The sequence below is a fragment of the Vigna umbellata genome, chromosome 4 (genome assembly GCF_029865625.1).
Source record: "Vigna umbellata cultivar VRB3 chromosome 4, Vumbellata_1.0, whole genome shotgun sequence".
In the NCBI taxonomy this organism is placed as follows: Eukaryota; Viridiplantae; Streptophyta; class Magnoliopsida; order Fabales; family Fabaceae; genus Vigna; species Vigna umbellata.
Window position 1 is genome coordinate 7218261 of NC_142168.1, and position 60948 is coordinate 7279208.

General features: G+C 30.5%; 4 protein-coding genes and 1 long non-coding RNA gene across 7 annotated transcripts; 1 reads left to right on the forward strand and 4 right to left on the reverse strand.

The window, feature by feature from the left end:
* Positions 1 to 19511: 19511 nt before the first annotated feature.
* On the reverse strand, positions 19512 to 22589 carry LOC124838786 (MATE efflux family protein). Its single transcript, XM_047314471.2, has 8 exons — positions 22293 to 22589; positions 21458 to 22083; positions 21014 to 21070; positions 20667 to 20905; positions 20467 to 20585; positions 19870 to 19956; positions 19675 to 19736; positions 19512 to 19572 (listed from the first exon to the last, which is right to left on the reverse strand). The coding sequence occupies exons 1-8, from the start codon at positions 22563 to 22565 to the stop codon at positions 19512 to 19514; spliced, it is 1524 nt and encodes a 507-aa protein (XP_047170427.2). The 5' UTR covers positions 22566 to 22589.
* Positions 22590 to 32903: 10314 nt separating this feature from the next.
* On the reverse strand, positions 32904 to 38114 carry RHB1A (RING-H2 finger B1A). Its single transcript, XM_047314472.2, has 5 exons — positions 37954 to 38114; positions 36892 to 37070; positions 35103 to 35472; positions 34855 to 34964; positions 32904 to 33335 (listed from the first exon to the last, which is right to left on the reverse strand). Exons 2-5 carry the CDS (start codon positions 36952 to 36954, stop codon positions 33321 to 33323), a joined length of 558 nt encoding a protein of 185 aa, XP_047170428.1. The 5' UTR covers positions 36955 to 37070; positions 37954 to 38114; the 3' UTR covers positions 32904 to 33320.
* A 5262-nt stretch (positions 38115 to 43376) lies between these two features.
* On the reverse strand, positions 43377 to 51662 carry LOC124840603 (uncharacterized). 2 transcript variants are annotated; one of them, XM_047316683.2, is made up of 14 exons: positions 51179 to 51662; positions 50290 to 50348; positions 49556 to 49673; positions 48752 to 48825; positions 48367 to 48435; positions 47231 to 47803; positions 46069 to 46601; positions 45784 to 45848; positions 45622 to 45701; positions 45385 to 45489; positions 45085 to 45224; positions 44861 to 44989; positions 44147 to 44299; positions 43377 to 44056 (listed from the first exon to the last, which is right to left on the reverse strand). In XM_047316683.2, exons 1-14 carry the CDS (start codon positions 51366 to 51368, stop codon positions 43918 to 43920), a joined length of 2427 nt encoding a protein of 808 aa, XP_047172639.1. In that variant the 5' UTR covers positions 51369 to 51662; the 3' UTR covers positions 43377 to 43917. The 2 variants fall into 2 exon arrangements, with proteins under 2 accessions (XP_047172639.1, XP_047172640.1); XM_047316684.2 differs by lacking the exons at positions 50290 to 50348; positions 51179 to 51662 and having other exon boundaries at positions 48367 to 48425.
* Positions 51663 to 53211: 1549 nt separating this feature from the next.
* On the reverse strand, positions 53212 to 54959 carry LOC124840605 (uncharacterized). The gene is made up of 4 exons (XM_047316687.2): positions 54748 to 54959; positions 54004 to 54281; positions 53696 to 53760; positions 53212 to 53593 (listed from the first exon to the last, which is right to left on the reverse strand). Exons 1-4 carry the CDS (start codon positions 54939 to 54941, stop codon positions 53372 to 53374), a joined length of 759 nt encoding a protein of 252 aa, XP_047172643.2. The 5' UTR covers positions 54942 to 54959; the 3' UTR covers positions 53212 to 53371.
* An 801-nt stretch (positions 54960 to 55760) lies between these two features.
* LOC124840606 (uncharacterized) lies at positions 55761 to 58913 on the forward strand. 2 transcript variants are annotated; one of them, XR_015785985.1, is made up of 4 exons: positions 55761 to 56025; positions 56686 to 56752; positions 57225 to 57343; positions 58238 to 58913. It is a non-coding gene; the product is annotated as an uncharacterized LOC124840606 (long non-coding RNA). The 2 variants fall into 2 exon arrangements; XR_007029054.2 differs by lacking the exon at positions 56686 to 56752 and having other exon boundaries at positions 55764 to 56025.
* The last annotated feature ends 2035 nt before the right edge of the window (positions 58914 to 60948 follow it).

Consider the following 60948-nt stretch of genomic DNA (forward strand, 5'->3'; position numbering starts at 1 on the left):
TTAATTAGTATGTTGATCTAGATATAATTATTATTTTTTCTATTCTTTTTTATTCAATTGAGTTCTTATATAAATAAAGTGATTATGGTTTTTTTTCTTAAGATCTAACACAATTTCAAAGGTTGTGGTCACGTGTCAGTACAAACCTTGTTTTTCTTTAATTTTTTTTCTTATGGGTATACCTTTTTAAGGATGTTTTTGTTAGGAGAGATTATATATATATATATGTGACATAAGTCTTACCTCGTATAATAAGAATTGACATTTTCAATCCAAAATTTCACACCATTTTTAATCCAAAACTTCGAGGCATTAAGTTTACGAGTCTTTTTTATTATATGGTGTTTAACTTTGTGATATATATATCTAATATAGTATTGGGAATTTAAGTGAGTCTAAGTCACACATTGGATAGAAATTAGAAGGTAAAACACTATATAAAGGTGAAAGACCCATTAACTCACTGTTTTAAGGTTTTGGGTAAATAGTGGTGTCAATCTTTTATATAGTTGGACTTATATCTCATTGGTGTTTGTATCTCCCAAGTGAACCTCCTCTTCGATAGACCCAATAGTGGTATCTGCTTCCGCTATATAAAGATGAAAGACCCATTGCCTTAAGGTTTTTGGTAAAGAGTGGTGTCAATCCCTTATATGGACTCATATCTCATTGGTGTTTGTATCTCCTAGATGAATCTCCTCCTCGATATACTCAACATGTAGGACTTAGACTCACACTTGAATTATTTTCAACCATCTTTCCTCAAGGATAAGTCTTTTTCATATGTTATATTTTTCTTAGAGTTGTCAAAGCGGGTCACCTGGCCCGACTCGGCCCAGCCCACCAAGGGTTGGTCACTTAGTGAGTCAATCCAACCCGACTCATTTATTAGCGAGCCAGAAAAATTCGAACCCAGTCCGACCCAGGGTAAACAGGTTGACTCACTCGCTCACTTAATTATAATTTTCTTAAAATAAAACAAAATTACAAACTTTCTATAATTCAAATTTAAACAAATTTCACTCCCAAATTTTTTTGAAAATAAAAAAACTTAAATAATTTTTTCAAACAAAAAATAATAATAAATATTTTTTTATAAAATTAAAATTAAATTTTAATAAAATAAAATTAGGTAGGTGGGTTGGTGGGTCAACCCAACCCACCACGGGTTCAACCCGCATGAGCCGGGTTTAAATCAACTGGGTTTAAATATAACCTGCATAAAAATAATATAATTTTTTCAAACCCAACTCGGATCGAACTCGTGGTGGGTCAGATTGACTTGCGGATTGTGACCCATTTTAACCTTCTAATTTTTCTTCGTGTCCTTTACTTATATAGTTTTATTTCCCGAAAAATCCTAACATCCCGACAATCACTTTATTTATGGGAAGGAAGATGGTTTTGGGGAAATGAGGGAATTCGAGAACAATGTGAATGATGGGAAAGTGGGTGATGATGGATAGTGGTAGAGCTTCTTAGGATTACAGGCGGCTTTGGTCTCCCCAATTCATTTAATATATATAAATTTAAGTTTGAAAGAGAAAAAGAATTTGAATCCACGGAATCATCTCTTAAATAGTATTAACATAAACTTAATGAAATGAACTACATTAACTTTATTTTAAAAATATAGAAATTTAATTATGTAGAAAAAAAATCATAAATCTAAATATATAAACTAGAATACTCATTAAATATAGTTTTAAATTAATTATGAAATTTTATATCAATAACATTTTAGTCATTTTATATATCATGAGAACACAAAAAGATGCCCTGAGGAAAGGATGTAGACAAAAAATATAATTAGATGAAATTATTTTATTTGTCACTAGTATATTAATAGCTTTTTTATGACGTAACATCTTAAAATTTATAGCAAAAGATTTTTTGAATATAATATATTAAATATTTTATTATATATATATATATATATATATATATATATATATATATATATATATAAACAGAAAAGATAAGAAATAAATAACAAAATAATTAATATCAAATTATTAATTTTTTAAATAAAGATAACGAACTTATCTGTTCGGAAAATATAAGCATCAGTCAAAAGAGATCATTGCAAACAAGTAATGCTTACAATAAAATAATTAAAATAAAAAATTTGATCACTATAAATGTGGGATAGTTAGGAGGATAAGAAAGAAAAAAAGAAGAAGAGAATAAGAGATAATGTTGTCAAAATGGGTTAGAATCCACGGATCAATCCAGTCTACCATTAGTTTCAGTCGGATTGGGTTTGAAAAAAATAATTTTTTTTTATACGGGACCATTTTCATCTCGACTCACTTAAAATTTGGCTCACGCGGGTTGAACCCGTGGTGAGCTGTTGACTCACATATTATTTTTGTGTTTTAATATTATTAGTTAACATTTTTTTATTGTATTGTATATGGGAATAAAGAAAAAAATGTTTCAAGATAGCAAAATATTATAAATTTATCCATTCAAGACTCTAATCTTATAAATAGATAAATGAGACAAAAATTATCAATATTATAAATGGATTACTTTGGATTACATTTGAGTTGTATGTTAATTTTTTTATTTTGAATTGTTTTTGGAGTTTAACATCATTTTAGAGTGAAATTATTTAAATTTGAATTACCAAAAAAGTTATAATTTTTTTTTTGGATTTAAAAAAAACTAGTAATTAAAAGAGCGAATGAACCAACCCGTTTAATCCACCAATTCGTGCTGGGCCGGGTCGGATTCAAATTTTTTTGATTTGCTAATAACTGAGCTAGGCTGGGTTGTCTTACTAAGTGGCCAACCCGTGGTAGATTGAACCAGGAGTGATGCTCCCTCCACCACCCCATCTTCTCTCTACACCTCCCCGATTTTTTTAAATTCCAAATTTACCCTTTTTACTTTTTACTTTTACCAATTTTACTTTTTATTTTTTAAAACCCTAATCTCAATCCCCTTTCGGTTTCACTTTTCCTTTCACTCTCAGTGGCAAGCCCCCCCCTCCCACCCCCACACAGTTACTTTCTCTCTTTCTCTTAATTTCCACTCCCTTTAACACAACATTTTCCATTTCCTTTCAAATTCCACGAGATTCACTGAACACCCAGTGATCATCGAAGAGAAGTTCATCTCTTGCGGCCTAAATGATTTTGTTTATAACGACAATGATTATCTTCTGGTGGTTCAGAGTTTCAAGTTTAAGCATAGATTTTCAAGTTTGGTTATTTAAAGACAAGGAATTGAGGAAGAAATTTTTAGTAGATTATAAATTATGGAATCATGATACTTTAAAACTCATTAGAAGTTTTAAATGTTTAAAATTTATACCATGCAGAATTTGGTTTTCTTGTCAAATTTGAGAGTGAAAGGGAAAGTGAAAGTGAGAAGGGAATGAGATTAGTGTTTTAAAAAATAAAAAGTAAAATTGGTAAAAGTAAAAAGGGTAAATTTAGAATTTTAAAAAAATTGGGGAGGTGTAGGGAGAAGATGGGGTTGAATGGATTTGGGGGAGAGTGATTCAATGAATTTGAGAGGATCTGAAGGTAAATTTTTTGTTGTTTATTTGAGTGAACTTTGGAGGTAAATGAGAGTAAATTTGGAAGTAAAGTTTGTAAGAATTAATGTAGAATTTGATTGGTGTGACAGATTAAAAATATTTACTTCTAAATCCACTCTCACTTACCTCCAAAATCTATAAGAAAAGAGAGAAAAGGAGAAAATGGAAAGAAAAAGGAGAAAGAGAAACAACGGTAAGCATATAAGTAAGAGAGAAAAAAAAATAATGGTAGTATATCTTCTTTCTTCATTAAGGTAAGGGTAAAAAACATTAATTATTTTTTATTTTATTTATAACAACTTAGTTATATGTCGTGCTCAATCTCATTCTATTTATTTCTTGTGAGATGTTTTTAATTTCATTTTATTTATTTATATTTACTCTTATTATTCTATTTATTTATTTAATTATACTTATATGTAATTATATATTTGTCTTATTTATTAAATTATTTATATTCATTTTATATTATGTACTAATCTTTTTATTTAACTATTTATATTTATCTTTTAATATTTTTTAGTCTTTTATCTAGTTATCCATTGATTCTTTTTATTTATCTATATATTTTGGACTTAATATTTATTATTTTATTTTTAGTTAGAAGTATGACATTAAGGATTTAAATGAGTAAATGTAATGAAATTTTTTGTTCAATGTGAATACTTTTTTATCTTGACTAGCCACTATAAAATTAGTTTAAATATTTTAAATGTAAAATAAAATAAAATATATTGATTGAAAAGGGTATTTTATATAACTTTTATTTGATATTATTTTATATTATAATTGTTCTCAGTTATCTATTATAAACAAATTAGAAGATATTAATTTATATGGAGGAAGTCATCAAATTACTCAAATCCATTCTTTGTAATGAATACTGTAACTTTTTCATGGTACGAATTAGGATATGAACATTGTTGACAACTCAATGCTTTTAGAGGGACGGGTATCAATGGTCGCACAAAAATAATTTAACTATACTAAATTATAGTTAATTGTATTATTTTATATTAAAAACACTGTGAAAACTTAGAAAATGTTATTTTTGAAGTGGTAGTGAGTTAAAAATAACGAGACTCCGTTATTTTAATATTAAAAGATTTTAATATAAAAGAAATTGTTATAAACGAGTTTCATTATTTTAAAATGTACCATCTTTTTATAACTACTTTTCTAGAGTTCTCTACCTTCTCTTTAAGTGTTCTTACTCCTAAGTCATTTGTTTGACGATCAGGATGTGTCTTTACGATCACGGCGTCAAGGTCTACAAATCTAGCCGATCAATTTCAAGAATAGAGCAAGTAAGTTTCAACTTATTTTTCTCCTCCCGTTCCCAAATCTGTTATAGAATAATCTTGTATTGTTGCATGTGTAATCATGCTTCTTCTAGTCATTCTTGGTTCACCTAGAGTTCTAAGGGCTTTTCCTGTTTTCAATTTGGTGTTTCGTAGGTTCGTCGAGAGATTCCTTACGTTTCAAGCAATCGCCAAAACGTTCTTTGAATAGGGCTGTTTACTGTGAGGTAAGGGAAGCTAGAACCTTGTTTTAGATTGTGCTTCTACTATAAAATTATTATCTATATGAGTAATAAATGAATTTTGAGAAACTTGTTATGTTTGAGTGTATGATAGTTATGAAATTGATGATTTTGGATAAGTATGATGTTGGTATGTTTGGAATGGTATGTTTGTGATGCTTAAAATTGTCTTGACTATGTATGATGAAGTTGTTTTGGTGTTTAAAACTGAATGTATAGAGGTTGGAGTAAAGATGAATCAATTGCTTAGGTTTTAAGGTCAAAAAATAAGGGTTTGATGGGTGGGTTTTTGAGGTGGGAGTTGAAATGATGAAGAAACTGATTTAGTACTGTTATGAGATTATTTTGGACTTATGAGAAGTGTTAGTTTGAGGGAAATATGACATGGGATAAAGAAGAAGTTTCATTGTTGAAGTTTTGAAGTATTGTAGTGTAAAAAGGAGGTTTTGAGTAGTGAAAATTGGTTGTAAGCAGTGGGGACTGTGTTTGAAAGTTGGGATTGTATTAGAAAACTATTTAGGACTTGCATAAGCTGTCAAATAAGAAAAGTATAGTGTAGAATGATTAGTAGTGCCTTTAGGATGAGTTCTTAAGTGTTTTTGGTTAAAATTGAGGTTTTGCATGGTGAGATTTTGTAACATCAGAGAGGTGAGCAATCTGAGGTGTTAAAGGGTGCTAAAAGGTATATTTGGACTTGGTTGTGAAGTTAGTACACTGATTTAGAGGCTAGAAAGTGTAGAATTGAATTTGGGTAGCTTATAAGAGTGAAATTGGGTTTTAATGGGTTATATTGTGTTGCAGCAGTGTTTTCAGAGTTTTCTCAAGGTAGAGAAGGTCCTAAGGGTCATTAGAAGGTAGGGGGAAAGTGTCCAAGTTGAAATTAGAAGAAAAGTATTTTACTGATAGCGTTGAGTGCATGAAAATGCGAAAGTCGAGCTCTGGGCGGGGCTGTTCCAGTGCCGGGCGCTGTTCCTGGGCGCTCGGGCGCTACTAAGCGATGCTGCACCAGTTTTTGATGGTTTTCAGGGTTCTGGGTATCCGTTTTGGATATTCTTTAGGTCGTTTTGGGGGTTTTGGACCCTTTCGGAGCTATTGGTGATGGTTCCAAAGCTGTTTTTCTTGCCTAAGTATGAGCTTAAATGGATTTTGTATTATTTAGTGGTTCTTCTTGTGTATTAATGTATATGGAATGGTTTCATGTGATTTTTGATAACTTTTTGGGGTTGTTTATGGTTCTTTGAAGTATAATCAATGGTATATATGTTTGTATGCAATATACATATAAATATATGGTTTATATGAGAATGAAAGTGGTGTGTAATGAGAATGAGAAAAGTGTGTTATGAGAAGAATCTCAAGGAGAGATTCTATTTTCTAGCAAGTGGTAAGAGAATGCTTGATAGAGAGACTGTGGTACCCAGGTATCTTGATATTCTACCAACCATTTAACTCCTGTAGAGTTGGATGGGGTGACGGAGAGAATGGCAGGAGGTCTTCACCCAAGCCCTCTGGGTTTTAGGGGTAGAAGATTTACCTCATGGTGAGTAGGTCGAGTTACCCTTGTTTATAACTCTGTAGAGTATAAATACTACCATGGGTGCATGCCTGCAGTAATCTATATCAACATTATATTCAAATAAGTGAGTATGGTGGTCTTGTGGTTGTATGAATTGCTTGTTCTTGAATGTTGTTAATTGTTAAAACTAAATTATTATCTTGTACATTAGCTTACCCTTGCTTTTGTGTTGTCTATCTTTGTGTATGTTTTTTCTTTTGCAATGATCACCTTAATGGTGTGAGCTTAGGGATGATGCCTTTTCAGTCTTTTCAGCGTGAGACTGAGAGGATAACTACAATCATAAATAGAGTTTTGTTCTCTAAAGTGTAAGCTCTCATTCAGTGGAAGTTTGTAATTCTTGGTAAGTTATCATAATGTAATATTTTAACTAATTTATTTTAATCAAAAACTAAATATATATTATTTAGTTTAGTTTTAAAAAATTAAACTTATTATATTTTCAGTATAATTAACTGAAAACTAGATCTTGTTTTTGTTTAATGATTTCTCAACACTTGTCCATTTTTATTTTGTCCTAAAACGTAAATTAGATAGATAACTCTATGAAAAAACCCAACCTAATTACGTGTATCAATCTTATCTCATTTTTAAATACTTATTTTTTATTTGTTTAAATTCATCTTCATGCAAATCAATCTAACCACTTTTTGGAGATACTGCATCACTATGATTTTATTTCATTCTCAAACTAATATCACTCAACCAAAATAGCAATAGAATTTGGCTAAAAAATATTGATTCAGTATAAAAATTAATATTTTTAAATATTTAACATTTTTAATGTTTTTAAGTATGCTCCTTAGTTATTTTTATTTTAGCATTAAAATAAAAAGTATCAAATAATATAATTAAAATAAAAGTTAAATTAAAATAATTTAATTATGTTTTGATGCATAATTTAATTAATTAATTTTTTTTCCAACTAATACAGGTAAGATAATTCTAAACTCTTTGGTTTTATACTTTATTTTAAAGTTTTTATATTATTGTTTTAAATAAACATTACCTTTTAATAAATTGTATGAATTCATTATTTTATACCTATTGAATATAGTGAAAACTATCTATGAGATTAGTGTCCCTTGTATTGAATATATATATATATATATATATATATATATATATATATGGTCCTCTATTTATAATAGAAGAAATATGGACTAAGTCCAAGATACAAATAAAAAAAAATAACAAACAAACAAAAGTTAAAAGATAAATATAAAATAAAAATAATATATCTAAAAATACATGAATAAGGAGTAACGAGACATAATATGTTTAATATGGATCATAACACTGTCATCTTCTCAATCTTCTTCGATTTTACAGTTTAAGGGTTTGTAATTATATATTTTATTTACCATTTTCTGTAGGTGATATAGTATGCTTAACATTTAAATACAAAATTTAGTTTGGTTATTAATTAATTGATATAAGTTTAATTTTTTAAAATTGAACTCTTAAACAATACAGTTAGATGTTATATTAAATAGTTATTTTTTTTAGTTTTTTAAAAATATAGTTAACTATAGTTAAGACTAATTTAGTTAATTATGTCCAACCCTCGTGTCAACCCCTCCTTCACTTCACCTCTAGAAATCCCGATTTTTCATAATGATTGTTGTCCTTCGTGCTCCAATGGTTTAAACAATTAAGAGCCTCAAGTTTGTTATGATGTCCAAAGAAAATGGAGGTACAATATTGTATAATTAGTGTAAGGCTAGGAGTTATGTCTAAAGATGTTGTAAAGTCAAGCTAGAATGTTCTTAAAATCAATTTAATCACAATCTAATTGATCAAGTGTTCTTATGGCGTGAAACAATTATTTTTCAAATGATAATTTACTAAAATTGTCATAACAATTGTTTAAGAATATAATGTAATCAATTAATATTATGATGCTTGAAAAAATTAGTTTCTTATGTGTTAATTGATTAAATCATCAATATAATCGATTAATTTGTTTGTTATAAATGTTATTAATTTATTATGGGAGTAATATAATTAATTAAAGTAGTGAGAACTTATTTTTCTAGAACTAAAAAATGAACATCTTTAATCGATTACCCCACTAGCATAATTGATAAATGTGATAATTAAATATTATTCACACTTATTAGAACCCTTTATTTGTCCTTGTATCATGTGTTTTGTGTTGAATTTCATGAAAATATGCAAGATTTATATATAGTTTTCATAGATATATTTTATTATATGTTTTTGGTTTATTTTATAGGAAATTGGAAGATTTGAGAAAAATAGAGAATTGTTGCCAAAAATTGCTAGCCTAGCCACAAACACCGCCAACCCAACTAGACATGAACTCTAGCCCAGCCAGAAAGTATTGCGGCCCAACGAGCATAACACCTCTAACCCAACAAGAGGATTATGTGGCCCGGAGAGAATGCACTTTTTAGAGAGGGTTTTAAAATGTTGAGAGTGGAAGAAAAAAAAGGAGTTTTGGATTTGGGAACATAACTAAAGCTTTGGTACACTTGCCAAAGAGTTAACAATAATCGATTAGTATACATAGAAAAATATGTTCACTTTAAAAACTATCTTTCTTCTCATTTCAAAACTAAGGGTTTTCGGGTTAAAACTTACGTGTGAAAAAATTTAGAGTGTTCTTAGAGAGTTCTTATTGTATTGGTGTTCTTCAAAAAAATTATCAAGATCAATTAATTGTAAGAAGTTCTTGCTTGGTTATAGGTCCCTTTTAATATCTTGAAAAATCAGGTGAATTCTTTCTTTTCACCTTATTGGTGATTGATTAAGGTAATTGTGTGTAGTATTACCTGTGTTTGTAATTCTTGAAGTGTACTTCAAGTTCTTTTGTATATCTAGAATATAAGTTATGTAGGTGTATCTTGTAACTGTGACTCTTGATATATTAGACACTTTCTAGCTAAGGTTGCGAAAAAGAAACTAGATGTATATTATTAAAGAATTGAACCTGTATAAATTTTGTGTTCTTGTGTTTCTTCTTTCATAGCTAAATCTATATCTTGAAATGTTGATTAGGTATTTTAATCGTAAATCGTCCAATCACTTTTTCAATTGATTAAGAAAGTATTATTTCAATGTTGTCTTGAAATTGTAAAGAAAATAGTTTTTGAAAAAGAACCAATTCACCCTCCATCCCGTTGTTGGCAGCAAAACCAACAACAAGTGCACCGGTTGTAGCGTAACAAGTGATAAATATCGTTCTCTCCCATGGGACTTATGCAATACATAACAATTCTTCCTTTATAACTCGATTAGACATCAAAATGCACAAAACAATATAAGAAACTCTTTTTGGTATTTTATCAAACAGTTGGGGTGCAAGAAATTTAACATAGTGTATTTACAATTTTTCAAGACTAGAATTCATCCATTTCATTCTCATGCATTCACAAACATCTCAATTCCATCCAATAGGCATTCAATTTCAATTCTAGGTTCAAATCATATTTCTCAATACATCAAGAACCAAAATTCATGCATGGGTGATCAATCCAAAGCAAGCATGAAGCATAGAAATTGAACACTAAAATGAATTGGAAAAGCATATATCATTAACATCACAAAATACATAAGAATTCCATGTTTTACAACTAATATCAACAAATAGGAAAAGCCCTCCATGGTAGAGAACTTAGGGTTCTACAAAATTGAAGAGATAAGGAAGAAATTGAAACCATAAAAGGTGCATAGCCTTTCCCAAGGTTCTTTGCATCTCCATCTCCAATTTGTGACCCATCTTCTTCCTCAACCCAAAAGGGGCAAAATCACCATTGATGAAGCTTGAAGTCCCAAGGAGGAATGAGAGAGCTTCCCAACACCTCAAACAGCTTCCAAGGGCCTCTCCCAATCTCTCTAGGTGAAGAATGAAGTGTAGGAGAAGAAGAAGGCCCAAAAAATCGCGAGACCCATGTTTAAATAACTCATTTTGACATATCAGCGTCGTCACCGCTCAGCGGTAGCCCAGTTGTAGCATTCCAGAGAGCAGAGCGCTCAGCTGCCGCCCAGTAGTAGCCCAACTCCAGAAATTCTAGTGACAAAGCGCTCAACAGTAGCCCAGTGGCAACAATTTTGACAGCATTCTAAAATTCAAGTTCTTGTGTGATCCCTCCCAGAGGCGTCCAACATGAATATTTGCTTCAAATTGATCTTTTATTGTCCCAAAACATATTCCCTTGAGTTTCTTGTTTTCCTCGACTAGAATTGCTTCCTATTCATTTATTTGACACACTCAAACAAAGAGGTTAGAGGTGAAAACAAACATATACTAACAAAAACACAAGAAAACTAGAAAACACACCAAACTTGAGGATAAAACAAGGTAAAAGTTGTGAAGGAGTTCATTTATTCACCAAAATATACACACAAAAACACATAAAATCAACCGTTATCACCCGTCTTGGTTGAAGAAATTAGCCGTTAAAATATTGACAAGGATCACACATTCTATATACTTATCATAGTGCATATTAACCATTTATTTATTATGTTCCTCCAATTATATAAGAAAAGTAAGATTACTAATAAAGAAAGAAATAGTAAATAAATAAAATTTATATGTAAGGAAATAAAATGTAAAAATTATATATATATATATATATATATATATATATATATATATATATATATGTAAATCTTTATTTTATATTTCTATTTTAAGAAGAAATTAATTACCTTTCGAATCATAATTATGTACACCTTTCATGTAATTTTCCATGAAGAAATGTATTATTGATATATATTTTTTTACTCCATATATTAGTCATAAACAACACATAATAACTTGATGGTGATCAATTTTGCACTAGAGAAGGTATGTATGTTATGAATTCTTTTAAAGATGAGTATACTTTTGCTTTAAGTTTCACTTTAGAACATTCAGTTTTTCCTTCAACATTATGTTTGATTTTGTATACCCATTTACATCCAATAGTTATTTTCCAACTACGAAAGTGATGAGTACATATACATGTCTTCATTTAGCCTTTGATCTCGAACTTTTAATTATTTTTTGTGCTTTAAAAGATTTTTTTGTTAGGATTTGTTATAATTAAGTTTATTGAACTTGAGATACAAAACATGTTAAGAATATCTTTTTAGTTGTGTACATATTCTTTGGATGTTTTGAAGTGTATTAGTGCAACTACATCTAAGTTAAGTTCATGGAGATGTGAAAATAAATTGATTAAAACTTCATGACACCTTGAAGATAAAATCAAAAATAAAAAATTATCAAAATCACAAAAAGTCAAGTCAAACATTGCATGAAAAAGTCAAGCCAAACATGAAAAAATACAGAAATTTGGCTGAGTTAAACGGAATATGTGGCTAAGCCAAGAAAAGGGAACTAGTAACAAAAATTGAACTTTGTGGTTTTCTCTGTCTTTTTTCACAAAAAAAGGCTTTAATAATGCAAAGGTATTTATGATAAAAGATAATTTAGGACAAATATATCTTTAGATATTTTATTTTATATTTTTAAATAATTATCTTATTTAATTATATAAGTAAATATAAAAAAATAATATTTTTCAAATATTTTAGAATTTGAAAGATATTTTTAAATATTTAATATTTTCATAATAATTAAATATATCTTGAAAATAATAGACTTATTTATAGGATAATTGGAGGAGATTATATTATTAAAAACAAGATTACAATAACAGAAAAGCCTAAAACAAAGTCCAATCTAGTTTTTATATAAAAAGACTTAGAAAAACACATTATAGGAGTTTATGAACCTTTGGGGGACCTAACTTTGTCTTCTCCACCATCTTTCACGTCCCCCCCCCCCCCCCCCCCCCCCCCCCAACCCCCGCCTTTATTCTCTCATATTTTTATGTTATGTTTATGTTCCATGGAGTGTTAAGGCTCTAAGGTTGATTTTGTTGTAATTTTTTAACTGGAGTATGATGGTAGATGAAGTAAATTTGTTTGTTATTTTGATTCTTGTTGTTATTTATTTTTATCTATATCTTTTGTCTCTTAATAAAGTAAAAGTAATAATTTTTATATTGTCGCAAGTTAGCATGGTGTTAAATCTATATAACGTAACAATTATATGAGTCTAGCGGTTTTTAATTATACGAGTCTAAGGGTTTTTAATTTTAATTCAGAAGTTACTTTGATTAAAGTTAAAAACTTTCTTATGATTGTTGTAGTTTTTTCCAATAATTGAGGTTATACTTTGATTAAAGGTAAAACCTTTAAGAATAATTAATTAACTTTTTATTTGATATAAGAGGTTAAAAAAAGAGACATGATTAGACATAGTAATATTTAATTGAGAATGTACTCTAGTTAAACTTACTATGAATAATCTAAAAAGTTATTGTTTTAATTTGAAAATGTAGTTTGGTTAATGTGAGAACTCCATCAAATTAATTGAGAATTTACATTGATGAATTTAAAAATCTAAGATAATAATTAATTAAACAATAATCTTTAGATAACCAATGGTGAATCCTAATATAAAAGACAGTGTAATCATTTTTTTTAAATTTTTTTATCTCTTTTTATCCTTTTCCAATTTTATTTCTTTCTTTCATTTATTATTTTGTTAATTAATCTTTTACTTATTTTGTTTATCTTTATTTTATATTATTTTTATTGTATTCGACTAACTCTTTTCAGTGTATAGATTTTAAGAAAACTAATTTGTTAGGAATCAATTTTTCCTATCTATTCTTTTGGATACTACATTAGCAATACTAAATATAGAAAAAGTTTAGCCAATATTCTCAACTAAGAGGGAGTGAATTGGTTTTCCCCTTTCAAAAAAATGTTCTTTAAAAAGCTCTTTGAAATCTTTAAAGTTTTCTTGGAATGCAATCAATCAAGAACAAAGATAAAGTAAAAGTGTAGGGAAAGAGAGATTCACACAGTTGTTTTTGATAACGGTTGATTTCACCGTTATTTGTGATTCAATTTTGATATTAAATGAGCCCTTTTTGACTTAGAAACTTGTTTGAACTCTTATTTTTAGTTAAGGTGTAAATAAGGAGAGTTGAGGTTAGAACTTATGATTTTTATCACTAAATTCCTTTGATTTTGTAGGAAATTGGAATGATGTTCAAGAGGATTTAAAGTATCAAGGAGTTGAAATCTAGAAAGGACATAAAAAACACTAGAAAAGAACGCTATAGAAGGTCGCAAGACGTCTGGTTGCCTCTTTCAGGGGCCTTCAGCGCAGGATGTCTCGTATGGGCGCCTGGCTGTCCTTTTCTGGAGCCCTTAGCGCAGGATGTCTTGTAGGAATGCCTGAACGCAAGGGGTGTTGAGCGCCATCCTCCTTGTGTCGCACACCGCCTATTTGCCTTTTTCAGGGCCCTCAGCGCCACTCCTTTCGTACCAACGCCTAACTGCCCTAAGTAGGGGCTGAGCGCCAGCGTGTTGGGATTGGACTTTGTTTTATGCTCTATTTAATGATGTGTTCGTCCTAGGGTTTGTATCTTTGGGCAGTAGAGACGCAGAAACACACTTTTTCACTCTCTAGAGGCAGAATTGGATGCGAGAGCTCTCCTCTTCAGTTTCTAGGGTTTTTCTATCACTTTCATTCCATTGTACACCTAGTTTCTCCATAATTATGGAGAACTAAACTCATTTGTTGTTGGGGGAAGATGTAACCTCTAAACTCTCATGTATTTGAATTTGTTCTGAATTATTATATGCTTCTTTCATTAATTCTTAGAGATTTTCTCCTTTGCTCTATGCTTGTTATGTTTTGGTCATTCATGGCATGATTTTATGGTCTTCTTTGTTATTGGGAAATACCTAGAAACCACGATATGGAGAATTTCTCCCAAAAACAATATTGCCCAGGGATGAGGATAGGAGGTTTGGTTGTCTTAAGCTTATGTTTGTAATGCAAAATTAATTATTAGAGATGCAAGGGATTGTGGTCTAATAATTAAGGATAGACTTTTTTCGCCAAGAGATCAAATTTTAAGTAATTTAGATAGTGACATTAATAATTGAATGAAGAAGACAAATTCTTATATGCATGACAGTAAGGATGGTGAAATCTAAACCCCAACAACATACTCATCTCATATTATAAAAATCATCCATTCACTTTTGTGTTTTGCCCCAATTGATCAAATTGCATTCATATTTACTTTTTCTGCATTTTGCATTCTAAACCAATGAAATTGTTCTTAAGTCTTAATTAGTTAAGGTATTACATGAATGTCTAGTGTCGTGAGTCTTCTGGGATACGATACTTGGTCTTACCATTTTATATTACTTGATACGATTCGATACACTTGCCGATGTGTTAATAGTTTTATACTGGTTCGATCCACTACCTACGTCCAATCTTCCTTCAATCAACCTTAGATGAAGGGATTCCACTTTTTTGATAGAGTTATTATAAGCAAGACATATATAGAACAATCCTCTCAATGTCTCCTTCCTAACTCAATACCAACTATAGCAACCCAGAAAGATCACCCACTTTCTGTCACCCTTAGTAATACCAACACTAAGTCCTAGAACTTTACCAAGTCCTCTTCCTGGCCGCAACAACAAGGACACAATCAACATTGATTGCAGATGAATCTGATCTCCAGAAGTACACCTTGAAGTGCAAATATGATCAGCAGTGAAACCACAATGTTCTTGCAAGAATCTTTAAGAATTTCTTCCAAATGTAGAAATCTTGATTCTTGAAGATCTTAGGACGCTCCTACAACTAAAATATCAACAACTAATTAGTTATGAAAGATATGAATCATAAAAGTTATTGAATACAGAGAGCAATGCGTTATAGATTTCTCAAGTCTGACTCATTTTAATCGATTAAGCAATTAATGTAATCCGTTAAACATTTCCTTCAGCTGTAACACTTTTACATTTGCACAGGATTTAACAGATTAAATGTGCATGCAATCGATTAAACATGTCATACAAGCCACAACATTAAAAAATATGACCTTTATGGTAGTTATGGCTTTCCAATAATTTTTTTCATATAAAACGCATTTTAACCGATTAGGAAAATAACATAATCGGTTAAGTTTCATACTTAAGCAAATTTTTAAAACTTTTTCATTCGTTACACTTCAATGCACTTAGTAAACATGTGCAGACATAACCACGAGTTTTAATCGATTATCTCTAATCGGTTAAAACTTGATGTTTTGTCTCTGTTAAGCATATACTAATATCTCATGAATTTAACAGATTATGCAATCATAGTAATCAATTATTTCATGCATATATACAATGTGCAAAGTGTTTCATTCAATGATTCATTCTTAATCAATGAATACACATATCACATAGTCCAAACACAATCACATATATAATCAAACTACTATTTTGCCATTTGGTTGTGCAAGAAACTATAAAATATTTCTTTTGTCATCATAAAAAACACATATGTGAGATATGAGTTTAGTTGTACATAACTCCCCCTATCAACACAAAAGTTGTTATAGTTTAGTAATATGAATTTGATCATGTCAACAACAACATTATCAAATTTGGCATTGTTGCTAGAGAACACAATTAAATTTTTTATCATTTTGGTTTTTATTTTATTTTTTTGTTATTTTATTTTTATTTTTTTATCACTAACATTTTCTTTTTCTCTATTTTTCTACCATTTATTTTATTTTCTTTATTTATTTTAATTTTTAAATTTATTAATTTTTATATATAAATGTAAATATTTTTTCATAAGATAATAACCAACAGTGTAATCTTTAAAGGAATTATGATCAATATTTTGATCAATCTTCGTATGAACAACCTTATGATCCATAATTTGGATAATCTTTTACGAATTATGATCATCCTTTGTACTATGAAAACAACCATATGATTCATATGGTTACTCGTAACAAACACAACCAACTAATACAATTGGTGTGGTTACTTCAAAAAAGCTTATGAATGATGACTGAACATTATGCTGCAATGAATCAAACGATGAAAGTTGCCATGCAAAGTATGTAAAATTAGTTTGGACAAATGATAACTTATGTGTGAGAGATTAGGATTCAAAGGTTGAATCAACCACTAATAGAATTACATCACACTGATATATCTACTTATGGATATATTGATGCTCAAACCAATATGTCTACTTATGGACACTAATTTTACTAAAGATGTTGCTAAGATTATATGGTTATTTTCAAGAAAAGTTGTGAGAATAATACAATGAAGGAATGAAGTGCACTAGAAGAACCAACAATATTAGATGTACATCTAAAGCATTTACTATTGCAATTGACTTGATTAATGATAAAGAAGTCTTTAAGTGCAGATTTTTGGCCACAAGATAAGATTATGAGGATTGTTGATGATTCTGTTAACCATCCTAATGCACTTTATGATGCTCAAACTGAGTTGAAGTCACACCTTCTACACATCAAGTTTGTTGATGTGAATGATGCAAATAAGTTTTCAATGGTGATCTTTGTTATCATAGTTGCGGAGAAAAAAGAAGAAAGGTTGTTGAAACAGGAAAACATGTCATATTTAAATTCTTTTGAAAGCATTGTTGATAAAAATTAAAAAATGCATGCACATTTATTTTCTACTTTTAGCATAATTGGAAAAATTTTAATAAAAATTTCAAAAATGTGTTTTTATTTTTAATTTATTAAATTTAAAAATCAATAAATTCGTACAAGGTGACTTGTACTTCTTATAATTAAAGAAAATAAATTTTGACTTGTAGCTTAAGCCAAAAGTCATAAAAGATTTTCTCTAAAAGAAGTCCAACAAGCACAATTTTTGAAATAAGTGTAGGAGAGACAACTTGTAGTTACCAGTTCTATTTTTGTTTCTTGTTTTTTAGCTTTTATTTTATTTTTCATTGAAAAAAATTGTGATTTCTTTTTAAAATAGTTGTGAAAATATTAACTTTTGAGAAAAACTCTAACTAGGAAAGACACGACTTTTAAGTTTGTTCATTGTGATTGCACTTCTCTTTCTTAGGAGTCTACTTTGTGAAACTTTTGAACAATATATCTCATAAGAAATCCACCAAAAATACTTTTCTATTTTCAACGAAACTTATTTGCATTGAATTTTAGGATTTGGTTAAATAACTAGAACTATCATAATCTTAAAATAGGAGCCATGTTTTGTGTTAATATGAGTTGATTGTTTATGTGATTATCTAATTGAGTTGATTTGATTTGAGAATTATTTGATTAAATCTTTTTGTGAAAGAGTTGACCTTGTGAGTTTTGAGCCTTAATGTAAAGGATGAACTATACCATGTGTCATTCCTATTTTTTTTTTGAGTGATTTGTTCATATTTTGTTTATACTTATGTATTTAGCTTTATTCTTTATTTTGCAACTTAGATAAATGTGTTTGATTTAAAACGATTGAGACATTTCTTGTTTTTGTCTACTTGGCCAAATAAGCTCAGCCTCATATTGATCCATTTGTCCCATTAAGCTTTTAATATTTTTTTCTTGTTTTAAGCCTATTACAAAACTTTGAAAAAGAAAAAGACCACATTCTCCTTTATCTTAGGAAGAAAAAAAAGAGATAATAGGTTGTATTAGGAATGAGTGCAAAATAATAAAAATGACAAAAAGAGAGAAAAAAATTGATAAAAGAGTTTCGAAAAATAAATGTAGAAAAAAGTGAAAAATAATTGCTTTCTAAAAAAGAGTAACAAAAGAAAAAAAGAGTTGTTTTTAAAATTAGGCTCCTTTATTCTCTCTATATTTATTTAAAAAACAAAAAAAATCTAAATTTTTTTTCCTCCTTTGCATTGGTCTCATTATAACATATGAAAAGTCTTCATTATCTTTAAATCCATATTTTCCAAAAGTATGGAAATATTAGAGTCTAGTTAAATATCATGAGTGTTTGTTTACATAAGTATTTTTAAGTGAAAACACAGTTAAAAACACTTTAGTTCTTTGCTTTTGATTTAAAATATATTTTAATTACTAGAACGTTATCAAATTAAAAAAAAATTACATTGATTAATTTAAAAATATAATTTAAAAGATAATTTTTTTTATCTTTTATACTTTTATTGAATGTGGTAACTCTTTACAAAAACTATAATTGGTTGGAAATCAATTTATATTTGTTAAAAGACGATTTAAGAGTCATGTAACAGGTTTGAATATCTTAAAGAGCTTGTAAATCCTTCTCGATGACTTCTTGCCATTCGACATGTTTCACATCTTCATTGTAGATTAGACATTTGAGAGTATAGTATAACTGTTTCTTTGATAGATTACTCTAATTAACAACAAAAGACATAAGATGAACCACACTGTCATTATCAATATCAGAATCAACATCAATGTTATTAATAAACTTGACAGTGATAATCTTTCAAAAAAAGTAAGAGCTTTTTTAATTGTATTAAATTTTCTAATACTCTGATGATTATCTTCGTCTTGTTTTCCTATTTGATAATTTTTACAATCTAGATTTTGATCATGATTTATATTATTTTCAATAGGTTCAAGAAGGAAAGCGAAATCATTTTGCAGTTGTTAAACCTCAGATATGTTCGTATTACCTCAACCATAACAGTAGATATGTTCGTATTACCTCAGATATTTTACTTTACACATTATAAATGAATAAATAATAATTCAGGACAAAGATACAATTCTAAGGTTTCACATTTATTTATTTTCTAGTGCATTGCAAATTAAAGGTTTCACATTTATTTATTTATATCATTGACATGACTGATATCAAACAAACCTATATTTACAAATACAAAAAGCTGTAATTTATCACACAAGAAAAGAAATGACGAAAAAGTATTTAACAAAATTTGTAAATGATTACATTTCTTGGACATGTTGATATAAAATCTTCAAGAGAGAAAAAGTCTATTCAACCATCTCTATGTAGCCAGTCGTAGATTTGAGAGAGACTAATTCTTCATTGCACCTGGAGAAGTCCTAGATTCAAAAAATGAACAAAAGCATAAGAAACTACATATGCAAACAACTTAGTCAATAATGTTTGGATGTTTTTGTTTTTTAATTTTACGTTGTATTAGTATCCATTTCTTGTCCGGTCCATTGCCGCATTCGTTCTGATGCTTGCTCAACCTGAAATTTGAGCTTAATTAAGAATGCAAAGAAGAAGATCCAACATAAAATTGTGTTTGTTCATCTTAGAAAATTGATTGAACTATGAATATAAGTTTCATTGCTGCTTAGAAACAAAAGCACTGATTCAAACCTCCTTGTTCCAGTTGGTTCTATAGACAATAATCAACAAGATGAGTGTTTGCAAAGCTGTCCCACAGATCATCCCAATCCAAATACCCTGCAACAACACTTTCCATGTCAATTTAGTCTGAGATAACTTCTTCTCATCAATTTGATTAACACATGAAAAGATTAATAAGAAAAAAATTGCTATGTTTTGCCTCATTTGATGATGAAATTGGATGGTTTTTTATTTGAGTGAAAATTGTTAAGAAGTGAACTTTAAGTCTAAATTAACCCACAAAACCAAGTTAGGTGAGGTCTGCATCTATTTATATATTATAAGTTGACCTTATTTCTAGTCGATCTGAGACTTTCAAACACCCCCTCACGCCGAGGTATTGGGTGGTTCGAAACGGTTTGACTGCAGGTGAAATAACATGTCCAACAAACAACAAATATAACTAGGATAAGTTGTAACTATAGCTCTGATACCATATTAAAAGTGGACTTTAAATCTAACTCAATCTCACAAAATCGACTTGTAAGATGAAGTCCATTTATATATTATAAATTGATTTTATCTTAGTCTATGTAGGACTTCCAAGAAAAATGGTGTATACTTTACCTCTACTCTATAACCCAACTTGTAGCCAAAAAAGAAGCCAAGAGGGAGTCCCAGGATATAATAACAAAACAGGTTGATGTAAGCAACCAAATACTGCCAACCCCCTCCAACAGCAACACCTGAAAGAATAGCAGAAGCACTTCATGCTTTTCCTAACTGCATAATAGTTTATATAATCCAAATTATTTGGACCCTCTTACCTGATATAACTGGCTGAACACTATTCAGAATCATGGTTATGCCAAGAAGGTTTGCTAATTTAGAAACTGCTTTAATCATTTCTTTACTAGCAGTGAAAATGACAGCAAAATAGTCTTTTGTGATTAAAATAATGCCTGCAAAAAGTAACCCAATGACGAGGGACTCAACAATTGTGACAATCACTGAATATTTTGCTGCTACTGGGCGCCCTAATCCGAGCTCATTTGAAACCCTCACACTGAGAAAATGAAAAAGAAAACTGAAATCATTCATTTGAAGTTTGTAAAATAACCCTTGACAGTAACGTGGGAAGAAAAAACAAATAAGGCACAGATGAAGAATTTACCTAATTGCTGCATTGATCCCTATAAACAACATTCCTTCCCATCCATTTATATTCATGCTGAAAGAGGAAAAGCAGAATAAGCATCAAATACTAGTCTCTAAGACTATTTAAGACAACAAACTTGTAGAAAATAACATTATCAAAATGTTTCACGTTTTTGAGTTTTGTCCTATTGAAATACACCTATCATTAAGCATTATCAAAGGTCCTTTACAGAAGACGATAGGGGAAGAAATGAAATTTGGATTCTTGGTTGGATTTTTCTGTATTGTTCTTCTCTGTTGTACTTTTAAAATACACCGACTGATTTTTATGTTTTAAAATATATTAAAAAGAATTTTAATATCCAAATTGAAATGTATTGTCAATAGCAGATAATAGTATCAGAAAAACATATCAGAGAATCTGGACTCGAAGAAATGTAGGTGTTTGGATATGACTTACCAAATTGAAAGAGAACCAACAGCAATAACTGGATTGTCAAGGTGTCCAGTGAGCACAATCAAGATCATAAAATACCAAACCTCTAAGCAAAGCATGATGGCTGAAGCAACTGACAATTTGATAAAGGCCCAAAGATCCTTGAAGGCTAACCAAGAGAAGCCTCTCCACCCATCCTTGCACCAACCAATGACATATGCAGCTTGAGCCAAAGCAATGATCCAAGCTGTTGTGCAATAGGCTGCAGCAGCACCACCAGTACCCCAAGCAAGCACCTTCATGAAAAGAACTAGAATAATGACATGTAAAATAAGGGCTACAAAACCCAGCCATGCAAGGAATCCCACTTTGGTTTGTGCCTGCAAGAACTTTTGGGTAGGAAAATTGATTGCAAGAGAAAACATCTGAGGGATAGATTGAAGAGTGAATACTCCAGCTAACTCAGCAATATCACGTTCTTGTCCAAGGAGTATAAGGATTGGCTCAGCATAGATGTAAATTGGCAAGAGGCAGATGCACCCACCCAATAAGATTATCCAAGAACGTTGCATGTAAATCCCCAGCATCTCTACTTGTCCAGCACCAAATGCTTGCCCACATAGAGTCTCTAGTGCACTTGCCATACCAAGCTGCAAGTAGCATTTTGTTAGAAACAACTGCACAATCTGTTGCCTGCAAGTGCATGCATGTGGGATGAAATTTTTGACCAGTTGATAGCTTGATTAGCATAAGATGAATTTCTTAACAAGTTTGACAGTTATCAAGCATAATTCTCTTCTGATGCACAAATAATAAGATTAGAAAAGAATCCAAGAGTTCATAGACGTTAGAAGCTAACCAAGAAACCAAAAGAGAAATTTGAAATGACCGAAAGAGAGATTGAGACTGCAGAGAGTTCCAAATCTCCAAGATGGCCAACGAAGATACTTGTGAAGGAATTGACACCATAATTGCACAGTATGCTGAAAGCAATAGGGCCAGCAATTTGCCAAAGCTTTATGGATTCCGCAGAGAACACAGTTCTAACATCTGCAAAGGAAGTCATTTTAGTGTAGTCAACGTTTGTGTCAACTAGACCCTCAGGAGCATGGTGGAGCTCTGTGTTATCCATGGAACTCACAGTGTTGAACAATGGTGTCTCTCCCCCTGGCGACTTTGGTGTTTTCTTGGGAGAGTTTTCAGGAGAGGAGGATGAGCTATCTCTCCCTCCTCCATTTTCCCTTCTGTCTTCTTTACCTATTTTGTCAGATTTTTATCGAACCCTTTTCGTTTCTCAGGTGGTGGTGGTGGAATCAGACGGTTGCATGCAGAAACTTAACTCATGCAAGACAAGTGCAGGGGAAACAAGGACAAAAGTGGTCTCGTCAATGGTTTTTGTTTCTTTCTATTTTCTTGAATGTCTTTGTGTGAACAACTTTGCTCATTGTTTCTTTGTTTACACAACACAAGATTTTCTTGGCTATAATTTAGGCTTGCCTTAAATTGAAATCATGTAGACCAAGAAACGGATGAGATGACTAGGTCTCCTTCATTCTCTAACTGACACAGATATTTATTATTTCTAAGCAAAAAAAAAGAAAAAACTTTCCCTTTTATTTACTGTTTTCTGCGTTTTTCTTTGTGTTGGCCAAAGATAGAAATCACATAATGACACTGCATAACATCTGTATCACAATAATATAAGGATAACCACACTCTTCAATAATTCTGCTGCAGATTACAAGGGGTTGAAATAACAATTAAGATGTTGAAATCTATTTACAATACTATAAAAGTTGTTTCAATAATCACATCATATATATTATATATTGATGTTTAAACTTCTGTATAATGTGTTGATTTAGTTTTCCTTAATTCACTGTTTCTTTTCTTGATTTATAGCAGCTTATTTCAACATTGGCCAGTTATATTTTCTTTTCTTAAGTTACTATATTTTTACTGTTTCGCATTTAATTTCATGGCAAACAATATTAGAACAGGTATGAAAAGGAAAAAGATTATCTTGTTGCAACTCTTGACCATCTTTATTTATATTATTTATTGAAATTAATTATCAATATATTAGCTTAGAAGTTCGCCTGTTGGAAATGTAAGAATTAATAATAGTTTATATTAATACTTTTGTCAAATAATTTATATCAACAATAAATAACCCAAACAATTCATTCTAACAAATTTAAAATGCATCACATAAAAAATAACAAATTTAAGACGCATCAAATAATAGTTTGCATGTAATAATTACTATTACTTAATTTTAACGTATAAATCCGGTTTAAATGCAAAACCAATGAAACATACACATTTCAATCTACACATAGCCAATTTAGTTGAAATTTTTCTAAGAACAACCATATTCAAAAATATAAAAAAAAATCACTTATAATTAAAAATAATTTTACCTTGAAAATTTATTGGCCAAACTTGTTGGAACTGTAAATTGAGTTCTGATCAAACAAAAGTGTTTTATATACTCTCATTGCTTATTACAAAAGAAACTGATATTACAGACAGATTGATTGTTAATAATGTATAAATTTTGTCGATAAATTAAAATTATTGACGATTTACTAAAAGTCAAAAATTCGTCCGTAATATCATTGTTGATAAAAAAATTTCATTTATCAGTAATTACTTATGGAAAAATTCGTCGATAAATTTATTAGTAATTACTGAAAAAAATATGCCGGTAAACATGTTGATAATACCGAAAGAATAGTTTGTTGATAATTACCAACGGAAAAATTCATAGGTAAACCTGTCAATAAATATCGTGATCTGGTTCATCTTTTTTCCCTGCTCTACTTCTTCTTTCTTTTAATTTTACTACGACGGTGTTGCACGGTGGTGACAGTGCTTGGTTACTTTGTGCTGCGAAAGAGGAAGAATAGAGGCTACCTGGCTGAACGGATATGGTGGCGACGTGACTGAATGAAGACGGTGGACTAGTTGAACAGAGACGACAGCCTAGCTAAATGGACACAACGACTTGACCAAACGAAGATGGAGGCTTGTAGCATTGTGGTGGAGTTGAGAGGAAGAAAAGGAAAAGATGAAGCTGCCTCGAACACCCAAAATGAACATCTGCGAGAGAGTGAAAAATATATAACATTTTTGGCTCGTGAACAAAGAGGAAAAATGGGCGGGAAAATTTCCGCTCATTTTACCGACGAATTTTTTTGGTAATGTATATCATTTACCGACGAGTTATACCAACGAAAAAATTCTTCCATAAATGAAAAGATAGACAGAAAATTCTCGTCCATTTTATCGACAAATTTATCAACAAATTTATCGACGAATTTTTTCATAGCTAATGTATATTTGATGTATTGACAAATTTAACCAATAGATTTATCAACGAATTTTTTCGTAGATAATGCATGTCTTATTTATCGACAGATTCTTCCATGAGTAATGCATGTCTCATTTTCGTCAGTAAAATTTATCGATAATTTAATGAATTTTTGAGTAATCATATTATCATGCAATAATTATACTATACTTAATCATCAAAATATACAATAATCATACTAGACTTAATCATCTCATCATACAATAATTATATTAGACTTAATCATCATATCATACAATAATCAAGCTAAACACAATCATCTCATCATATAATAATCATACCAAACACACTCATCATATCATACAATAATCATACTAAACACAATCATCTCATCATATAGTAATCATACTAGACACAATCATCACATCATACAATAATCATGCCAAACAAAACTATCTTACCATACAAATAATCATATTAGACACACTCATCACATCATACAATAATCATTCTAAACACAACCATCTCATTATACAATAATCATACCAGACACACTCATCACATCATACAATAATCATGCTAAATACAATCATCTCATTATACAATAAGCATACCAGACACACTCATCTAGATGAGACGTTGATGCAAAATCATGGGAGGTTGTGCACTTATGGTGGCCTTCACTGCTATTTACATATACACTTTCAATACAATACACAATAATCATGCTAAACACAATAATCACATCATACAATAATCATGCTAAACACAACCATTTCATCATATAATAATCATACCAGCCACACTCATCACATCATACAATAATCATGCTAAACACAATGATCTCGTCATATAATAATCATACCAGACACAATCATCACATCATACAATAAGCATGCTAAACACAACTATCTCATCATACAAATAATCATATTAGACACACTCATCACATCATACAATAATCATGCTAAACACAATCATCTCATCATACAATAATCATACCAGACACATTCATCACATCATATATTAATCATGCTAAACACAACCATCTCATCATACAATAATCATACTAGACACACTCATCACATTATACAATAATCATGCTAAACACAATCATCTCATCATACAATAATGGGAAGTTGTTCACTTGTGGTGGCCTTCACTGCTATTTATAGATACACTTCCAATACAATACACAAATTTCATCCACAAGGTTAGCATGGTAACACCTATGTCCAAAACTCACATATAGACTAGGACCTCTTGCTCCTCTTACCACATAACTCATCATTCTCTACTTGAGACTGAATGGTTATTGGAGTATCGGGATAATCTCCAATATCAGAACTCTCAACATCAACGTGTATACTAATTAATTACACCCACAAAGTCTCTCCGCGAGACCCATCAACCCATTCATCATGCAATATATATTTGATCCAAATTCATGTTCATAGCTTAACCTAGAATAATGTTCAAGTCAATGATAAAATTAGACATACAAATCAATATAATACAATTACTCAAAATTTCACGCAACATGATCAAATATTATTAACAATTTAAATAGTTAGAGTATTACATGGGATGCTTATTCTCATTACAGACCTCTAATTAAAGATTTGACTGATCAAAGTAATTAACAAGTTTAGAACCTATTGTAAAAGTTTCAGTTCATCCAACGGTTAATCAAGTGAAAATCTTAATTTTACCTAGATGACTCAAAAATAAAATTTAAGATGGGATCGAGTTTTCTAATAAACCCGAAAATAATTTATCTAAATATAGACATCCAATTAAAATATGAACAATCGAAGTGAATCAATACGTTTTAGGAACTACATATTAAAATTTCAAGTTAATCTAACTGTTAACTAAGTAGAGATTGAAGTTTTGCCGCAATAACCTAAAAACAGAATTTAAGTGATTTTTAAATCTATAGGTCGATCTAAATGTAAACAAAGCGAAAATTAAAGTTTTTACTAAGGCAACTTAAGGACAATCTTATAGTGTTGATTATGTTATTCAAAAATGCGAAATTTATACCTCTAGATACAAACCTATTATTAAAAATCCAAACGGTATTTTGACCATTTGCATCCAATTGATTACCGTTCATTATTTTACACATTTGGAAATCTTTTTTTTTTAAAAAAACAAGTAGAAATTTGTTAAGAGGGTTTAAACCTCTATCCTTAATGTTAACATATGTAACTACTGTTTGAGCTACCACAATTTTCTTCTTCAACTTATCACTTTTCTTTAATATAAACTCATTAATCACGTTTTTATTCATAAATAAATTTATTACTACTAATAATAATGAAAATTATTACTACTTATTAAGAATATTTTCATATTTTCATGGGTATATGTAAATTTGTTTTCACTGTCCTATATACTATTAGTATAAAGAAATTGTCTTTTTATTGTACTTCAATTTTAGTCTTTAAATTTTTTTAAATAAAAATAATTATTTTATCAATTTCTTTTTATTTTTTCAATTTGACCTTTTTTATGCTAAAATTTAACTCCTTTTAAAGCTAAAATATCTATATTAATAAAGAAATTATCTAAAAAAATAACAACCACTACCTATAATAAAATTATGAAAATTATTTAAATTTACTTTTATCTATACTATTATGTAAATTATTTAAATTTACTTTTATATATACTATTATGTAAAGAGATTTTCTCTTTGGATGTACACTTTTTTTTTCTTTCAATTTTACTCTTTAAGTAATTTTTTAAATTAAAGTAATTATTTTATTAATTTTACTTTTTATGTGACTATTTTTATTTAAATTTAATTTTTTTTTAATTTCACAGTTTTTTCTAAAATTTAATTATTTTTTAAACTAAAAGAACTATTATAATAAATCATTATCTGTAAGGACCTAGAAAATAGAGTATTAGAGCAGATAGGTGTACTAAAATAATGAGACAAATTATTTTACTTTAAAATAATCTTATAATATAAATAGAATTTTTATAAACACGTCTCATTATTCTAAGAACACTTCATCTCTCTAGAACACTATTTCTCTGACTTCTCTGACTTCTCTCTACCATCTCTTGCTACTGAGTTATCTGTTCAATGATCAGGAGGTGCCTAGGCGATCCTGGCGTTGAGGGCTTCGATCTTGACCGATCAATTTCATGTTTCTCAATTGGTAAGTTGTTTCCCCCTTTTATCCGTGTATTCTTGGACTGTGAGCATGTAACGTTTCTGTCTTGCATGTGGTTAGGAGTTCTTCCTTCAATTTCTAGCTCAATTTAGGTTCTAAGAGCTGTTCTCTATCACCAATTGGTGAGTTGTAGGTTTCTGTTGAGTTTCCTTGCGTTACAAGGCATTGTTGGAATATCTTTGTGGGCTGGACTGTTATCTCTAAGGTAAGGGAAGCTAGATTATTGATTTAATTAGTAGTATGACATGTGTGTGATAAAATTTGTGTTATAGTGCTGTTTGAGTTGAACAGTAGGTTTTGAGTAGATTTAATTGTTTGTTATTTGAACGTTAAATTGTGTAAACTGTAAAATGATGATTATGAATTGGTTTGGATGAATCTAATTGTTGTAATTGTGCATGTTGGAGGTACTGGTTGTGAGTAATTTGTTGTGGTAGTGATGAGGTAGAAAGTGAAGTGAATTGGGCTGGTTTAGAGTCATTTTGAGGAAGTGGAGTAGTGAATTTGTGAATTTGGGGTTGGAAGTGGTATTGGTCAGTTGGGATAGCTTAGACAAGTTATTTAGGACTTATTTGAGTCCTTAAGTGGTTCAAGAAACTGTGGAAAGTGGTAGAATTGGATTTGAGCCTCTAGGTTGAGAGAATTGTAGTTTTGGAATAGAATTTGGTACATAAACACTTTAGATTGATGTTGTGAAGGTTTAGAATTAGTTACTCAAGTCTAATTAGGTATATACAACAATCTAGGGGTGTTAGAAGTTGAAAAAAATGTTTAGAATTGGTAAGATGTGGTTGAGTTGCATAATTCTACATAATTTTGTTCTGCAAATTATGCAGACTTGTTGTGTGAATTGATTCGCATAGCGAGTCACCTTGGCGAGATGCTCTCTACCAAGGCATTCGCACAACGAATGGGTGCGCTGTGTGAATGGATTGAGAGAGTTGCTCTCTGTTTGAATCAGGTCGTTATGCGACTGGTTGGGGTCTGGGACTATTATTCTTTTTATTCAAACAACGAATGGGTTTCGCTCTACGAGTGCTTAAGGAGCATGAGCCACTGTCTGAGGTTCTCGCATAGCGAGCTGGGACGCTATGCGAGGGGTCTGGGGTCTGATTCAAGTCGCGGTTTATTCGCATAGCGAGTCTAACCGCTATGCGAATGATTTAAAGGGTTGGGTCTCTGTCTGAGGATTTGCACAGCGAGCTGTGCCGCTGTTCGAGAAGCCTCTAGTTTCGCTATGCGAATGTGTGCGCTGGGCGAGGGGTTCAGTTCTAGTTCGCTTTTCTTTTGATCTTAAGTTGTTTTAAATGAAACATTGAATGCTTTATGAAGTATGTTGAAGTTGTATTATGTAACATCATTGGTTAGAGATGTAAGTTGTGTTTCAAAGTGAAAGTTGGTGATTTCAAAGTGTAAAGTTCAAAGTATGGTTAATGGACGTAATTCCATGATCCTCAATGAGAGGATACATGGTGGTGCCCTATGTTGTGATTCAAAGTGCACTCTCTTGTTGAGATTCAAGTAAGTTTAGAATAAATGCAGGAGCTTAGTATTGGGGGTTATCCTGAAACTCCAATGGTCTTTCATTCTCAAGTAGAGAGGATTGATTCATGTCGTGAGGAGTAGCAGGAGGTCTTAGTCTTGGGTGCTTCCAGTATGGCCCAAGGTGAGTGATAACGGACTAACCTCGTAAGTGTGGTAGGGTGAAACCCATTGATAATGGCTTTGCAAAGCAGTAGAAGCCACCACGAGTGCACGACCCGCCATAGCTCGGCAATCATTCTAAGTCCGGACAATCAAAGTCAGTGTGGTGTTATATGTGAAGAGTTTATTGATGTGAATGAATAGTATGATTGTATGAAGCTTAGTAAATTAGTATGAGATTAATCTTTGTTTAAACTAGCTTACCCTGTTGTGTGCTTGTATTTTGTATGTTATGGTGTTCTTCTTCTGCAATGTCATCCTTTGGGTGTGAGCAGCGGAAGAAGAAGTGTCTCTAGAACAGGCATTGGATGGAGGTGATGCTGCGGAGTAGTTAGTATAGTATAACCTTGTATATAGTTTTGATCATCCTTTAGTTTGTATATAAAGTTTTAAATTTATAGTTGTTTTTGGATAACTGTAAAGTTAACACTTTATGTTCTAGCTGGATAATTGTTCTATATTATCATGTATGTGATGCTTCTCTTTATAGTTTATAGTATAATATTGGGATGTTACATAATCTAATAAAAGATAATAAAATAATAAAAATTATTTAAATTTACTTTGATACTTACTATAATAATAATTTATTACTTTTTATTTTCATAAAAAAAATCGCGTAACACATACTTTTTCATGTACATTTTTTTTTCAATTTTATCCTTAGGTAAGTTATTTTAAGATGGAATATATTTTCATTTTTATCCTAACCGTTAATTTAAATTTAATTAATTTTTAAATTAAAATAATTATTTTATCATATTATCCTCTTAAATCTTTATTTATTTAAAATCATTTATTTTTTAATATTGAATTAATTATCTATAATTGAAAAAGGATACACGTACGTGTAAAACATATGTTTGTACTAGTATTAACTAGGTTTAAACCCTCTTTTGGTCCTCATATTTGTTGGTAAATCTCGAGTGGGTCATCGCTTTTTAAACTGTCAAAATTGGGTCCATATATTTGTAAAATTGAGTCAATTTTGTCCCTTCCGTTAAGTTTTGATAAACAACGTTAAGAGATGTTGAGCTGTCACTTTTCTAAAATGGCGTGGCATTGCGTATTAAATTGAATGGATTATGTGTTAATTCCACATCAGAAATTTCCATTCACAAAAAAAAAAAAATCTCCCACCCATTAACTTCATCTTCTCCATAGAAACCCTAGCCGTCGTTAGCCACCCGCCACCATCCTCGCCCAAACCACCATCGTGCTACATAACCATCAACACCGTTAAGCCACAACCTTCTACTGTCAACCTCGTCGGATCCACCATCTTCTTTTGACCCAACCAGAAATAAAGATTACCTTTTTTCTTGCACCTCCTTCCATTGTGTATTCGATCATTCCATATTAAGTTCAAGAATATAAAAACTTTCACCAGGATGAAGAATTTGTAAAATCCAGAGTAATCCACATCCAAACAATAAGATGTGATATGTTTGTTGGCTATATTCTGCACAGCCGAAACCTCTCTTCTACCTTCGTTAAACGAAATCACAATGGGCGTGTTCAACCTCGCTTCATCTTCACCCAACGACCTGAACAATAGCAAAAGCAAAATAAACTCCATTAGCAACTTTCAACGAGGGAAAAAGGGGTTCCTTGTTTGCAGCACAATTTGGGGGTTCCTTGTTTGCAGCACAATTTGGGTTGGGAAAAGGGTGCATTTGCAGTGCTGATTTGGGGCCATGGAAATTGAGACGGTGCTTGGACTGTGGAGTCTTCATCTGGGTGGGGTAGTTTTGTTTGGAAGAAGGGGTTGGAGTCATAGTGGAAAATTTGATTGTAAGAAATAAAGATTGAACTGAGAAGAAAGAATTGAGAAGAAGAAGAAATTGGCGCCGGAGACAAAGAAGAAGCCGGAGACAAATAAAGATAAAACACATAACCCATTAATTTAATACATAATACCACGCCATTTTAAAAAAAATACAGCTCAGCATCTTTTAACGCCGAGGGGACAAAATTGGCTCAATTTTATAAGTATATGGACGCAATTTTGATAGTTTAAAAAGCGATAATAACCCACTTGAGATTCACCAACAAATATGAGGACCAAAAGAGGGTTTAAACCTATTAACTAATATTTTTATTTGTATTATTAAACTAATATTAATTAAGAATAAAAGATTAAGAAATGTCTATTATAAACTTGCAAATATTTTTTAAAGGATTAAAAGTAGACAAAAGGATATTCGTATAAACTAAAAACATATTTAAATATTTAATAAAGGTAAAATGATATTATTTTAATATATGTTCTCATGAAAAAATATGAATCATACTTTCCCGATGGCAGTTTCTTCTTATTCTTTCATAAATTATTTTATCTCCATAATTTTTATATTTTAAATTATGTATTTGGAATTTAAATTTTATATTTCAAAATATTTAATTCATAATATATTTTTTATTTTAAAATATATAATTCAAATTACAACTTTTATATTTTGAAATATATAATTTAAAATACAACTTTTTTGTATTTTAGAATAATTTTTTATTTTTATTTTTATTTTAGAATATAAAATTCAAAATAAAAAAATTTCAAATTATAAATTTTAAAATACACAAAATTTATAAAGGTACACATTAAAATACATCACCATGAGGGTGATGAGTGATGTGTCATGGAGTATTCACGGATTAGTTCAGCTTTTAGTTCTGGCACTTCCGTACATCATTTTACTTTGTTTTGAAAATTTTTCAGAACAATTTTTCTGGAATTTTCGAAACAAGATTGTCATAACAATTTTTAAACGATATTTTTAGAATAAAATTTTCAGGGTAGAATTTTTGAAACGTATGAAATGCATTCTGTAGTCAACTTTTGAGAATGAGATTTCTAAAAAAAGCTTTCCAAAACGTATATAATGACTTTCGGAACAAATTTTCCAAAACACTCTTACGTGAAAGGTGTTTTGAAAAGAGCTTTTCAAAAAATGTAGAGTTTTACATAATCTTGTAATTAAAATGGTAAACAATATAAATTGTTGTAACTAATTTTTCTAGACTAAATAATAACAAAAAAATTATAAGACAGATACATAACTGTAATATATTATGAAGATACAACTCAATCTTACAAAACCATCTTATAAAATAAAATTTACACTCTTTTATAAATTGATCTCATCTCTCGTCGACTCGACGTAAAACTTCCAACACATAAATTATTGAATTTGAATTGTCATGTTGAACAGAACAGATAAACAGCCATGATAATGGAAAATAAAGAAGTGAAGAAAACTAAATAGAAAAAAGATCTTATTGTATACTTTATAATTACTGGTTGTATTTCAAAAATACAGAACCCCAGAATCCACTCGGATATATATAAATATATATATATATATATATATACACATAAATAGTGAGAAATTTTTACAAGAAAAGGAAAGCAGTAAATCAACACAAGAAAAAGAGGTGTGAACATGAATGCTGGGATCTAAAAATAAAAGAAATTGCATTTGAAGAGACATGGTATAGGGTGTATCTTTCTGTCATGGCTGAACCTTCTAAAACAATGACTTCGTCTTTGCACCATGAATTGAAAATGAATCTGTAGCTACCATCATCTAACCAAGCATCATGCAATCAACTTCATCTATCATCCATCCATTTAAAGCCATTCATTTTAAAACAACCCAACTAATTCATTGTCTGATCAAAATATCATCTCCTGTAACACCAAAGGAAGAACAATATTGTCAACAACCAAAAACAGTATTGATCATCTCCATAATCAAAATATCATAATTGATTTGCTACATAAAAATTATCATACAGATATTATTTTATTGTCCAAAATAATGAACAATTAGCAGCTAATTGGGACTTCTAAAGTTAGTTTGTCAAAAAACAATTTTTTTCACCTCTACCCTTTTTAATTCCTATATCTGGTGCAACCCAAATAAAATTTTAGTTCACATGATGTTAGGACTTAAACACAAGAAGAAAATTTAACCTAAAAAGATTAGTCCACTAGGTGGGAGAGCCTCTAGGCTTGAGTAGTATATCAAGTGGTTCATTCTACTTAATGTGAGAGTCCTAACTAGGGACCCCTTTAAAAGGAGGACAACTTTCAACCAGAGGACCGTCGGTTCAAGGGTGAATTAGATAAAGCACTCGCTTTAGACCTAAATAAAAGCCTCAAAACTTTTTTTAATACAAATATGCCTATATTAAATTAATTATTAAATTATGATTAAGAAAAACAAAAGGTTTCAAAAAAAATTTAGTACTGATATACTTCTATTAAGTTAATTATAACTTTATGTTTAACAATAAAATTTAATTAAATTATTATCAATGTCTGTTGATTTTTACTCGTATTAAAAATGATATTTAATGATTTAAAACCTTTTTTCAATAAATTATAATTTTACTTAGGAAATAGAGAATGATTATTTATCTTTAGTATAATATATCAATGTTGATTTCTGCTTTCTTTTTTATGTCACTGAGATTTTTCATTTACTGATTCTACTCCTTACCCCTCATTTATTCTAATCTATAATTCTTCTACAGATTCCATTCCTTAAATCTTATACAATCTTTTTATCCCCATTTTTTATTAGTATGTTTTTCTTTCTATTTATGGGTTGAGTTTTTCTGCATCTAGTTCAATGAGGAAGTGGAATTTTTGCGTGAATTGAATGGCAAAACTATTAACTAGATGAAATAATGGAGATGAAATCTCCAATGAAATAACCTATGAACACGAGTTGATATTGGAGAATAGTGAAAATTAAATGAAATTAATTATGACAATTTAATAGATAATTTGGCATAAAAAAGCTTGAAAAATAAATTTTAAAATAAAAAGTCTCATTCTTAAGTTTGCTTTAGGTCTCCCAAAGCCTTGAGCCAACCCTGAACTAGAGCATCAATTGTTAGACTTAAACATAAGAGAATCCAATTAGAAAGACTAGTTCATTAGGTGAGAGAATCACAAGTATAAGTACCAGATCAAGTACATCATTCTACTCAATGTAGAACTCCAAATATATTATGACACTTAGGGCATGTTTGAATGAACTTATTTTGAAGAAACAATCATTTAGTTTTACCAGTTTCCAGAGATAACTGATGCAAAATAAGCAATTATCTTTCCAAATATGCATTTCCAAGCATACATTATGAAAACAAGTCTAAGATGAGGTTTTTCATGTAACAGAGAACTAACGCAAAAGCCATACCTGATCACATATAGGGCAGGAGTCACTTCTTTCCATCCACTCAAGAATGCAGGATAGGTGAAAATGGTGTTCACATTTGGTCAAATCTCTAGGATTTTCAACATCATATTCTGCATTAGAAATTAAAAGATATAAAATTATTACTTTTGTCACCTGTGTGTGTGAGAGGATTCATTCCTCTTGATTTGTGCACCTGAAACATGGAAAATTTAACTGACATTTACTTTTAATAACACAAGCAACTGTACCTTCAAGACAAATTGGACAGACATCCTCTTCTTCCATCAATAATATTTTACTTTCATTCGGTTTTGATAGTTCTTCCTTCCTTGGAGATGTTGGACTGGAGTTGGTTTGAGCTTTACAATTTGATTCTTCAACATCTTCACGAGTAATTAAAGCTTCAAAACTACTAACTGTTTCTCTGCCAGATTCAGAATATGTTGTTGATGCAGAACCTCCCAAAACCGTGTCATAAGGAAGAGGTACGGGAGGGGGCTGGAATGTATCAGGCACGGATGCTTCCAGGTTCAAACCAACCAGAAATCCAGCATTGAGTGAAGCATTTGTGCCATCATTAGAAGTTAAAGACTCATGCTCTTCAAAAGTCGGCGGGCACTGCAAACAGTTTTCATTTTCGGGTTCAAATCATAAGCTCTTAACTTATAAACCACAATCTAAAACAACAAACTAGTAGATAGATCAGATTGAAGTATTCAAAATCGAAAAGAACAATGAAAACAATCCATTTTTTGCTACAATTAGGCCGTCTTCCCATTTGACCTCCATTAGGGGATCATGCATTCATGTAAAAGAAAGAAAGAGCAAAAACCATAGGTCTTTTAGAAGAGTAAAATATATTGCATAGTATCAATAACAATTTTGTTCAAACTCCTAAGATATTTTTGCAAATTGCAAATATGACAATGAAACTCTAAGATGATAATGATACACTCATTCTCTTCAGTATAGTATTCATAAAAGCCACGTCCAAGCATAGAAAATATCAATTTAATTGCGAAGGTGGTTAACCTTGTTTATTTGACTTCCTCACCCTTTATCCACCAAAACTAATGCTTTGTTAACTTGAATGGATTTGGAGGAGAGTGATTGAGGGATTTGAGAGGATTTGAAGGTAAATTTTTGTTGTTGTTTATTTGAGTGGATTTGGAGGTAAGTGAGAGTGTATTTGGAAGTAAATTTTTTTAATCTGTTACATCAATCAAATCTTATACTAATTCTCACAAACTTTACTTTCAAATGCATTCTCATTTACCTCCAAATCCACTCAAATAAACAACAACAAAATTTATCTTCAAATCCTCTCAAATCCCCTCGATCACTCTCCCCCAAATCCATTCAAGTGAACAAAGCCTAAGTAGTGACAAAAAGAAACAATCTAATAGAAAATCATTTCAAAAAACAAAAACAAAAGAGAAAAATAATTCCATTTGAACTTTAACAATATTCCATTATTTTGCATCCTATCTCACATCTTCCCCAACATCTCATCCAAGTAGCAGCTATTCAAAATCACTTTGAGTGTCATGAATGTGATTTCTGGCAGATGCCGAACTTGATTCAACTGTGAAAGTAATATTCACTAGCACTCTTTTTGCATGAAATCTGATATTATGTGACAAAATTGTGCTGAAGTTCAAAAAGCAGCAATAAATCCATGTTGCTAAATTACTACATGGGAAACTGTTTGATCTTTCAATTAAGTGAACAGGGACTTTTCATCCAAAAAAAATTTGTAATTTAGTTAACAAAATAAAGCAGAATTAATATCTTACTGCGCAATGGTTCCCCTATAAATCCATTTTTTTAAGGCTTTTAGAGCAGGATGCTTATGAACTAGTTTGAATTTTCCTTCACATAGTTCGTCGCTCAATCATTGCTAATCCTAATGATTACAAAATTACATAGGTGACAATGTTGGAAATAAAATGCTGGAGTGAGATTACCAGAAAAGTTCTTATCAGCTACCATATGGCCTAAGTTACATCAGATAAGAAAGGATAGAAAACTACTAACATAGTAATACACTGGTGCCCCTTGCAGATTAGGTTTTCTGGCAGAACAACAGCAACCTCCCATTTTCCAATAATTATTTTGTTATTTAATCAAAACACTCATTGACAGTTTCATTCTCTTCTGTTGTTTGAAATGAAGCTGGGATCAGATCAGAGGCCACCAAACTTTATGCATCTATTCTGCTTTCACAAGCCAACAAAAAACATTAAGGATTAATCCACATAAGAAACGAAATCAATTTCATAAAGCCACAATTACATCAATAGAAACTTTAAATTACTCAACTAAACACAAAGTGATAAATCAGACGTTATAGGAAGCCAAGGCCTACATTTTGAGAAACGATTCTAGAATTCTTTAGATTTCCATTGATATTATTGTACATAATAAGGCCATACAACTACATATTACAGGATAAAACTCATAGAGTTCCTTAGATGATTTTTTTATTGACCTCCAACAAGAATTAGGGTTTTACCTCAATAATCTCCATGATAAAAAAGATTAAAACGAAGCATAGATTATTGGGGGTGAAATTCCAATTCTGATGGAAAACAACACCAAACCAAAAGCAACAAAGGATTTCCCTTTAAGTTGTGTCCTAAATTATAATGGTTGCAATAGAGTATAGTGCAAATATCTTGACATAGAACATCAATCTCCATGTCTATCATGAATATATTTTAACCAAAACCACTAAAATCCCAGTTACAGATAACTCGAGCTAGCATATAATTTCGTTAAAGAAAAATACACTTACAAGAAGAAAAGTCATTAAAATCCAAATAGTCAATACTATAGAGAGAAGAAGAGGGGCACCCTCCAAAAAAAATCACAACCACACACATCATAACAGAGGAAACGCCTTGACCCACAAAACAAAACAGCCCAAAACAAGAACCTTTTGAGAGAACAATAAAAGGAAGGAAATGAAAACCGTCACAGCCAAATTCAAAGCACAAAACCCTATTTACAAGGCAAAAAGGGTGGCTAAAACTGAAGTAGATGACCAATACACTCCATGAGAGCTGAGAAAGTGAAGAGTAGAAGCAAAAAACTTACCTTTTGGCAAAGATTAGGTGAAGAGAAGGATGAGAAACTGTTGAGGAATTGGGTTTGTTTCAGGAAGCTGAGTATGACTTTGGTTATGGTTCTGTGTATCTTTGTTTGATTTTCGTTTGTTTTTTCCTCGTCGACAGAACACAGTACACTATTTGTATGGAGACTATTATTTCTAACAAAATACTTCTTACAATTTGGGTGTCATTGAAAATTAAATATTTGACTTCAGAAATTTCACTGTTCATTTGTGGAAAAAATCGTAGTTGCTGAAATTTAATTTATTTTTGTTAATTGAATTAATTTCAAAGTTTGAAATTGTTGTTTGATTAATTCGTTCATAATTTCAATTTTCTATTAGTTTTCCCATGATATTTATTTTAAAACTACTAATTAAAAATTTTCAAACATCTTGCTAAAAATAAACTAGAAATATAGCTACTGAATAATTTTTGTAATATTTATTACTTAAAATAAAAAAAAAATTATGGTAAATTTGTAAAGAAGGTTGATTTAATCAAATATTTAATTTAAAAATTAGAGTTTACTATGTAAACAAATTTATAAATAAAATTACAACTCTTTATTCCATTCAAACGTGTACCAGTTACTTACAAAATTATTAATGCCAAGTTCTTATTTAAATAACTAGGTTTATATCAAAACTTTACCTTAATTGTTCCATTAAAGCACATAAATAAACTCGTCACTTAAATTGAAATGATTTATGAATAGTTTAACTCATTTATATACAATGCTATATTCACTTTTAGAGTTAACATTCCTTTTATGGTTCTTAGCTTGCATTATTTCATTACGATAAAATTTATTTTATTAGTTTGTGAGAATATTCTGGGAAAAAATAAACCAAACATATTGAAAATCATTTTCTTATTAATGTTTTAGTATGTATATTTAGTTTAATACAATGTGTTAAATTATTATAAGAGGATCCTAAAAAATCATGAATAAATATTTAACAGGGTATCATGGCCCATTAGGCTTCTGTGATGACTATTTTTTTTCCTATTTACCAAGTACTTTAATTATGGTAATCATCTTTAATTATTTTTAATTTTGTTTATTATGATTTCAATCCCATCAAGACTTTTATATCAAAAAAAGTCAACTCAAATTGTTTCTAGCTTAGCCTTTGGGTTAGGGCTGCTGAACAAGATAAAGACTATAATAAGTGAATGTTGAATTCAAACAAATATAATAACTTTAATTTCATGATTTTATTATGATAAAAAAGACTAACGTTGTGTATTATATAAGCATTTATTTTCACGAATTTATTACGGAGAAAAATTAAATATTTGAAATTGAAAAATGATAGCCATATTTCCACCTATTCATATTACTCAATCGAAGAAATGACCTTATACTAATAAATATATTATCAATGGTCAACATAGGATAAATTGTTTTTTTTTTAATCATGTCATACCATTTTTATTAACAATTTGTCAATAAATGTTTTTACAATAATATAGGTGTAAAGGGATTTAATAATGTTCTATTAAAGTGATTTATGAATTATATCTTAATTATTTATTTAACATTTTTTAGTTTGAATAATTGATATAACAATGTTCTACATTTCAAAATATTAGAATAATAATTTATTAAAAATATTTTATACAGTGACATAACCTATGTAATAATTGGTTAGTAAGTTGATCAACTTCTATAATATTAGGTTTGGGTTGTTTCCTTTCTAACTACAAAGAAAAGAGAATATGTCGGTAACTATTTTTCTTGATTAGTCACGAGATTAAAAAACAAATGAAGGTGACGAAATCCTCATTAAGCAGCTTAATAATATAATAATTGCAATTTATTATTCAATTACAGTTTTGTCTTGAGCTTAATTCTTTCTGGATTATAAATTATTTGAAATAATTCATTGGCTACCACTTTAAGGTGTGTTGCTGCATGAAATGTAGAACTTGGGTCCACGTAACATTATCAAAATCTGGTGATGTGAAATAAAATATAATAATTCGGACATAATAATTGTAATTTTACCATAAAAAGACATAATAATTATAGGGATAATAAAAAGAATTAGAAGATTCATTATATGCCTTTTGGTATTCAGATTTTAAAAGTTCTCAAATTTATGCCTTTATTTTTTATCCCTTAAATGCCCAAAATTTAACTTTTATAAATAAAAATACGTTAAATATACTTTTAGTTTCATATAAAATTAGAATTGTTTTTTTATATATTTTTTATTTTCAAACTTTAAAAATAAATAAATATCTTTTTAATTTAATTATGTTAATTTTTTTAATGTATTAAACACATTTTAAAATAAGATTTGAATTATTTACATTGATATGTTTCAAATAACATAAAATATAATTTAATAAATTAAAAAGATTAACATTACCAAATTAAAATATCTATATTAATTTATTTTTAAAGTTTAAAAATTAAAATGTATCAAAGATTTAAATATAAACAAATTTTAATTTTATAATAAATTTAAAAACTAAAAACATATTTAAATTTTTAAAATAAAACTTTTAAAAAAGTTTAAAAGATCTTGCATCATCATACAAAAGAACACTTGTTCAGTAGGTTTAGCCGTTTGTTTACATAAGTGGTTTACTGATTTTATTATTATTTTTAATAAGGACAAATTTATTATGTTGTTGGAAGAATTGAAAGAGTTTTATATAAATAATAACACATTTGGATAACAACAAATTGGATTCACATATATTTTAAGACTAAGAGGGTTTTAAAGAAATGAGAAAACAACTGGGTAATGATGGGTACAAGATTCCTTTGGACTTTCTTTCATATTTAAGAAATAAGAAATTAGGAAAAGACAAAACAACACAAGTTTATATTTAATTTTTTAAAAATCATTTTTTCGAATACAGAATTTCTCTACTTGTCATGACTCTAAACCTCTAAATGATAACATTAATAATCTATTATCACCAAAACTTTTATAAAAAATTAAAATTCTCTCAATGTTGTACTGTTCTGGATTTTTGTCTACTAATTTAAACTTTTCCATCAGTCATCATTAATGCACCTAATTTATATATGGACTTTTTCTACTACACACCCACAAATATGAGTGTTTCATCTACACTTCTAAGATCTGTACCTCTAAAAATTCCACTTTTAACCTTCTGATATCTCATCATCATCCTGTATCTCTAACTTTTTCAAAACTTTAATTTTAACTTTAATAAATATTTTTCCATTTTCTTTTTTTTTTACTAAAAACAATCTTCACTGCCTTAGTGATAATTTAATTTAATTTATTTTAAAATTTAAATATTATTTAAATTAATTTTGTATTTTAATAATTATTAAAATATAATTTATATTATAATAATAGTTATATTCAAAACATAAAAAAAAAATAATAAAAAAAAAATAATAATAATAAAAATAAATTTGATTTAATATATTCAAATATATTAAATTGTAATAAAATATTAAAATAAATTAAATAATTATTAAATTTTAAATAATTTGTTTTTTAAAAAGCTTATTTATATATTAAAATCTTTAAAATATGTTAATACTTTGCTTTTTATTTAAAATTTAATAAATATTAAACTTAAATAAAAATTATAATATTACTTATTATATTTTTATATTTTAATAATTAATAAAATATAATTTATATTTTTAAAATAGTTCTATTAAGAAAATTGAAAAATAATAACTAAAATAAGAATAAAAATAAAAATAAAAATAAAAATAATACTTAAAATCATATTTAATATATTTAAATATATTAAATTATATTAAAATATTAAATTAAATTTAATAATTATTAAAAGTTAAAAAAAACAAAATTTTGAAAAATTTGTTAATATAAATATCCGATAAGTTATAAATCGGATATCCATATCCGATAAAGAATGGTTTTTAAAATTTTATTTTATATATAAATTTTAATAATTATTTAATTTAATTTAATATTTTAATATAAATTAGTATATTTAAATATTTTATTTAATATAATTTTATTTGTTATTTGATAAATGACTGTTTTAAAATTTTGTTTATTATTTAAATTTTAATAATTATTTAATTTAATTTAATATTTTAATATATTTGATTATATTAAATATTTTATTTAATATAATTTACTTTTTTGTTATTATTTTTATTTTTAATTATTTTATTTTTATATTTTTAATATAATTATTATTATAACATAAATCATATTTTAATAATTATTAAAATATAAAATTATATTAAATAATATTTGAATTTTAAATTTAGTTATTATTAAGGTGATATAGAGTCTTTTTAACAAGAAAAAGAAGAAAATAAAAATATATTTATTAAAATTAAAAATAAAATTTTCTATAAAATTAAAGATGTAGGATAATGATGAGATGTCAGAAGGTTAAAAGTAGAATTTTTGGAGGTGGAGGATGAGATCTTGGAGGTGTAGGATTTAACACTCCACAAATATTTATGCTCCTCCTCCCATCATAATACCAATACCTTAATCCATTTTTTTTTACAGCTTAATATATACTTGAAAAACTCCACATAAACATAATCAAATTGTTATATATACTCTATATTATTCGATTTAATTTAAAATCAATTTTCATGTTTGGAATTCATTTTAAAAAAATAATATTTAAATTAAATTTTACACCGTGTTACATATTTGTTTGTTTCAAAAATTAAAACCTTACACGATCTGTTCTATTCCAGCTAAAATTAAATATATTTTAATTTTTTTTATAACTTTCCATGTTAAAATATGGGCTAATAAAGAAAAACTTTTTCCGCACAAATTTCGACAAATATATTTTTTCCGACAAATTAAAGAAAAACTTTTCATGTTATAATGCAGATAATGAAACACTTTCCATGCATCGACCCTTGTCAATGCATTTCAGTTGACAGGGATGTAGTTTGACTTAACTTTTTAAAGAAATATTAACTTTTAAATAACTGTATTGTTCTAAAAGAAATGATAATATCACATGTTTTAAGGATAATTTTAATTAAGTTTATTGTGATTTGAGTGTGAAATGAGTTGTTATGATATTGCTACCATGATAATCATAATAGAGATGACATTAGTAATAAAAATAATTTAATTTTAACTTTGGTTGTTGAAGTCTTTGCATTGCAACAACAATTATAAATATTGCTCTTTTCATATGTTTTCTTTATTTGATAAAATCCTTAATTTTAATAATTGGTTTTTCTAAAAAGTTATATTCATCTCATTTTACACTAAAGATTAAACTAAATGATGGTCCGAAAAGTGTTAAACTAGAATAAAATTTGTACAAGATCATGAATTAAAATATTAACAACTAAGACTTGAAATGTTAAGGACCAGAATGCATGTTTACTCGTTATTATTAGCTTTGACATTTAATCAATATATTAATATCTTAATTTCAAAAACAAAATACAAATGCGTAACACATATATTAATATCTTAGATTCATCATGTTGAGATGTTTTTTTTAAGGAGAAAGATCTCCAAATATGATACAGTTCAAAGGCAAGTTATCTTCTAAATCATAACTAGTAACATAAACAGAGCTCCTTTATCCTATGACAAAAGTGTAGGCATAGTTTGATTCTTTATCCTAGACACAATCATGCCAAAATTGATAAAGAATTGCAGAAACAAACCTTAAGAATTTACAAGACACTGCTTTGCTTGATCATTGTTTGTTGCATCAAAATCTACTATTGGCAGCCTCACATTCTTGTGCCACCTTCACATGAACTCACCACAAACACTAAACATGTTAACTAAAATGATTTATGGACACTTAAGCTCAATATACACCCAAAGAAAGATATAAGAAGCAAGAGAGAGATACATGAAAGGTATGAACTGGGTGTATACAGTATGCAAGTGTCCATATACCATTGCTAAAATATTAAAATCTGATCAAACTCTCTCCCCTTTCTACACTAACCTATTCCTCTGACATTATTTTAACCACTCCTTGGAAGTGAATCCTGATGAGTCAGTTCATAGTTTCCATCTGTAGGATGCGTTGTCTCACTGTCCTCAATGTTTGCTTTTGAACAAAGGAAGAAGAAAGAAGATGTGTATATTGTAATATGCCAAATGCTGTAAACATTTCAAAAGAGAGTAACATGAGGAAGGGAAGAATGAGGGAAAGAGAGAGGATAGATGTAATGTGATTTGACTATGTAATACCTGTGCCAAAACCAGTAGGATTCACTGGTTTCAAGTGTCCAGCTTATTGCTGCCATGGCCAATGCAGTAAAACCAGCCAAGGCAAATGCCAAGTGGTACCGTCTCAAAAGGGTCTTGACAAGATTATAGAGCCATCGCTTTATAGTTTGCAAACTGCAGTGGAAGTTCATTACTATCACTTGTTCAGTTATAAATGTAATATTTGAGAGAATGGATAATTGTGTTATATTTACATTGCTATCAAATACTGTAGAATGTTTATATACGTGAATTACATAATCAACCTTTAGTGACTACAATGGGCTCTCTAAGGAAACTAGCAAAGCACCAAGGAAAACAATGAAATCTGATTATTATCTCCTAACACATATCAATGTCTCAACACTAGTTTTCTCCATGAATTACCTTGTTTGGCATCATTTCCACAAATGAATCATCCTAGATTCATAGAACTTGACACTCTTAGACTTTACTAAATCACACAGTCTTTTTATAGATTTTCTGGATACTTACTAGTGTGATTTATGGAACACATTCTAAACAGTAGCATATAGCCAGATTATGCTACAATTAGCACAACAATGAGGCTGAGGGTTCACAACAACAGGCACTAGATGCATGAAAAGTGAAAAAAATGAAAATTGTTGCTAAAATATCAATATAATATTGTATATCTTATTGAAACAAATTTATATCTTGGTATAGAGAACATACCAGTGAGAGAAGTTAAATGAGATTCCAATTGGAAAGGAAAGGGACCGATACTTTGTTGAGATTTCTATCAACCATCCAACAAACAAACCAAGAGCACCAATCACAATCACAAGAATAACATTGGAAGACCTGCACAATTCAGCATAGAAGAATATGAAAAGGGCCTTGACACCTTTAATGATTGAGAGGCTGGATCTAAATCGTCCGTCTACTAGTTCATGTACCTGGTTGCTTTTGTTGCAGCCATTAGAGCAGTAAGGATAGCAACAGCTGTGTGGATTGCCCTCTTAAATACTTCATCAATGGTAGTTAGATAAAGAAAAGTGCTAATCACAGCCATGAATGAGAGCCAAAAGTCCATGAACTGAAACATTGATATGTAAAGCCTTTGTAAACTCCCACAAACATAAATATAGCCATTTTTGCGTGACATTGTATTTAAGGTCATCTGTCATAATACAAAGTCTAATTTTCTTCTTGTTTTTGCTTTATATATTTTCAGAAAGAGTGGATGAAGCTCTAACCTGTAAGACATTATAGCTCAACGCACACCAAGTGCCCACATCACACGCATGATATAGTCCACTTGAAATCCCACTGGATGTGTATAAAACCCATTCTGCTAATGCCTGCATTAAAGAAATTATTTACAGGTTTCATAAAATAAAAAGGGAAGCTGTGGACTCTATGTAAAAGCAAAAAATATTATATAGTGAAATAAAGAGTTATCAGTAGTAGCAATAGTAAAGTGAAAGAATCACCTTCTTCCGAAGGGCCCAATAGGCAGGAAGTATGGCTGCAGCATTTGATACAATGAGAAAAATTGATTGTCGTACATGCCCTACAAAATTTTTTAATGGAATAAGGAATCTGTTCATCATATTAATGAGCCAATTTTATGAATATAAACAATGAGTAATCACCTTGATGTGTTACAATCTCAATGCTGCAGTCAAAGCCTCCATGGTTTCGATCACAGGAGCAGAAGCTGATGCAAACAAGTAAATGTTCAAACTGGTAAATTCCTTAATGGTTTGGGGATCAGATGCAAACATGAAATATGGAAACTCCACCATATGGCATTGAATTTTTTTCCACGTGTCTCAATCACTACCATGGACTTTCAAGGTCCTTGTTTAGCAACTTAGGAAAACAAATGGAATGTAAACACAACTGATAAATTAACAAGCTAAGGGCTTAAGATAAACCTGTAAGACGTTAGTCCACTAGCGTCAAACGAAAATTTACAGTCTCCATGAGAGGAACATCGTTTTGGGCATCGCTCAAGTGAAATGGACATGATATTTAGTCCTTTCATATAATCACTATTGCTATTAAGATGTCTTAGACCAAAGCCCCAAGTTCCTTCTCTAGCATACATAATATAAAAGTTAACTTTGGTATCACTTGAGTCATACAGCGTGAAAAACATAGATGGGTCACTTCTCCTGGTCTTGTTAGCATAATAATAGTCCCAGATATCTAGAGATGGTAAACCACCAAATCTAGCATACACTTCATAACCAATCTTTGTATCTGAGGATAGCTGTATGTGAATATTTCCTCCAGCAGCACCACGAGGAATGTCCAAAAGAAAGTAAGTCCAAATGCTATCAGATTCTCCAATGTATGATGAGTTCTTTAAAAGTGGCTCAAGAGGGAAATTGGCAGAATCATAAGATGCTCCACCAACTGGTAAATAATACGATTCAAAAGGGGTTGAACCTCTCCTTACAAATGTCTGCAGACAACCATTCTCTTGTCAATATTTATTCCAGTGCATAACAATATTTTCAAACATCACAACATAGAACACATCTTTACGTAATAGTAGTAAACCAACCAACAAAAGAAACCATTTCAGTATCCTGTTGGGTGGAACTTCCTTAAAGAAAAGGACCAACAAACCAAAATATTTATAGGTTAAAAACCCCTTTCTTAGGCACAGGCATAGAATAGTTTAACTGTTGAAAGTCTAAAGCAGAAGTTTATCCAAGTAAAGAAGCCAATAAGTGAACTCCAAATTGACAAGCACGACATGCATACTGATATTTTCAATGTGATAGTGAGAAGACATTCCAATTTCTGCATGATACATTCCTCTCTATTAGTGTACACATCAGATGTTACCAGAGTGCGTGATTTGCTAACAGAAAGTTAACATATATACTTTAATGTTCTTTGAAATTTCTGGATTACAAGATATGGCTATATTTGATCATATCCTGATTCTACCTATTAAATTTCTAGGCCTAAAATGCAGTTTGCAGTCCCAAGGAATATCCCACGAACACAATTTAGAGCCCATGTGATCTTGTTATAAAGGAAGAACTAAAGGTGACAGCATCACGCAAGGAATTCGATTACTACCTGAAGCAAGTAGCTATCCATTATACAATTTGGTCCAGCTTTTCCAAGTGGACATTGAAGCACTTGTGATTCCACCGAATAGCAAACTCTTACATTGCTAACCTGAGTTTTTGTAAGATTGACTGGCACTATACTAATATACCAACGGCCAATCAACGGTGAATGAATAACCAGGGGACTTTTAGCTACATCAATGGAATAATCATTTGAAGTCACCGAAGGCATAGCACCATGGCGGACAAAACACATTAAACTAACATCATTTGATGAAGTAACATTGAATCTGATATTTGTTGCCGTAATGATAATTTCTTCTGCCACATTCATTATGTCCAGGGAGAAGAAGTTTGGCACACCTTCATGAACACAAAATGCTTCAGAATTACTTTTGCAGGTCACCAAATTTTCCAACATTGACTTGTTCACTTTAGTTTCCAAAGCATTAGAGACATCAGATGCTTCACACGAAAGTGGATAAACTGTACTGTTACAGAAATCCCCCCTCATCATTGAATTTGTGCATGCTTCCACACTTATATTGGCAATAAAGGAATATGATGGACCCCGGATAATCTGCAGACAGAGGAGTAATTGTTTATCCATCCACATTGGTTAATGCATCAAGACCTTTGCTTAGGGATATAGTAGCGGCATCTAGAAATAAACTAAGGAATTCGTACTTAAGTGTGGAACAAATACAGAAATCGGTATAATCAACATTAGAGCAAGTATCCAATCTAACATTGAACACCCAATGTGTAATACACCATTTCTGGACAAAGCAATATATTCTCTAGGCCTTAAAACCCAATTTTTAAGTTTTTGAAATTAGAATCTTTCCACTTGCTTTGGAAAAAAGTGGGTTCGTTTATAGGAAGTATATGTTACACTTGACAGACTGAACGTTCTTTAAAGTGGAAGACAAATAGATTTTATTCAAATGACCATTGGCTGAAAATTTTATCACGATACAAGTACTGTGAAAAGGTAGTAAATTTGCCAACATTATATCAATCTTTGTAGTCTACAAATGTATTTAACAGACTGCATGCCAAGGATAACAAACTTTTCCAATAGTAATGAAACATAATTTAAAATTTCTTTGGATAGAAGTTACATATCACAATAAACCGTACCATCTTTGATTGTGTCCTTGTAGGTCCAATCCCATTGAAAAGACCAATATACCAAACACCTGGAGATATCTGAACAAGAATTTGTTATGCTTACTCTGTACAATATTATAAAACAACAAAACAAAATTCAATAGTGATATAAAATTAATCATGTGCCATCACCTAATAACCATGGTGCAAGGCAGAGTGGACAAGTACATAGAGGGGATGTGTCCAACATATAAAGCCAATATATGTTAGCAAACAGCTTAAACTTTAAAGACAGATGTTCCTTGACGATATGAATTTCAATTTTAAGGAAGATATATCTATGTTAGTAAAGCAAAGGGAGAAATTGAGCAATCCAAAAGCTTACATCAAGTTAAAAGGACCTATACAACAATACCTGATTGTTTGTCAGTTTCATAGTGATATTTTTTTGCATGGGAAAGCATTGCTCCACATCCAGACCATTTATTCCTAAAGAAAATGGGGAACAAAAAGTAATTATATTAGGCCAATGGCACTAGAAAGTTCTAAAATGATATTGTCTCTTTTTTGTTGTTAAGATAGGAGATTGACAATGAGAGAGAAACAGCAAGTGAAAGGGGAGAACTGAAATCTGTTGTCTCCCTTTTTCTGTTCCTCCAAATGAATAATGACAATTCAGAAAGAACAATCCTCTTTTAAATCGCAAAACATTTTCTCCTGGTTGTTGGTTTTTTAATGAGTCATCAACATTCAAATGGAAGTAAGGGGCAGAAAAGGAAAGGGAACAAAAGACTTGAATCTCTAATTAGTAATGTCAATGTGATTTAAAAAAAAAGCACATGTGGTAACAAAGAAACATTACTCATTCATGAGTTCAGCACCATCCATTACCAAGGAAATTATCATAGTAGATAATGTAAATTAATGGAAGAGGTTAAAAAAGTAAACATGCACTGTTGAGTCAAGACATGTGCCTGCTTCTTTAGAAATTATGACACTAGTTTAATGAATGGTGGGAACTTGGTAAAGCTCCAATATTTTAATCATTTAAATGTATGTATAAGGTATACTAAATTCAATTGCTAAGCCCTTCACAAAACGAGCTCATAAATATTTCTTGAAAAGAAATTTATGACAATTTATGTTCTTGAACTTCAATTAGGAAAAAAAAAGAAAATATAATTAACTTTAGTCGAAAGTAGTAAGGTGGATTGCGTACCAGAAGTGGCTGAATCTTTCAGAGATGTGTTTAAGGCATCTGGTAGTGGAGGACTTCCATCTCTAAAGCATATTATTGGCAATGTGCGTGTTGGAACCCTTTCAATTCTTGAGATATCCTGAAAACAATGCGCATATGAAGTATAAACAAATGAGGGAAGGCAATAAACCAAAGACAACTAAAAGGAAAGACAAATGTAATACTCAAGTTCCTATCATAGCACCACCCTTGAGAGTTGATGTCCTAGACTACATTCTACGACATTTCACCTAGCCCTTTTGGTCAACTTCTTCATAAGTAGCCCTATTAGTTAGAGATATTGAGAACTAGCTTTAGCACCAACTGTACTCACTCAGCAGTTGGGGAACCTTCCCTTAAAGGTTAGACATTGTGGTTGTGGCATCCAAGGTCTCATTAAACTCGGTAGAATCCCAAACTTACAACATGGGACTTGAGTCTTATGGCTTGGAATTGAATCTAACATCCGACCACAATCTGTAGCCCCCAATGCTTATGCCTCACATGTGTTGGATGTGCACTAGCCCTTTGAGTAGTCCTAGATAAACACTGCAATGTTGGCGTCACCACTCTTTAGCAGCTGAAAATGGTGGAAGACTCTGATACTCAATGATAAGAGGCTTAGGTGATCCACATCACAAAAGCTAGCTATCCAAAGCCTCTGTCACTATTATTCTAAAATGATCCTATGTACAAAGAGGGATGAATATACTTACAATGTCTACATCTGACTTCAATGCTATAGACAGTGCAGAAAACCATGGCGGCAAGTCAACTGCAGCAATGGGAAACATTAAGAGACAAGTAAGATCATCCACAAGTCATCGATTCCTTAAATATCAGAAAATGAGTTGTTTATAATATTTAATAGTTTTGTAAAAAATAACGAATTCACAAACCGTATAACTAATTGAATTACCAAAACGTAAGTAAAGGAAAAATTAGCTTCATCAGTAATCCTATCTCACCTCTGTTTTCATACGAAGCATAATGAAAGTGAATGACACGAGGCTGATTTTTATCTATTTCTTGCTCATATAAGTATTCTAATGGTATTAGTTAAATGTCACAAATTCAATGAATCACAAATTAGAGAACAAATGACAAACAGCCCAATAAACAAGATTGTGTAATATGTTTCAAGTTAATTTATGGTTCTTACAGTGATCAAATATTGCCATATACAAATACATTTTCTGATAGAAAAGCAGAATATTGCCATAGTCTGAAATTTCTATCAGAATGACAAATACAAAGGCATAAGACTCGTAATTGAATAAAATAAAGTCCTTTATAACATATTCATCATTTACATTATTGCCAGGCCCCTAAAATTTCTTAGGCTTAATTCTTAATTCACACCTTAGCCCTCTTCTATACAAAATCATGCCAACAGTATAATTCTTAGAAATTAAGCAGCCGAAGTAAGATCAAAGGAAAGCACGGAGAGAGCGATTGTTCTCCAATAAATTCACCTTTACATTGAAATCCAATTGCAACCCATTCAAATTTACACAAGATAGTGCTTCATGAACAACCAGACACAATAACAAAGCAAATAATTATCACTGTGAAGAAAGGACCACTGCCAATGGGCTAACACACCTCTGATGTAGCGCAAATCAAAGGGTCTGAGCCTAGTCTCAGGGTAACTGAAGCTTGAAACAGTAAAGGTTTCACCTTGACCCGTGCCCACTTCATCATTTGCAGAGAAAAGACCAAAGGAACAGGAAAAGAGCAGCAGAACAGCGAGAACCAGATTGAGATGATACCATAGAATCAAATTGAAACCCATCTCTCTATCACTGTTGGTGTGATTTTGAGGCTATTGTGAGATCATGGAGACGCCAGAAAGTGAGTGACGCAAAAGGGTGTTAGTTGATTAATTAAATAATAATGAGAAATCTTTGTCAGTGGGAATGTGGTAAAGACAACTAAAGGGTGTGAATTATGAGTCAGGGGCTATGTTGTAGTAAAAATAATCACATAATTGACACAAAATCTATGATACGATGATGCTCTTTGCTTAGGTAAGTCTTGTTGGGTTGACTTGAGGTGAAGATGTTAGACCTCGATTACTCTACCACCTGCGATGTTTCGAATGTTCAGAACAGATAAAAAATAACAGAAAAAGAAGACAGGGGGAATATAATTAAGAATATAATCAGCAAAAACTTTTTATTTTTGTTCTTCAAAAACAATCGATTAATATATACTTAATATATTACTATGCTTGTAATGTATAGTTGTTTACATCATTGTTATTTTAAATATACTTCTGAATTATTTTTAATGTAAAAGGTATAGAAATATTTAAAATAATAGATATAATTGTGAATTATGAAAATATATAAATATTTGAAATATGGTAATGACGAAATATATTATTTTATATAGCAATGATTATATATTATATAAGTATCTTAATTCTTATTTCAGCGAAAGTAACCAAAATTAGCAACCAAGACGCGTTATTTTTTAAATGATCGCGTAGAGAATGCTGCTTTACTATGTAGTTTCAATGTTCATTTCAGTTACTTCTACTTAACGTGTTGTGAACAGATTGAATCAACAAAAATTGAAAACAAAATCACTTAAAAAATTTAAGATGGAATAAATAAAAAATCAAGTAAACTGAAATTAAGAAAACTATTTTTTTATTAGATTGAATCAAACTTTTTATTTGAATTTAGAATTTAATATAAACTATATATATATATATATATATATATATATTATTAACATTGACAAAAATAATGAAAACTTATATTTCTTAATTAAATAATTAAGATGTATTTTTAATTATGTTAGTTTGAACATTGAATAAACTGTATTTGAAATTATTGCTTTAACACTACTACAATACATTACATTTATAACATCATATGTTTTTTTTTTCATACTTATACAAATGTTTATTATGATGTCCTGTGTGAAACCTATAGAAAATTTTCTGGATGATTTTAAGAACATTTGATTTGAATCCTTTTTATTTTATCATGGTCAGAAATTTAATATGACTCGAAAGTTTTATATTAGATAAAGATTAATAAGTTAAGTGAAATATAAAAAGAAAAAATTATAAACACGGTAGTTGAAAATAGTGTGTAAATTTCTTATAAGATTTGTTTTCAGAATTCTATTACAGTATGTCATATTTTTCTAAGTGTTCATTTTCTAAATTTATATATTGATCTCAATATACCTATTACTATAGGAATGTGTACAATCATATATATTATTGCGCAATAATAATATCTATTATGTATTCTTTTAACTCTTTGAGTCTTCTAACTAAAAATAATTCAAATGATACAAGAGCACCTATTGGGCCTCTTCTTCTAGAGTGATGTTTCTAGCAGATTAATTGTCAATTTTTAACTTTTTTTTTCTATTGTTATTTTAGTGAAGAATTGAAATTGAGAAACATTAGCTTGAGATCAGTGAGATAAAAAGACAGATTCATAAAATTGTGTTGGAGATAACTTCTAATATCATACATAATTAACTAATTGATTTGTGTACTTTAAAAAAAACATGTATCTAATCTTTTAGTTAATTAATTGGTTTTGTCTTAAACAATACGTACAAAAAAATATTTAAACTATCTATTCTTAAACTATACGAGACTATTAGACCGAATAATAATACTAATTTTATTAATTACAATCATATAAATATCAGTCCTCAAGATTACAAAATAAACAATACACTGCAAATTATGAGAACTAAAAGATATAAACACTACTAGCTAAGAGTCCGAAATGTTCTTATATATGCTGGGAAAAGAAGTGCCCACTAAATGTGTGAGATATCACCACGAATCCTCTGGGGTACCCTACAGTGATCTTCATCTTCATCATCATCATCATCATCATCCAATATCCCACTTGCCTGCATTTCAGATAATTGTTGGAACTTAACTGCCTCTCTCTTTTTCTTGCTGAATACTTTCTTTCCATAAATGGCACCAGCAACAGCTGCTCCCACTGAAGATAAAGCTAAGACACCTAGTGTCTTCTGCACTTGCACATTAACACATGGTTATCAAATTGTAAAATCAGATAATAATAATGATGATGATGATTAGTTATTGATGTAAGACGATTTTGTCACCCTCACATTGGAGTCACTGCTGCTGCTGCTGACCTTAGACAATTTTGTCTCAGTTGAATTTGAGGTAAAATCTGTGGTAGAAAATTCATCAGGTAAGCCTATATATCAAGCATTCTAACCTCAGTAACTAATGACTGCAGAATGCATTTGAATGTGCCATGTTGAGATTGATGAAAACCAAGGGTATTTTTATTCAATGGCATAAGCAGAAGTGAACAATCAAGTTATTCCAAATGGTTAAACATATAGTACAAGTCTTCATTTCAGCAGCATCAAATAGGGTTTTGATTTGTGAAAGGGAGAAGGCAGAGAACCTGTTGGTTTGGTTAGAAGAGAGCAATCAGCACTGCCTCTCCATTCAGATGGGCACTGGCAAACATCACCTGCTTCAGCCAAGCATTCTGCATTATGGAAACAAAAACTCTGACCACAGGGTGCTCCAGAATGCTCACAATGTTCCCCACCAAATCCAGGGGGACATTTGCATGAGTACTTCTCTCCTTGAACAATTTCCTCACAAGCTCCCCCATGCTCACACCAGAAGGAGTTTGTTCCATCACACATTGTCATTTCTTCATCACAAAACTTACCCCTGCACTCTCATTCTCAGAAATTTCAAAAACCCATATTGAATCAGAAGGCCTAATACTATTACCATTCATGGTATGATATCAAACAAGGTTCTTTAAAATAGAATGTGAAGGCCATTTTGGCCACAACCTTGAGATTTTTAGAATCACTTTGGCAGCACTGTGGCCACATTAGCCATATTTCTTCACAGGTTTCTATAATAACAAAGATCATAATTTAACAAGAGTTTGATTTCAAATATGATCATGGAAACAAAACATAGGAACTCTTTTCTTCCAAAAAGCAAGACCCTTTTACTTCTGACAGGCCTAATTAATTAAAGACACAGTTTTTATCCCCACCCCTTAATGCTGATAACGATGAGAAATAGCAGTTCTGCTTCAAGAAACTGATAAAACCTAGTATGAATGCTTTGAAGAAAGAGTAGTTGAAATCAAGTTTTTTGAGATTTGAAGTGTTTTTTTTACCCGAGGAAAGTTCTATTTCCGTTTAATATGGTGGAAGGATCTGGGAGGTTGCAAATGCAGGCACCAGAGCTGTTGCACAACCCAGTTTTGCAGCTATCATCTTCACATTCAAAGGAATACACATTCAGTGACCCCAACAGCAATGAAACAGCAACTGCTTGATATTTTCTTGTTGTGATTGACATTTTGAACATTCATTTGTTTTGTGTGTGAAGCTTTTCCTTCACTTTATATTGATACAGTGTTTTAGATCAGTAAGGTAGTTTACTTAAGATCCAAGCAAAGGTTAGAAAGTTTTTTATGAGTTGGTACTGGTGCATAGTGAGCTCAAACTTGGAATTTAAGTTAAAACTGTGAAAGAGAGGATATTTTAATTTTAGTTACCAAAATTTCATAACATAATCCTTAATTCTTGAAGATTATTTGTTAGAACATGGAATTTTTAAGGTCAAAACTTGAATTTATGACATAGGAAACTGTGAGAGTTTAAAAAGGTACAGATGAAGCAATTGTACAGTTTTAGTCAACTTTATCATGTGATATAGTAGAAAAAAAATTATGCTCACTACTGAAAAAATTACTTAAGAATGGCATGTAGTGATTAAAGTGATTAAAATATAGTGATTGAATTTTTAAAATTGTTTATAAAATATTATTCAGTCATCAAATCTGTCATGAGACTGAGATAAAAGTTCTTTTTCTTTTGTTAAATTTTAATTTTGACTTTGCTATAATTTATAGTTACTGACTGAAAAAAGGACACTGCTGTAATTAATTTTTTTAGTATTTTTGAAAAAATATCACTCCACAAATTTTAACTTTAATTTGTTTATTGTATAAGCAGCCATTTTATCTAAAAAAAAGGTTTTTATTAAATAATGGAAAATACAATTATAGAGGCCAATTTTATAATTACTTATAATATTATTGTTTTGTTCAATTAAAACTATAGAGAAAAAAAAATGATTGCTAATAATTAACTATTTCTTAAATTATGTTGTAATTATATTTTGGTTTCTTCCTCTTTAACAAAGATACGCCCTAATCTGTCACATTCATGTTTGTAAGAAGATTGAACATTCTCCATGCTTGCAAGCCACAAGGTTCTGGGACGCAAGCCACCGTGTGCTTGCTCACAGGCCACCGCGGGCCGCCGCGGGCCATCGTGTCGCCGTCAAAGGACTTTATGTCACCATTTGCAAGCCTCCGGATCACCGTTCGCCGGTCACGGCTTCCCCGCTTCTAGGCCTTTGTTTTAAGTAAGGTGCACCCATAAAGGTAAGACTTTCGCTTTTTCGATTAGGGTTTCCATTTCCACCCTAATTTTTCTCTTCGTTTTCAATATCTCCAAAAGTGCTCAAGAATATTTTTGTTACTGTGGAAGTATCTTTCTTCCACAAGCCTATGTCACTCTTGAACTTTTATTCACTCTCTGTCTGCAATTGACCATGCGCCTTTTCTGCCTTTTGAATCCATTCTCATGATAAGTTTGCGTCCTTGCCTGCCTTCTCTCTCGACCGTTGTTTGTAGGTGTCTCTCAGATTTCATCTTTTGTAGTGCAAATTATTGTGACCCTTTTCATGATTTCGGGCATGTTTTCACTGTTTCTTGAACTTTGCCCGAGTGATGAAGAAAGATGCATACATGTCAATTTAAAAGTGACAGAGACCTATCGTGGTCATAAAAGATTGCAATTTATGATAGGTTCTTGAATGCAATCATAATCATTGTAGACATGGAGATCCAGTACATAAGGTCCGTAATAAAATAGGATAAACTCTACTAAAATTGTTGATTTTCAGATCGCAATATATTTCTCAATTCCTAACTGGAAATGCATAATATATTTTGTTTTGGATTGCAGTGTCTAACTTAATTTGAATTATCCTCTCTGTTTCTTCTCCGGACCAACTAATGAATTCGATGATTTTTTGGCAGTCTAGTTACAAATCACTTGCTGAATCTACTATAAACATTGATATTGGTCTCTCGGTCAAACTATAAGGTGAAAATCATGGATGAGAAATTTATATTCTCCACGTGGCCTAAATTGTTAATAGCACAAAAAACATATACCTTTATAAATATTTATTTTTATGTTATTTGGAATTTATTATGTGAATTGGTTTTGTTGTGCTTCCCAGTGAAATTAGTGTTACAATCAGGTCAGGTGATTATGTTAGGAGTCTTTCTTACGTCAATAATCTATTATTAGGAAACTGTGGTTATTGCTTGAATTCATTATGTGTGGCATATATATCTGTTCAATAATGTCAAATGGAAATTCAATGTTTTCCAAATGTTTCCTTCTGTGTTCATTTTTCACCATCGTAACTTTGATGCTAGTTTGATATATTAACAGCTAAATGCTTTGTTTTTTAACATGCAACCTCTTCTAGAAAGCAACTATTGAATTATTTCTCAACTCCATATCTGCCAAATCCTCCATGACTGTGTCTGAAAGAATATTGTTTCAGGCCCCCATGCTCTTCTAAAAACGGAGTCTGAACCAATTCTGGGAAGGTTTTGAAGATATTCACTATGTTAACATTAATTGTGTTGTTGATGATACCACCTCAACTCATTAACTATCAAGGTACGTTTCTAATTAGAATGTATAAATTAGTGCCTAATGATCTTTTTTTATTTCTTGGAGTGTATAACTGTGTTCAGTCCATAGCTAACATTCTAGCATTTAAAAAGAAATTTGTTTGTTAAGGACATAAAGCACCGGCTATCATGTATAACTGTAAGACGAAATAATAGCGTTTTATGAAAGTATATATATAAAATGTAGTTGCTCTTTCAGTGGCAGCTGGATCAAAAGGTTGGCAATTTTCTTTTATTTGACTTGTTTCTACCCTTAAATTAGTTTTAAATTAAGATTTGGAATATATTTTTTTTCCTAAACAAAGTAAAAGTCTTATGATATTAAAAAATAAAGTAAAAATCTATTTACTAGAATTTAAGTTAAAAATAAACCCAAACATATGATGATTTGATTATGTTCCTGAAATATTAAAATTAGATGAGGTTGTCTCCATGACTTTCTTATAATTTGGTATATTTTGGGGGTTGCTCTGCACGTGTCATACATATACATCAGTGAGGAAAATAGTGTTTGTAGATATATATTAAAATTGGAAAAAAGACCATACTAGCTGAAGGCTCTACCAAGACAATGGCGGAAGGTAATGAAGGTGTGAATTAGGGAAATATAAGAAAAGGAAAAGGTTCAGTAGTAAATATCATAAAGAGAGGTACATAGAATTAATGCAACAATGGTCGGAGATTGACTCTCAAAAGAATAGATACGACAAATACAATTGAAAGTTTTGAAATCATGACAATAGGGAGCTGTAGTTATTCGGTGACCTAACTTTTATTGAGCAACTTATGAGCTAATAACGGTTGGTGATTCAAGATGATGATGCATGTCTTCATAGTCAACAAACTTTGACAAAAGGTATTGATCTTTTGTTTTTTTTAGGCATATGGTGGAGAAGGAAATTAAGTAGGGTGGTTGGTTTGTTGGCGAATTGCTCTCAGTTCTACTACTTATTATAATGGTGCCTCTCTTTCATATTTTTCAAATTTCTTTGCAATGTTAGTATTGGAGTTTCCATTTTTGTGTGGTTTTGATTACTTAACTGAACTTCTCTAGATCTCGTTCACACAGAAAGAAAAATGAAATAGGACATGCTCCTTTCACTAAGTCATAAATTCTATTTCAGATACTTATAATGGAGACATAAATTAGATACTGCAACCTCAGTCTCATACATATGGTTCAAATTCTCTGCATATGAACTTATTCTAATAGATTTATAAGATGTTATACGAGTAAAAAATATGATATCGATATGTTAAATTATTAATATACTAATATGTGTAAATAAGTGATGAATGTAGTAAGTTAAGATCTGTTTTCTTTTTTGGGTACGTTAAGGTTTCTTTGTCAAGCATTACACAGATGTTATGCATTTGTTTTTTCATATAATATAGATACTTTTTCAGATAAAGTTAGGTATAAATAGCGATGGGGAAATAGGTGGCTAGTTTGCTTTTTTAGTGCTGTGGCTGAACAACACGAATGAGACTTTCATTATAAATATATTTTTATTAACCTTTGGTCCTAAAATAAATTCGTGTAATGAATTATACCATGTTCTTTTTTATTTCCCAGTATTAAATCAATAGTTTTATTGTTCTTTCTCCTTTTCTCCTAATATATTTTCGTTTTATTGCCCTTGCTTTACAAAGCAGATTAAATCTTGATTAACGAATCATGATCACTACCACCCAAGCCACGCAAACTTTTTAACAAAATACAATGAAATAAAGAAATTAATGCTTGGACAAAATAAAATAAAAGTTTAATTGAGTCCTATATTCGTGAACTACTGCCCATTATGGCATAATAATTTTGACTCAATTATTTTACAAAAAAAAATCTTACATATTGTAACATCCCAAAAATATAGTTGTAAACTATATTTTAGAGTTCTTACATTTACAATAAAATAGAACAGTTACAGAAAAATAAAGCTAATTTACAGTTATCCTAAAATAATCATAAATTAAAAACTTTACAAAAATCTGTATTGAAACAAATCATATGAATAGACCGGGTCATACAAGAGGTGTATCAACCGAACGGTCCTCTACTGAATACAAAAACAAGCATAAGACCGAACAGTCTTACTCTAATGGAAACCATCCTCTCTTGCCAGCGTATGTTCTAGAGAACCCTCCTCGCGTTCTACTCACACTCACAGGGTGATTATTGCAATGACAAAGATGATCGAATGGACAACAAGATAAGACAGGAAAAATAAGGGTAAGCTAGTGTAATTTAATTAACTATGATAACATATAATTCAGACAAACATAAGAGTAAACAAAAACCAACATGTAAATCATGCAACAACCAAACATACATTTCCAGCAATGATCGAACGTATAAAATATGCAATGACCGACCACTTTTACTTTGACTGTCCGGACTGTATGAATTGTGTAGCTACGACGTTTTTGCACCCGGATGGTGTAGTAGTTGGGATGCCCTCAACAGCTGTCATCCGAGGTTAGTCCGTTATACCTCGTCCAAGTTCACCTTATGGACTAGGACCTCCTGCCATTCTCACACATGAGTTACTCTTCTCTACTTGAGAATTAGTAATCCCAGAATATCAGAATAAACGCTAGCTAAGCTATAACCACATTCATACTTTACCATTCAATAACAATCCATGAGATATTCCTCCTTGGAACACTCGTTCATATCCATATAATACAAATCACATCATACTTTAATGCCATCATACTTCTTCATTTATACAAATCAAACTAATTAGTAAACACAAAATCCCACCCCTGAATCAAGACCGGAAGGAAGAGATCACCCTATTCATAAACAATACCGGACGGGAGAACATTCCCTAGAGGTTCACATGACCGAACGTTATTACCAAATTGGACACTTTAGTTGAATCGGACACTTATGGTGAGACTGGCGTTCTCTCGTTACTCGAAGGCTAAGACCGAACACTCTTAGTTTAGGTCGAACCTCATTAGTACCTATTACAAATACATAACTGAGTATTATGATGAGACCGAATGCTTAGTGCAAGACCCAGCACTACGGAGACTGAGTGCTTAGTACAAGACTGAGCACTAATGAGACCAGCGCTTAGTACAAGACCGAGCACTTATGAGACCGAGTGCTGGTAACGAACCGAGCATTACCAAGACAGTACATGATCGAGCGGTCAATAACAGTGAAAGCCTATGATAGACCGAACGCTGTTTACAATCAAATGTCATGTCTAGACCGACTGCTATATTCACTTGAATATCAACACAAGATCGATCGGTCATGAACTAAGGATCCACAAAAGGGAAACTCAGTTAAGACCGAGCACCAGAGAGAAACCGAACGGTCAATTAACGACCCTTAGCGAACTACATAATTCTGCAGAATAACTGCAGAATTAAGATCAACACCAATCCTTACCAATTCACTACATTCTTCCAACTTCTAATCCTCCAAACATATATCAAATACTTCATTTACACTTGATTAAGATTGTTTAAGTCTTTCTAACATCATTAAGAGAGTTTCATCACAGATATGAGTTTCAATTATGCAGAATCCTTAACTCAAAGACCGAAAATCAGATTTCCTAACTTTAGTACCGT

Coding starts and splice junctions, on each gene's coding strand:
- RHB1A (XM_047314472.2), bottom strand. CDS start 36,954: ATGGGAGGTTGCTGTTGTTCTGCCAGAAAACCTAATCTGCAAGGGGCA. Junction 35,473..36,891: donor GGGCACCAGTGTATTACTAT/GTTAGTAGTTTT, acceptor AACTGTTTGCAG/TGCCCGCCGACTTTTGAAGA. Junction 34,965..35,102: donor CTGTCCAATTTGTCTTGAAG/GTACAGTTGCTT, acceptor TTTCTAATGCAG/AATATGATGTTGAAAATCCT.
- LOC124838786 (XM_047314471.2), bottom strand. CDS start 22,565: ATGGATAACACAGAGCTCCACCATGCTCCTGAGGGTCTAGTTGACACA. Junction 20,906..21,013: donor GGGATCAATGCAGCAATTAG/GTAAATTCTTCA, acceptor TCATTTTCTCAG/TGTGAGGGTTTCAAATGAGC. Junction 20,586..20,666: donor TGTTCAGCCAGTTATATCAG/GTAAGAGGGTCC, acceptor CTATTCTTTCAG/GTGTTGCTGTTGGAGGGGGT.
- LOC124840603 (XM_047316683.2), bottom strand. CDS start 51,368: ATGGGTTTCAATTTGATTCTATGGTATCATCTCAATCTGGTTCTCGCT. Junction 49,674..50,289: donor TGAAGTCAGATGTAGACATT/GTAAGTATATTC, acceptor CATTGTTTTCAG/GATATCTCAAGAATTGAAAG. Junction 45,702..45,783: donor TGAGATTGTAACACATCAAG/GTGATTACTCAT, acceptor AAAATTTTGTAG/GGCATGTACGACAATCAATT.
- LOC124840605 (XM_047316687.2), bottom strand. CDS start 54,941: ATGTTCAAAATGTCAATCACAACAAGAAAATATCAAGCAGTTGCTGTT. Junction 54,282..54,747: donor GGAAATAGAACTTTCCTCGG/GTAAAAAAAACA, acceptor ATGAGAGTGCAG/GGGTAAGTTTTGTGATGAAG. Junction 53,594..53,695: donor GCAGCAGCAGTGACTCCAAT/GTGAGGGTGACA, acceptor GTGCAAGTGCAG/AAGACACTAGGTGTCTTAGC.